The sequence below is a fragment of the Brassica napus genome, chromosome C2, assembly GCF_020379485.1.
Source record: "Brassica napus cultivar Da-Ae chromosome C2, Da-Ae, whole genome shotgun sequence".
Lineage (NCBI taxonomy): Eukaryota > Viridiplantae > Streptophyta > Magnoliopsida > Brassicales > Brassicaceae > Brassica > Brassica napus.
Genome location: NC_063445.1, coordinates 32,226,650 through 32,298,738, shown reverse-complemented (window position 1 = coordinate 32,298,738; position 72,089 = coordinate 32,226,650). Strand labels below are relative to the sequence as shown.

Below are 72,089 nucleotides of genomic sequence, written 5' to 3'. Positions count from 1 at the left end.
CATAGCGACCGACTTGTTCGTGGGTCGGTCGGTCGCTACGTAGCGACCGACCGAATGGCTTGGTCCGCGAACGAGTCGGTCGCTACGTGGCGACCTTGTTTGGATCCTTTTCTGACGTTTTATGAACGTGTTCTTTGACTATGGGTGTTTAGTTTCGATGAATCAACCGAGATCAGTGCGAGATTTCACCTCAAATTTCTTCGTAAAGATTTCTTTACGAAGATTACTTTTCATAAAAACGTTCATGCTGATTTTTACGGATATTTAGATGTTAACTTCGTCGTGTTCGTTTTTGACCCCAACGGATCTTAACTTCGTTGTGACCGTTTTTGACCCCAACACTGATCCTTAGACTTTTGATAATTTTTCCATTTTTTTTTTACTTATTTTTTTGTTTTTATTGGGGGAAATATTTTCTGGGGACTTTCAGACATTGATTCCGTCGTGACCGATTTTGACCGCAACAAGTAAAATCTCCTTTATCACTCCATAATATGTAAGCATATCAGCGACTTGTCTCATATCTCGAGCACATGATCTACACATGCTAAATGCTTCATAAATTAGTCCATTGTTTTGTGTCTTCCGCTTGACCACATCTGTATGAAACTGTTGCCCATTAATGATGGATCCTTTATGTGCTAAAGCAACATTTCTTGGTCCAAATGCCAACAACTTTATCTCCTAAGAATGACTATTTGTTGAGTCCGTAGGAAATCAGAACATGATCATCAAGCTGAGGTACTAAAATGATAATCAAAACATGATCATGAAGCTAACAATATGTACCACGAAAACCATTCATCAAGCTACAAGCTAACTAGTCATCAAAATACTAAAATCTGGACATGTTCATCAAGCTACAAGCTAACCAGTCATCAAAATACAAACTAATCAGTCATTAAAATAATAATCAAGGAAAGAGGATGGAGTTGGAAACCCTTTTTTAAGCCATTCTGCAAAGTGCTCAGTATGGTTTTTCCATAACAAAGTTTCATTTCTAGCACATCAAGCATCATTAGCTTGTAACTCTCCCAAATGCATCCTGATTTTACATTAAACAACAGTGTATGAAAATGAAATTATAATTAAAAGTAGATGAAATAAAAAGGATAACTTACTAACCAAAGGGATCCAAAGATGACATGTTTATTAGCACATAGCGATGTGCAATGTCTCTATCTTTATCTGAAAGGGTAACCTCTATACCCTTCTGCAAAGGCCGGCCTTCAACCACGATTCTGTCAGCCTCAATATCTTCATTACGATTAACTGTTTCTTGAACTGGTACTGAATCTTTAAGGAACTCTAAACAAAATGCAACGCATCCTCCAGCTAAATACCCCTCAGCCATACATGCTTCAGGCCTTGCATGATTCTTAGCAAAAGTCTTTAGTTTTTTCATGTACCGATTACTCAGTAAAAAAATATGAACATTAGTCAAACCTCATTGCAGGAAATACATATATTGAAGCAAATGAGTACATCAAACCTTTCGAAGGGATACATCCAGCGGAAGTGTATTGGTCCTCCCAAATGTGTCTCTTTTGATAGATGTATTGGAAGATGGAACATGATATCAAAGAGGGATGGAGGGAAGAAGCGTTCCAGCTGACACATTGTTTCTACAAACTCTGTCTCCATTGATATAAGTGTTTCCGGGTCAATTATGCGCTGACACAATATGTTGAAGTAACTGCATAATCTATTTGTGGCTATCCTAGGACTCATATGTAACAACCCTCTTAATGCAGCTGGTAACAAGTTTTGTACTAGCACATGATGATCATGCGACTTTAAACTACCAATATTTGGAGGGTTAATTGAAACACTATTCGCAATATTACCACAATAACCATCAGAACCTCTAAACTTAGATAACCTTTGGCAGAAAATGGTCTTCTCTTTCTTGGATAACTAGTAGGCAGCTGGAGGTAAGTATGTTTTCTTTCCCCTCATCTCTGTGTGCAAGTGATTTCTGATTCCAATATCTTCTAAGTCTTTTCTTGCTTTTAACCCATCTTTTGACTTAGCACTTTGTATCAAGATAGACAATATAGCATCCGACACATTCTTCATTCTTCTCTACGTGCATAACATCAATATTGTGACGAACATGCATATCCTAACACATTAAACAAAAAACTGTTAGACATATTCATATACAACAATCAGATAATATGGTTCAATTACTCTACTTTACCTTTCGGCAATGTAGTTCAAATAATATTGATCTCTTCTTCCACCGCCATAGATCATTTGATTCTTCACACTCTTCTTCTTGAACCATCTCATCTTCTTCCAACTCTTGTCTTTTCCTTTTTTTTTCCTCATCTAGAGGTCTTCCAAAATCATTCCTAAAAGCTTGTAGTGTCTCATATATCTCAACGCCAGTTTGTATCCTATTCGCATTCCCTTCCTCCACAGTGTTGTCAAACCAAGCTTTTTTATATCTATAACGATGGCCAGGCGGTAGTCTCTTTTTATTTCCCATGTAGATAAACTTGCGGCTAAACTTAACCCACCTAGAAGGTGTATCATTTCCACATATATTGCAGGCTTGTTTCCCCTTCACTTTATATCTAGACAATGTTCCTAAGGCTGGATAGTCACTGATACTCCAAAGCAGAAAGGCTCTAAGTTTGAAATTCTCCTTCTCAAATGAGTCATACACTTCAATAGCCTCAGCCCAAAAATCTTTTAAATCGTCTATCAGTGGTTCTAGGTAAACATCTATGTAATTACCAGGAGCTGTTGGACCAGGGATCAACAAAGTCAACATTATATTCTCAGCCTTCATACACATAGTTGGAGGCGTGTTATAGTTCACTAAGAACACTGGCCATGTGCTGTGATTGGTTTTGCATGGAGAAAGAGTTCATCCCATCAGTAGAAATCTCAAGTCGAAGATATTCAGCAGCAATGTCTGGCCATTTATCATTCACTTGTGCCCAAGAGATAGAATCAACGGGGTGTCGCATTGTACCATCTTCAGTGGCATTTGTATAGTGCCATCCTTTTTGAGCCATCTTTTTTGATCTAAACATCCTCCTAAATCTGTCCTTGATTGCAAAATATCTAAGGACCTTTGCCGGAATCCCAACTTTTATCTCATTACTGTGCTTATCATTTTCCCATCTTGAAACTTTGCATCTTGGACAGCTTTCTAGCTTCTCATACTCCTTCCTATATAGTATGCAATCATTCTTGCAAGCATGAATACTGTCGTAGCCGAACCCAAATATCTTCAGATATTTCTTGATTGCAGCTAAACTCTTGGGAAGAACATTGTCTTCACGTAGCATATCCTCAAGTAAAACCAACAGCTGACCAAAGTAGTTCTCTGACACACCACTTTTAACCTTGAATCTGTAAAGTCCCATGATTGTTGAAACCTTCGTGTGTTTGATACAATCCGAGTACAATGGTGTTTGAGTGTCTCTTAACTTTTTCATAAATTCAGATTCCTCTGGTGCTTCATCATCATCATTTGTCTCTACCCCGTTTTCATTCGTCCGATTTGGACCACCTTCATCCATAGAAAATGTTGTCTTAAACAAATCAAATGCCTCTGTTTCATATTGAAGACCACTGTCTTCTGCAGAATCTCTTTTTCACCATGAATACTTCAACAAGAACTCTTATACTTCTTATCCATACCCCTAATCACCAGATGCACCACTATTTTATCTACTAATTGATGGCTTAGATTGTGGCAGTCTCTACAAGGGCATAGCATTTCAGACAGATTTTCCAATCTTCTTTCTGACGAATTCACGAAATTAGTTGCTCCTTCTGAGTACTCGTGACTATTCCTACAAGAATCAGACAAAAGAAGTTAGCTTTCTTTCAATCGGCGAATACAATGTGAGCTCAAGATATTTTAGTTTATACATTGGCATCCAAATCCATGTCTTATCCATTTGTTTCCTTAACTGGGTGCATGCAAGTAAGATTCGTTGTGAAACGAATTGCTCAAATCAAAGCTATCGAGACAAAACAAGATTTGTTCTAAATTTTTTGTTAACCATAAAGACGAGTTGTATTCTGAATTTGCTCAGAAATTTTTTAATTTTCCTTTCGCCGCGAAATCAGAATCTAAAAAAAAAAGAACGGCTCGGATCTAAGTTAGGGAGTCAAATCAAACGGAGTAAGTTTAATAAGCTGCTTATCTCGGACGTTTCTGCTCATTGGCTAAGAATCAACGGGGTAGGATTAATCACGTCTGCAATAAGAAAGAAGGTCTCAGATCGAAGTTCGCTGTACATATCTAGCGGTGTAGGATTTGCCACGTCTTCAATCTTGGAGGTTACTGCTCATTGGTTAAAATTGTTTTTTTCGTTTTAAATCCGAAAATTTAATATATATAAAAAATCGGTTATTGATCAAACAAATATAGATTAAAATTTAAAAATATAACAGTATTTCAATTTTTAAAATATTATTTCTTATAAGTATAAAATTATAAAATTAAAACAAATACTATAAGGTAGTATATAACTATCTAACTTATATGTTCATAAACACTAAGTGTTTAGGGGTTATAGTATTTCTTATACTTATATGTTCATAAACACTAACTTATATGTTCCTAAACACTAACTGTACAACTATCTTATTTCTTATACTTACAGAATTCTAAAATTATATGTATATAAAATATAGTGTTTCGGGTTTTACCTTTAGGGTTTAGGGTTATAACTTTAGGGTATCGGATTTTACCTTTAGGGTTTCGGGTATTACCTTAACAGGATTCCAATATCTTCTAAGTCTTTTCTTGCTTTCAAACCATATTTTAAACAATTTTAAAAGAATTTTGATTTAAAATATTACATTATATTACATAATAAGACATTTTATAACACAAGCTTATATCATAATATTACACAATGCATACTAAAATACATAGGTATCTCAGCATAAGTGTTGACTACCAAAACATAACCGGCAATACAATACCAAAACACAATAAGTTTTTACTAGCAATACATAACCTTGTCTAGATTTCACACGAACATTAGTTTATCATTTGGTCATGCCACAACTGAACCTATCGCATCAGAAATGTATTCAATCTCTGAATTTGGCCTCTAGACCTTTGCTTTACCAATCTTAGCCACTTCAACCACACCTTGCTTGCATTTGGACCTAGGGGTACAAAGTGGCACAACTCATCCGGATCTGTTGAAGCTACTCTTCCTTCAGCTACCTTACGTCTAGAATTGCTGCAATCTAAGATAATATACTTCTGCTTTGGACTTTTGGTCGAACTAGTGCTGCATGGACTCTACAACTCAAAGCAGATAATAGAAACAAGTTCCAACATCAATGAAAGATCCAACATCAATCAACAGACAAACAAATAAAATAACTTCATTTCAATAACATACCACTGCTTTTTTTCTTGGCTGGTTTCGAAGGTGATGTTATTTTCTTGGCTGCAGATTTAGTAGGTGTTGCATCTGTAGCGGTTGTAGCCATGACTTCAATCTTTAGGACTGGCCATGCGATTTTCTCGTTAAGTGCATCACCAATCAAAAACATATCAGCGGTTGGCCTCCACAAATACGCCTTATCATTGAACACCTTCAGAACTTCAATACTAACAGCATTGTGACCTAGAGGTATATTATTAACCATCTCTTTGGATTTAGATGAGCACACGAGACCTTCAGCAATAACCTCGTCCTCTTCATTGGTCCAATCATATATCTTGCATCTTAGAGATTCACCTTCCTTGGTTTGCTAAAATATAAGAAGCTAATGATTAGAGATAACACATCTGCTGTAGGACAATAATAAGGTTAGAAAACTTTACCATGGATACATCTTCACAAAAGATTGGATCCATATCCAAAATCACTTTATCCATTGGCCAAGCAATTTTGTATCCCACATCTTCGTCAAGAGTTAACACATCTGTTGTAGGCCTCCAGAGAGAAGCTTCAAAGCTTATTGCAGAGTTAACAACGACAGGTACTGCATTAGGACCAATTGGCATACGACCAATTTTGTACTTCGGTTCAGTAGAGCAGAATTCTCCTTCACCAACAACAACATCTTTTGATTCAATCCAATTCAGTGTTTGTATTCTCACTCCTTCTTTGAATCCACCACTAGTCTCAGATGTTTCAGTATCACCATTACTTTTCTGAGAGAAGGAAAAGGAAATCGTAAATGTCTTAAGACCAATTGACCAAATGTAATGAAAAGAATTATCTTCTTTCCAGCTAAGTGTTGGACCATGCCCTTTAACTCTTCAATCTCACTTTTCATTTATGCAATCTTTGCGTCTTTAAATTGCAGAAATGCTAGCTTAGTAGCCGTAATCCCTCTACCAAACCCCCTAACTCGTCCAGGTTTGTCTTTTCCCAAAATCATGCTCACAGCATCTTCCCGTATGTTCTCAGCAGCTGATGTTGAGTCAATTTGACTATCAAGTGACTGTATTTGTTCCTGATACAAACATTTAAACACAAGATAATTCATTGATCATAATACATTAATTATATACAATATAACAAGTTCCAGAATTCTTACAATAGTCTCAGCAAATTGAGACTTCACAGGTCTACCATCAGCATGAGTGTGTCCCGCAATCCATACCTCACTCCTAGTCACCTTACTTGGGTCTTTACTCTTTTTTCTATATAAAAAATAGACATATCTCATTACCATTTTCATCTAGGCCTGGGCGTTCGGGTACCCGTTGGCATTCGGGTCGGGTTTTTCGGATTTTGGTTCCTTTTTATAACACCTCATAGGTCCCATTCTAGTAAATGTTCAAGCACGGGTCGGGTTCGGATATAACACATCGGGTTCGGGTCGGTTTTGTATCACATCATAGAACCCATAAAGTAATCATATATCATTCGGATTCGGGTTATATCGGATCGGTTCGGATATACCCAAAATAAAATCTAAAATTTAAAAGTAAAACATAAGAAATATATATTTATTTATATATAATTAAGTATTTAAGGTAGTTATTTAAATTTTAAATAATTATTGTTTGATAACATATCAAAATAAATATGAAATTGAATATTTGAAGTATATATTTATGTTTGATATAATTATATTGTATATTATTTTGGACATTCGGATCGGTTTCTTCGGATATTTTTTCGGATTTTTCGGTTTTTTCGATTTTTGGGGTTACTTGTTCGGGTTCGGTTAATAACACTTCGGGTTCGTATATGTTTTGTACCACCTTACAAGACCCATTCGGATATTTTTTATGTTTCAAACCGGATACAGATCGGGTTTTTTCGGTTCGGATTTTGGATTTCGGGTTACGGATATTATGCCCATGCCAATTTAAATCTAATAAACTGTACAGTATATAGATGTTTGACTACTCTTTTACCATATCTTGAGCTAAACGAAGCATTCCTTTGCGGCTGGTGGTGCGAGGAATCTGAATTTTTCTCATCTCTCTGTGCTTGTTAACTATTTCCTACAGTATAAATGTGAGTGTGATTAAATCTATAAGATATGACTTATAAACAAGAAAGTTACTTGGTTGTAGATAACTAACCTTGAAATATGTGGTAGTCTTGCTCTTAACCCAAGAGTTCCACACTTGAATGGATGGGATGTTGCTGGGTTTTCAATCTATTCTCTCAGCAGTAGTCTTCGCAGCACGTACTTGTGACAGTAGCCTTGACTTCCCAGCCTTCCATAAATTTCCCAACTGCTTGAAAATAACAGCCTTCTGCCACTCTTCTTGCAAATTAAACCTCCCCTGCATCACCATAAGCAAAGGTCAAACATGTTTATAATTTCATCTTGCGGTTCAACAAAACATATATATACAAACCTGGATTTCTTCCCACATTGTTGCTTTAGTCGCTGCATCAAGATTTCTCCAATCAGAAAGTGTTATCGTGACATGTTCCCTCACAAGAGGACCAAGAAAAGAGATAGTGTTACTGAACAAGGTCCAACATGATCACTAAAGTCAGTGAATGTGACCGCAACCATTTCATTAGGATTTTCGGCAACTCTACGCATCTTTGTTGGTCCTCTTATATTTATTGATTTCACTTCATCCCCTGGTATCTGAACTCCTTCAGTACTAGGAATCTCATCATCTTGAGCATTGCTAACTCCATCTTCTTCCATATTGGCAGCTTCGTCTTCGTTCCCTTTTTCATTGAGAACTCCATCATTGGCAGCTTCTTCTTCATCTTCTTTATGTTCCTGTCCATTCAAATAAGATTATCCTTCTATCTCAGTATCTTCTTTATCATTTTCAGACATTGCCTCCTCAGCCTGATCAGCCTCATTGTCATTACCCTTATCTTCTTCCACAACACCACCATCTTCCGGAGTTATATCTTCTACCTCATCATCTAGCGGTGTTACATCTTTTATCTCATCATCTTCTGGTGTTACATCTTCTACCTCATCATCTTGAGCAGCCACTTTCTTGATTCTACTACTTCTTCTCGTTGGCGTTAGAATTAAATTCTTTTTTTGGGAAGTCACTTTCTTTGCTGTTCTTTTCTTAACTTTTAGTGTTGTTGCAGAAGCAACTTGCGGAGTTAGATCTTCTACCTCCAAGCCTCGATTATGTCTACTCCGACGAGAACCAACTTGTCCTCCTCCTCTTGTCTTTGCCATTTCTGAAACTGATAAACAAAGAACAAATTCAATCAAAGTAAAAAAAAAAAAAAAAGCAAAGGTTCTTTTCTACAGGGGAAAAACTTGTAAGTGGAGTTAAGTTTGTTAAGTCTTCTTATATAAATAATACAAAGTGTGAACCCATTATATATTATTATGTTACAGTGATGATGACAATGTTTTTCAGATGAAACGCATACGAATGAGGACGTTGTGCAGCCAATGCAGGGGTTGGGACACAACAAAGCCACATGCAAGGAAGTTATATAGTGAGTTGGATGAGCGTATTGGAGGGGATTAGAGGCGAAATAAGAGATGAAGACAGTGGCATCATGGTGGGACAATAATAATCATCTTATGTTAAATACAAGTAGTACATATACCATCATGAAGGTGTGTAAGAATTAAATGTATCGCTATGATATAATATTTAAAAATTCCCTCTTTCTCTTACTTGTGCTAACTTAGTAAAGAAAAAAAAAAGTTTTAATCATGTCGACATGGTCTATCTCTAACATATTTAAAACATTCACAGGTATACATGAAGGTTGTAGACAAAGATAAAAACACTCTACATGTCTCGAAAGGTTTTAGGTTGATTGGTTAGACAGGATTGTAATTGATCCGGTTAAGTCTTGTAAGTCAAATTAAACCGGTCTCTCTCTTAGTGAACCGTACGTGTGTGTGTACACGTGTGAAGAGCGAGTTGGCTCGGAGTATAAGAGCGAGTTGGCTCGGAGTATAAGAGCTAATGAGCTTTAGGTTTGTTAGACTAACGCGAACTGATTAGGATTGTATCAGTCGTAGTTGTAGAGAGAGAACGGTGATCGAGTCTGTAACGGAGCTCGCTTGTGAGCGGTTAGTGTTGCTGGTTCAATCCCAGCTCCGGTGAGCTATAGCGGCCATACCTAGTTAACGGTGTGGTGCGGTGAACACCGGGTCAACATATCAAGGTGTTGGTTCGAGGTTAAAGAAAGAAGAAGAAGATCAGAGATTTAGATCTTCACAAATTGGTATCAGAGCTCAGGTTCCAAGATTCGGCGAAGTAGAAGACTCGATCAAGATCCGCTATTAATCGATTTCGGGATGACGACTCACAAGATCAAAGTTAAGATGTCAATGTTCGACGGCACCGGAGACTTCGGGATCTGGAAGAAAAGGATGCTCGTGAATCTCAGCGTGCAAGGCTTGAAAGATGTTCTCACTCCACAAGTCAAAGAAGATTCGAAGACAGTTAAGGACGACAAGGGTGCTGAAGACGACGAGGACTCAAAGGATAAGAAGATTCAAGACGAGATCGTGAGAAAGGAACGCGACGAGAAGGCTATGAATCTGATCTTTATGAGCGTCGGGGATCATGTCTTGTGAAAGCCAGACAAGTGTACTTCCACAGCAGAGACCTGGGAGCTTTCGGATAAACTCTACATGGCCAAGACCCTGCCCAACAGAGTTCACGCTCAGCTTAAGGTCTACTCTTTTAGGATGCAAGAAACAAGAACAATCGACCAGAATGTTGACGATTTCTTGAAGCTCATAGCCGACCTCAACAATCTCAATATAGAGATTCCAGAAGAAGTACCAGCTATCCTACTACCAATGCGTTGCCAAATAGGTATGACTCTCTGAAGGAAACCCTCAAGTACAGTAGGGAAGCGATTAAAGTAGATGAGATAGCAAGTGCGACTAAGTCTAAAGAGATGGAATATAAGGATTCTCCCAGCTCGAGGACAGCGGGGGAAGGAAATTTCGTTCGAGGCAGAACAGAGAGTAGAAACTCTAACTCGTATGCGGGTAAAGGAAAGAACAGGTCGAGATCCAAGTCAAGAGATGACAAGCGTGTTTGTTGGATCTGTGTCAAGGAGGGGAACTTCAAGAAGCAGTGTTACAAATGGCTTGACAAGAACAAGAATCAGCGACAAGGATCAGACAGAGGAGAGTCTTCACTAGCTAGGGATGACGCAAAGGATCTTGTTGGGCTGTTGGTTGCTGAGGCAAATTCAGCTGAGTCAGATAAAGACGAGTGGGTTCTTGATACCGGCTGCACATTTCATATGACGCCAAGAGCTGATCTGTTTATTGATATGAAGCCTGCATCTGGAGGGAGAGTTCGTATGGCAAATAATACGATCACAGAAGTTAAGGGCATTGGTTCTGTCAGATTTGAGAATCCAGACAAGACTACATTTGTTCTACACGATGTAAGATACTTGCCTGGTATTGCGAGAAATCTAATCTCGATGGGAAGTCTTGAGGAGAAAGGTTGTGAGTTCAAGGCTGCAAATGGGATTCTTAAAGTAATCAAAGGGTGCACTGTGTTCATGAAAGGAGCAAGACGACAGTCCCTATACATTCTACAAGCTAAAGCTAGGAAGACGGGTTTCAGCATTGCAGAATCTGGCAACGTTTCAGAACAGAAGGGTGATCAGGGCTCTGACATTCAACTTTGGCACAGTCGCATGGGTCATCTTGGGCAGAAGGGTATGGAAGTTTTGGTCAAGAAGGGTTGTTTTGGAGATCTAAAGAAGACTGAGATGAGCTTCTGTGAAGACTGTGTGATTGGTAAAACACACAAGGTAAGCTTCGGTCCTGCACTTCACGTTACGAAAGAGAAGCTTGATTATATCCATTCGGACCTTTGGGGCTCTCCAAATGTCCCACCGAGTTTGAGCAGATCGCAGTATTTTCTTACATTTACTGATGACTACTCTAGGTAAGTATGGATCTATTTCCTCAGGCGTAAAGATGAAGTTTTTGGATGTTTTGTTGATTGGAAGAAGATGGTGGAGACACAGAGTGAGAGAAAGATCAAGAAGCTGCGAACAGATAACGGCCTTGAGTTCTGTAACATACAGTTCAACTCATTCTGTAAGGAAGAAGGGATAATGAGGCACATGACATGCACTTACACACCTCAACAGAACGGGGTAGCGGAGAGGCTCAACAGAACGATCATGAACAAAGTCCGTAGCATGCTCAGTGAAAGCGGTTTTGAGGTGAGATTTTGGGCAGAGGCTGCTGCAACAGTGGTTTATCTCATTAACCGGTCACCGTCATCTGCCATCAATTTTGAGATACCAGAAGAAAGATGGACGACAGTTATTCCAAGTTTCAGAAACCTGAGAAGATTTGGGTGTTTAGTGTTTGTACACACAAGAGATGGCAAGTTAAATCCAAGAGCAAAGAGAGGTTACTTCATGGGTTATCCCGAAGGAGTTAAAGGCTTCAATTTGTGGATTCCTAAATAAATGAAAGTTATCATATCAAGGGATGTAGTCTTCAGGGAGGAGATAGTATACAAAGAAGACACACATGAGTCTACATCTCATGATAACTCGAGGAGTGAAGTTCCAAATTTAGTGAGCTTGGAGTTAGAAGGCTCAGGAGAAGAAGCTGTGAAAGAACCTGAAGGTCGAGCTACTGACATGGAAACATCAGTCGAGAATGAAGAAGACACTGAAGAAGGTGGAGAAAATCTCTAGGATTATCAGTTAGCAAAGGATAGAACAAGGAGACAAACAAGGCTTCCTAAGAGACTCGAAGACTATGAATGCGATGCAGCTGACAGGGAAGACATATATGCGTGTTACATATGTGATTTACCTGAGGATGGAATGACGGAACCATCTTCTTGGAGAGAAGCAATGGAATATCCTAATAGTGATCTTTGGAGGGAAGCTGCAGGGGATGAGATGGTTTCATTAAAGAAGAATGGAACATGGGTTTTAGTCGACAAGCCAGAAGATCAGAAGACAATTGGTTGTAAATGGGTGTTTAAGAGGAAACCGGGTATTCTAGGAGTTGAGCCACCAAGACATAAAGGAAGGCTAGTTGCTAAGGGTTATTCACAGCGAGAATGTGTGGATTTTCAAGAGATTTTTGCACCAGTTGTCAAGCATGTATCGATAAGATACATCTTATTTGCGGTTGTGCACTTCAACATGGAGCTTCAGCAGATGGATGTCAAGACAGCCTTCCTCCACGGGTTACTGGATGAAACGATATACATGGATCAACCGGAGGGTTTTGTAGATAAGAAGAATCCTCAGAAAGTGTGTCTCTTGAAGAGGTCTCCGTACGGTCTGAAACAGTCACCTCGGCAGTGGAATAGGAGATTCGATGATTTTATTAGGGCTCAAGGCTACACGAGAAGTGAGTATGATCAGTGTGTATACTTCAAGAAGAACAGTGAAGGAGTCTATGTGTATATGCTTCTATACGTGGACGACATTTTGATTGCTTCAGTTGATAAGGTTCAAGTGGATCGACTGAAGAAAGTTTTGAGCTCAGAATTTGAGATGAAGGACCTAGGAGATGCGAAGAAGATACTAGGAATGGAGATACTCAGAAACAGAGAGACAGATGAGCTGTGGGTCTCTCAAGAAAGTTATTTATGGAAGGTACTGTCAAATTTTGATATGGATCAAGCGAAGCAAGTCACGACGCCTATTGGAGCTCACTTTAAGCTTAAGTCTGGAACTGAGAAGGAGCTGAAGGATCAAGCTGATTACATGAGCAAGATTCCATATCAAAGTGCAGTGGGTAGTGTTATGTACACTATGGTGGGAAGAAGGTTAGACCTCGCGTATGCAGTGGGTTTAATCAGTAGATTCATGTCAAAACCGTTGAAGGAGCACTGGCAAGCTGTGAAATGGGTTCTTCGGTACATAAAAGGAACAGTTGATACAAGACTGTGTTACAAGAAGAAAGGAGATTTCGTCATTAAGGGCTATACAGATTCAGATTATAATGGAGATCTAGATCAAAGGAGATCAACATCTGGCATGGTTTTTACAGCAGGAGGTAATTCGATAAGCTGGAGGTCGTCACTTCAGAAAGTGGTAGCTCTATCAACTACGGAGGCAGAGTATATTGCTCTGTCGGATGCTGTAAAGGAAGGTGTGTGGTTAAAACGTTTTTCAGAAGAGCTTGGCTTTCCTCAAGAGTCCGTAGAGATCTTCTGTGATTCACAAAGTGCCATAGCATTATCAAAGAATGCTGTATATCACGAGAAGATGAAGCATGTCGCAACAAAGTATCATTTCATTCGTGATCTCATAGCTGCTGGTGAAGTACAAGTCTTGAAGATAGCAACAGAGTACAACCCTGCAGATATCTTCACGAAGGTGTTACCAGTATTCAAGTTCCGCGAAGCATTGAGGCTGCTTGGAGTCTCCAAGAACTAAGTTCAGAAGGAGGAGTGCTTGTGACCGGTAAAGGTTACAAGGGTCCGGTAAAGGACGCAGAAGAAGAACGTCTCGGTGAAGAGAGATGTGGTGACTTCATCAAAGGGCTTCATCAGGTATGTATAAAGGTATAAAGGTATCTTGTCTAAGGTGGAGATTTGAAGGTTGTAGACAAAGATAGAAACACTCTACATGACTCGGAAGGTTTTAGGTTGATTGGTTAGATAGGATTGTAATTGATCTGGTTAAGTCTTGTAAGTCCAATTAAACCGGTCTCTCTCTTAGTGAACCGTATGTGTGTGTACACGTGTGAAGAGCGAGTTGGCTCGGAGTATAAGAGCTAATGAGCTTTAGGTTTGTTAGACTAACGCGAACTGATTAGGATTGTATCAGTCGTAGCTGTAGAGAGAGAATGGTGATCGAGTCTGTAATGGAGCTCGCTTGTGAGCGGTTAGTGTTGCTGGTTCAATCCCAGCTCCGGTGAGCTATAGCGGCCATACCTAGTTAACGGTGTGGTGCGGTGTTGGGGTCAAAAACGGTTACGACGAAGTTAACATTCAAAACGTCTGAAAAAGAAAACGAAAAAGCTTCTTCGACAAATACATTTTCGAAATAGATTCTTCCTTACGAAAAGCTTTTCGGAGGAAACACGAGACATCAGACAAGAGCTCGAAAAGGGTCGCTACGCAGCGACCGAACGCATGTTCCGCTCGGTCGCTACGTAGCGACCGAGCGTTCGTTCCACTCGGTCGCTACATAGCGACCGAGCGTTCGTTCCACTCGGTCTCTACATAGCGACCGAGCTCGAGCCGAAGCTCGGTCGCTACGTAGCGACCGAGCGTTCGTTCCACTCGGTAGCTACGTAGCGACCGAGCTCCAGCCGAAGCTCGGTCGCTACATAGCGACCGAGCTCCGAGCTCGGTCGACCGAGCGTTCGTCCCGCTCGGTCGCTACGTAGCGACCGAGTCCAAGCCGAAGCTCGGTCGCTACGTAGCGACCGAGCATTCGTTCCGCTCGATCGCTATGCAGCGACCGAGCTCTTTCGAAACGTCGATACGACATTAGTCCATGCATTCTCGTCTACCCTTCGATGCTATCTCCCGAAGACCGTAGCGAACCCATTTCACGTTCCCCGCCATTCTAAGTTATCGATCAAACTTTACCGTACAAACCGCGGAAAGTTCGTTCTTTATTGAAAGAAGCCGTAATAAACGCTTCGAGTCAGAAGACGGCCCAAAGGGACCTAAGACATGACCCGAGGCCCAATTTATGATTTCTTAACCAACAGCCCATAAGCCGCATGACGGTTTACGCTTGGTTCGCAAGGAAAGATAAAATGTCGAGTTTCCGCGGATAAATACAAAATTTTGAAGATAATTACGAAGATCGGAAAAAATAGAATATCTCCATTTTTATGCTATGGCGGCTTAAGGGCAGAAGAGAAAAATCGTAAACCGACCTAGGAGCCAGTATATAAGGAGTCCTAGGCAAGAGGCATGGGGAGGAATTTTTCAGAGCAAACTTAGCACTTAGAGCGATTTAGGCATATTTCCGTTTTTGTTATTCGAGCTGCGACTCAACTAGGTTATTGCCGTCTTAGGGTTTTAGAACTAGGAATCTCGCCGATAGCTCTCGTAGCCCAGGCTCTTACCTTGTTTTAACGCTCAAACGCGAATTCGGAATAAGATCTACTTTGCTCTCTTTTCGATTTCTTATACTTTATGGTTGTCATTATTGTGTTCTGATTGCTTCGCGTGTGGTATTAGCAGATATCCGGGACCTCTGGGAAATTAGGGTTTTCCTAGTTTCCTTATTTAAACGGAAATCGACAGTGCGAATTTCGGTTCCCACAGTTTTGCGCTAGAAGGAGGGGGTACAGATCAATCTAACCCGCAAAAGCCACTCAATGATCAGGAACGATATGCAAGACTCAACGTGCGCGAACGTCATCTCGTTCAAGGGGGGAGCAACGGTCGATCGAGCAAAACCTCGAAACGATCTCCTTGTTATCGAACTGACGATCCGAGATGTCAACGTCGCTAGGGTGCTAATGGACACCGGATGTTTGGCCGATATCATCTTCAAAGATACTCTCGAGAAAATGGGGATCGATCAATCCAAAATCGTGAAATACCCTAGCCCAGTACTGGGACTTTCGGGAGAAACGACCATGGCCTACGGGTCTATTAATCTCGCAGTCAAAGCCGGAACCGTGACAAGAGTCACAGAGTTTCTAGTCGTTGACCGTCCCGCATCCTACAACGTTATCATGGGAACGCCATGGTTGAACACCATGCGTGCCATCCCATCAACGTACCATCTTTGCCTCAAGTTTCCAACCCCTAACAGAGTCGAGTTAATATGGGGAAACCCAAAAGTATCAAAGGTGTGTTACGCCGCAGAACAAAAACGAAAAAGACCAGACCTCGAGACCACTCCTAGAAAAACAGAGAAAAAGGTCTCCGACCAGGATTCGCGAAGTCAAGATTCGGCTGAACTCTTCTGGCAGTCTCGTAACATCACGGCCCTAGAGGAAAAACGCGAACCAACTTGCGAACCTGTGGTTACAGTCTTTCTCGATGAAGCATCTCCGGAACGATGCGTCGAGATCGGAGCCAATCTCCGCGAGCCTTTGAGGACAGAGCTCATAACCTGTCTAAAAAAGAACCTCAATACTTTCGCATAGGCCGCGGAAGATATGCCAGAGATTAACATTAACATAACGTGTCACGAATTAAATATCGATCCGACCTTCAAACCCGTCAAACAAAGAAGGCAGAAGCTAGGACCTGAACGGGCTTCCGCGGTCAACGACGAGGTCAAAAATTGCTTAAAGTTGGGTCAATAACGGAAGTGAGGTATCCAGACTGGCTCGCTAACCCTGTAGTAGTCAAAAAGAAAAACGGAAAATGGCGAGTTTGCGTGGATTTTACCGACCTAAACAAGACATGTCCAAAAGATAGTTTCCCCCTGCCACACATCGATCGATTAGTAGAAGCAACGGCGGGAAACGAACTTCTGTCTTTCATGGACGCCTTCTCAGGTTACAACCAAATTATGATGAACCCTGACGATCGCGAGAAGACTGCGTTCATTGCCGATCGCGGAAACTATTGGTACAGGGTAATGGCCTTCGGCCTCAAAAACGCTGGAGCAACTTACCAACGACTCGTGAACCGTATTTTCTCTAAACAACTCGGTAAAATGATGGAGGTTTATATCGACGACATGCTCGTCAAATCCCTCCAAGCAAAGGATTACGTATCACATCTCGAGAAATGTTTTGCGCAGTTAAATTCCCATAACATGAAGCTCAACCCGACAAAATGCAGGTTTGCCGTGGCATCAGGGGAATTCCACGGCTACCTAGTCACATTCTGCGGCATCGAAGCTAATCCAAAATATATCAACGTACTGATCGAGATGGCTTCGCCGAAGAATAAGCGGGAAATCCAAAGGCTGACCGGTAGAGTCGCGGCACTTACTCGATTTATTTCACGATCAACAGACAAGTGCCTGCCCTTCTACGGTGTCTTACGGGGAAATAAAAAATTCGAATGGTCGGAAGAATGCGAAAACGCTTTTCAACAGCTGAAGCGGTATTTAGCTTCCCCTGCAGTCCTCGCAAAACCCGTGGAAGGGCAACCTTTGTTCCTATACATCGCTGTATCGGCAACAGCTGTGAGCGGCGTGCTGATCAGGGAAGAACGCGGCGAACAGAAACCTATTTTCTATATAAGCAAAACCTTGTTGGATGCCGAATCTAGATACCTGCTAATGGAAAAATTAGCATGCCCAGTCGTAACATCGGCCGGAAACTAAGACCATATTTCCAATCCCACGCGATCGTCGTCCTCACGACTTTTCCCCTATAGACGATTTTGCATAGCCCGAGTCAATCGGGCCGGTTGGCCAAATGGGCGGTCGAATTGAGCGAGTACGATATCGAGTACCGACCGAGAACAAGCGCAAAGTCATAAGTGCTTGCGGACTTCTTGGTCGAACTACCGATAGAGACCATAACCAACGAGGAACCAAATTCCACTTGGCTCCTTCACGTCGACGGATCCTCGTCCAAGCAGCGATCAGCCATCGGAATTCGCCTCACATCTCCGACGAGCGAGATCTTAGAGCAATCATTCAGGCTGGAATTCCACACCTCAAAAAACGAAGCCGAATACGAAGCACTTGTCGCAGGGCTGCGTTTGGCCCACAGCTTGAAGATACGAAACATCCACGCTTACTGCGACTCCCAGTTAGTGGCAAGTCAGTTCAACGGAGAGTATGAAGCCAGGGACCAACAGATGGACGCGTACCTCAAACTGGTCCAAAAACTTGCTCAAAAGTTTGACTGTTTTGCCCTTACGCGAATTCCCCGTTTCGAAAACGTCCAGGCAGATGCTCTCGCGGCCTTAGCATCAAGTTCTGACCCAGGACTTAAAAGGGTAATTCCGGTCGAGTTCATCGAACATCCGAGCATCGGACCACCAATCGTCGTCAACCTCATAGAAGGTCAAGATGACGAAGAAGAAGAAGTTACGATATGACCGCAATCAGAGCAATATGATTACGGCTGCGATACCCCATGGCTGCAGACAATTCGAGACTACATTATCAACGGACACCTGCCCACCGAGAAATGGGCAGCCCGCAAAGTCCGAACACAGGCCGCACGCTACATAACAGTGGACGACGAAATTTACAAATGGAGATTCTCCGGACCACTCATGACGTGCCTGGAAGGGGAAAAAGCAAAAAAAGTGATGGAAGAAGTACATTCTGGGTCCTGCGGCAATCTTATCGGCAGAAGATCATTGGCAGTGAAAATCAAGCGCCATGGATACTACTGGCCAACGATGATCGGAGATTGCGAGAAGTTCGCACGAAAATGTGAAAAATGCCAGAGGCATGCTCCGACCATCCGACAACCAGCCGAAGTTCTCTCCTCCATCACATCGCCCTATCCTTTTATGCGCTGGGCCATGGACATCGTCGGTCCCCTTCATAATTCAAAGCAAAAGCGTTTCCTTTTAGTCCTCACCGATTTCTTTTCAAAATGGGTAGAGGCAGATTCGTACGCAAGTATAAAAGATGTCCAAGTCGAAAGTTTCGTATGGAGAAACATCATCTGTAGGCATGGAGTTCCTTACGAAATTGTAACCGATAACGGATCTCAATTTATCTCCACCCGGTTCGAGGCGTTCTGCGAAAAATGGAAGATACGACTTAACAAATCAACGCCCAGGTATCCGCAGTTTAACGGATAAGCAGAAACGATTAATAAAACCATTCTCGATGGACTGAAGAAACGCGTAGAGGCGAAAAAAGGAAGGTGGGCCGACGAACTCGAGGGAGTCCTTCGGTCCCACCGTACCACCCCGAGGCGAGCAACAGGAGAAACCCCTTTCGCTCTGGTGTACGGAACGGGATGCATGATTCCCGCAGAAGTAGAGTTTCCCGGTGTTCGAAGAAGATTACTTCCCGAACGAGAGGAGCTCAACAACGCAATGCTCCTCGACGATCTCGATCTTATTAATGAGCGCCGAGATCGAGCGCTCATCCGAATCCAAAATTAGCAACACGCAGCCGCAAAGTACTACAATTCTAACGTACGGAATCGCAGATTTAATCAAGGAGATCTGGTCCTTTGCAAAGTCTTCCAAAACACCGCTGAACGAAACGCGGGAAAACTCGGAGCAAACTGGGAAGGACCCTATAAAATCGAAAAAGTCGTCCGACCGGGCTCCTACGAAATAGCCCACATGCAAGGCATAAAAATTCCAAGGACCTAGAACGCGATGCATCTCAAAAAATACTATCACTAAACAAACCGACTCACAATGACCGAACTACGAGACGGCTTGATCTCCATAAGGAGTACGTAGGCAGTTTTTCGAAAGGCAAATTCAGCCGTCCCCCCTCATTAAAAGGGGGGGGAGTGGATATGTATACTCGTATACTTTCAAACTCGGAAACATCCGACCACGCCTTCGATGTTTCCGACATATCTTAACCAAGCAAATTATCTTTCACCCGCAAAACATTTTCGATATGCGAAAATAAATCGTCTGTTAAGAGAAGCAGCCTTTGGCATCGCGAGACGTCGCAAGAGATACCTCGAGGGTTACTTCTTCCGAACAACGAAAATGGACACTCCGTCAAAAAATGACGAACATTTTAACACATATCTTGCGCCAAAAAAAAAACTCTAAACGACGGCATCTGCCGCCAAGTTCGGTGCTGATCACATCGAACTCTCGAACGTCCTAAACAGACATAGCCATCCCACGAAGATGACTCTCGTACATCCGACACAAGGATAATAGCGCTATAAAAGAAACCCGAAATTTTGGTCCAGCACTTCCGGTTGGCTTAAAAATTGTCTCCGGAGAGATGCTCGATTCATATCTAACAAGTCATATAAGCCGAGAACCTATCGCAGACTTTAAATCGGTACGAATCAGGTTAAAATCGCGACAGATAAATCGATAACCGGCTAGTCACCGCATAAAATCTTAAAACCGAAAGTAAACCTAGGTCTTGCCCTAAACCCAGCGCACTGGTCTCTAACATCTCAAGGCATGATATCCAAAAGATATGAGATCCCAAAACCATGCCTCTATGTTTATATTCGACATCTTCAGATATCTCGCGAAGTCGATATCTCGCGGAAAAACTCTCGAAACAGATCTCGAACGAAACATTTCACATCGAAGATGAATATGAGACGACAACTCATCACCCTTCTTCCATGCCATACGAAAACTTATGAAAAATGCAACTCGATCATCTTGTCATAAAAAGAAAGCCGCATAGTGGCAGGGATTCAAAGCCACATACGGCCAGTCCCGAAACACGAAATGAGGCCATTTAAGGCCGAAACATCAAACATAAAAACAAAAAAAAACAAATCTCCCGCAAGAGATCTAACCAAAGTCATCCTCAGAGCTCACGCTCCCTCTTCACCCGTCGCTTCGTCCAAGCCTGGAGCCGCATCACCTCCGCCTTCTCCGAGCACCGGATCTTTCCCCTCTGGGCCTTCTGAACACGTCGGAAGAAAGACCGCGGATTTCAGGTCAGCTAGGATGAGATCAAAATCTCCATCCACGACTGCCAAATCTCCCTTGCAGCCGGACAGTCGGGCCTCTTCGACCTCTAAGGTCGGAGGAGTCTCACTCTGGAACGACTGAACCACGACCATCCCGCCCTCAATCGTCGCCAAGGCTAAATCCCTATTCCGGATGCACTCGAGGAAGCCCCAAAAGGCGGAGATCTTCGCCAAGCGAGCCTGAAACTCAGAACGAAGAGCGTCCTTGGCCTCTTGAATCCCGCGGCTCGCTAACCCTGCATCGCCCTCGATCTGACGCTGAAGACGACGCACCTCCGAAGATTTTGCCTTCCTGGCTTTCTTTTCCTTAAGCAATGAACTCGCGTCTTCCCGAGGTCCCTCTCGAGCTCCCCTATCGCGACCTCGAGTTTTGAAACTTTCACGGAGTGAGAATCCTTGACAGCCGTCAGCATGGTCTCAGTTTCAGACCATCTACCCTGCAGCTCCAACAACTCCCCGGCGAGACGACTAGTCTCAGAACCGCACTCACTGATCATCCCGTCGATCAACGACATGAACTGCGAAACGAGAAGAAAGTTAGGAATCCGTTGTCTTTCAGAGAAATATGTAACAATCAAGAGAGTAAGCGAGCGACAAACCTTTCCGCGGAGCCCCGACGCTATGCTCGAGTCTCCTTGCTGCGAAGATTCCCCGTCACCGCCCTTGAGAAACCGGAACAACACTAGGAGCGCGCAGCGCTAGAACGATCTCTTTCCTGGCCAGAGGAGGAGGCATAGAGTCAGCGGCCCTCTCCATATCTTCGACGAGAATCGGAGTCGTGGACGATCCAGCAGGTAAAGCCGAAGCATCCAGAATGACCGAGCCTGCGAGAGTTCCCGTATCTCACGGAGTTACGCCCTCGGTCCCATGACCCGGAGCAACGGCCAGTGCAGAAGAGGACGGGAACTCGGCGCCGGCTCGAACCTGTTCTTTCTCGGCTTGGCGACGAACTAGTCTCTCTCGAAAGGAGAGATGGTCGGCAACGCAAGCCGGCGCTTCGACCGGAGAAGTCGAAATCGGCGCCGGAGAGGTGGTCTCGCCCATCTCCACATCGGAACTTCTCTTGTCACCATGGGAAGAAGACATGTTAAAGGCAAGAGATTTGGAGCTAGAGAGGTTTTGAAGGTTTGAAGAAGGGAAGATGTGAAGCAAATGAATGACAAGAGCTCACTACTTATAAAAGTATGGGCTCGGAATTTTATATTTTTTAATAAACACTTTCTCGAGAATTCTCCTCTGCGGAGTTTGAAGTAAACTTCGTTCAAAATGCCTAACTTTGCCAAAATCATCAAACCGCGCGCTAGAGTCTCGACTCTAACGAGATGGGGGGCTAACTGTTGGGGTCAAAAACGGTTACGACGAAGTTAACATTCAAAACGTCCAAAGGATAAAACAAAAAAGCTTCTTCGACAAATACTTTTTCGAAATAGATTCTTCCTTACGAAAAGCTTTGCGGAGGAAACACGAGACATCGGACAAGAGCTCGAAAAGGGTCGCTACGCAGCGACTGAACGCGTGTTCTGTTCGGTCGCTACGTAGCGACCGAGCGTCCGTTCCGCTCGGTCGCTACGTAGCGACCGAGCTCAGAGCTCAAGCCAAGCTCGGTCGTTACGTAGCGACCGAGCGTTCGTTCCGCTCGGTCGCTACGTAGCGACCGAGCGTTCGTTCCGCTCGCTAGCGTTCGTTCAGCATGGTCGCTACGTAGCGACCGAGCTCGAGCCGAAGCTTGGTCGCTACGTAGCGACCGAGCTCGAGCCGAAGTTGGTCGCTACGTAGCGACCGAGCTCGAGCCGAAGCTTGGTCGCTACGTAGCGCCCGAGCGTTCGTTCCGCTCGGTCGTTACATAGCGACCGAGCGTTCGTCCCGATCGGTCGCTACGTAGCGACCGAGTCCAAGCCGAAGCTCGGTCGCTACGTAGCGACCGAGTCCAAGCCGAAGCTCGGTCGCTACGTAGCGACCGAGTCCAAGCCGAAGCTCGGTCGCTACGTAGCGACCGAGCGTCCGTTCCGCTCGATCGCTACGCAGCGACCAAGCTCTTCCGAAACGTCGATACGACATTAGTCCATGCATTCTCGTCTACCCTTCGATGCTATCTCCCGAAGACCGTAGCGAACCCATTTCACGTTCCCCGCCATTCTAAGTTATCGATCAAACTTTACCGTACAAACCGCGGAAAGTTCGTTCTTTATCGAAAGAAGCCGTAATAAACGCTTCGAGTCAGAAGACGGCCCAAAGGGACCTAAGACATGACTCGAGGCCCAACTTATGATTTCTTAACCAACAGCCCGTAAGCCGCATGACGGTTTACGCTTGGTTCGCAAGGAAAGATAAAATGTCAAGTGTCCGCGGATAAATACAAAATTTTGAAGATAATTACGAAGATCGGAAAAATGGAATATCTCCATTTTTATGCTATGGCGGCTTGTCAGAAGAGAAAAAGCGTAAACCGACCTAGGAGCCAGTATATAAGGAGTCCTAGGCGAGAGGCATGGGGAGGACTTTTTCAGAGCAAACTTAGCACTTAGAGCGATTTACGCATATTTCTGTTTTTGTTATTCGAGCTGCGACTCAACTATGTTATTGCCGTCTTAGGGTTTTAGAAGTGGATGGAATAGATGATACACTCTAAAAAACTTTTGGTACATTTGTTCAGTCATTCAACAAAATAACATATGCAGCCAACGTTATGAAATAATATGAACTCTACGTTATGTACGTAGCCGGCCAAACTGAATTAGGTTTGGTCCATGTCAACCTGATTTCCATTTTCGCCTTTAAATAAGAATACAAAGTCTACGTTATGTAATTAGCCGGCTTACAATATGAACAAATGGATAAAAGTAAACTGAGCAATAGTCTTCATTATAGAGATTAAATTCATAAGGGAGAACAAAGACCAATTATACAGAGGGGGAGATTAGTACAAAGTTTTACCACAACAAAACAGACATATGAGAGGAAGTTCAACGACAACTGTTGTAACGGACGTGAGAAGGAACAGATGCGGAAACAAATGAATAAAAGCGATGTAACTACGACACAGATATTTAACGTGGTTCACCTCTAGGGCTCCGTCCACGGGCAAAGAGAGATATTATTATTGGAGGCGATATTGAGCTTACAGAGTGCAAGTTCAGGGTTACTTCAAATACAAGATATATATAGTAACATCTCGCATCTAAAACCCTAGACTAAACGAACTCATGGGCCTACGCCCACGATCAGATGTAACATCCATAATAACTTGATGCAACGCTCTTGATGCAACCGAGTCGGTATGATGTACGTGATGTAACATCCATCGCCTAGATGTAACATCCAGATTCAAGGCATATCAACAAATCTCCACCTTGACTTGAATCCTCCCAATAACAGATGTACCAGATGCACCTTCAAGTGCCAGATGTACCAGATGCGTTTCTCTGCGCCAGATGTACCAGATGCGCCATCAGTGCCAGATGTACAAGATGCACTTTCAAGTGCTAGATGCACCATTAACGCCAAATGTACCAGATGCGTTCTTCAACGCCAAATGTACCATCACTCTCTTTGCTTCAGATGTCCCTTCAGACTAGATGTGTTGCTATGACGAACCAGGCGCCCTTAAACGGCCAGATGCTCAACTAGAGCCAGATGTTCGTCATCAGCCGGATGTCCCAACGGACCAGATGTCTCAACAGACCAGACGCCCCAATGGGCCAGATGTCCCAACGGACCAGATGCTCCAACGGGCCAGATGTCCCAACGGACCAGATGACCCAACAAGCCAGATGTCCCAACGGACCAGACACCCCAACGGGCCAGATGTCCCAACGGACCAAACGCCCCAATGGGCCAGATGTCCCAACGGACCAGACGCCCCAACGGGCCAGATGTCCCAACGGACCAGACGCCCCAACGGGCCAGATGTCCCAACGGACCAGACACCCCAACGGGCCAGATGTCCCAACGGACCAGACGCCCCAACGGGCTAGATGTCCTTGCGGACCAGATGCCCCAACGGGCCAGATGCCCCAACGGGCTATCCCATATACATGGTGAGATGATCATTTGTAGTGCACAAAGTACTGATAGGTTCACCTGAAGACATCACGAACCTTGTCAACACCTCATTAATATAGGCCTTCTGTGACAAGAACAACTCCTTCTCCCTATCTATGAAGATCTCCATCCCTAGAATCTTCTTTGCTGCACCCAAGTCCTTCATCTCAACTTCAGAACCCAGAAGCTCCAGCTTCTCGATGTCACACTACTCCTCAGCTATCATCATGTCAACCACGTCGAGTACCAAACATATGAACGTCGCATCCTTAAACTTACTCACGTAGACACACCAATCAAAAGGACTTCTGATGTAGCCCAACTTGATTATATAGCTGTCGAACCTCTTGTACCATCGTCTGAGAGACAACTTAAATCCACAAAGTGACTTCTGAAACGTACACACATAGTCATCTTTTCCAGGAACTCGACAACCATCCGGCTGAGTCATGTATATCTCCTCTAGCTCTCCATGAAGAAACATTGTCTTCACATCAAATTGCTCAAGCTCCAAGTCCTGACGTGCTACCAGCGCTAGCAACACTCTGATTGAAGTATCTCTGACCACAGGTGAAAACATTTCATTGTAGTCTACTCCCTCTCTCTGACTTAACCCTCTTGCAGCAACCCAAGATTTATACTTAACTTCTTCTGCCGATGATGCTCCATCCTTAATCTTGAAGACCCACTTGTATGTAACATCCCTTCTCCCCGATAGCAATGTGACAAGATCCCATGTATGATTCTTCTGATGAGACTCCACGTCTCTCGTTGCAACATGCCATTTCTCAGACTCGGGACTAGAAACAGCTTCCATGTAGGTGGATGACGCATCCACTTCCTCTGCAACCTGAAGTGTATAACCCACCATATCATCAAAGTGATATCTCTCTGGTGGCCTGACATCAACCCTTCTTGGTCGATCTTTCACGATGCTATGCTCTGTAGCATCAAGCGGTTGAATCTTCGTAGAGTCCAACTGAACATCTTCTACACGCTCCTCTTGATTTTTTGTGTGTGCCTGCACATCGATCACTTCATGATCATCTTGCAGCTCCACCTGTTTATCAGTGCTACCCTTTGCTGCTTCTGAACTGGACCCTGAGCTTCTAACCATAGATGCTTCATCGAAGACACCATTACTGCTTAGAACCATTCGGTTCTCTGATGGAGACCAGACCATGTATCCTTTGATTCCATCACCGTAGCCCATAAACACTCTTAAACGTGAATATTCAGCAGATCTACATGACCACACCTCAGAAGGTATCATGCACTCGATGCCTATGTGGGGAACAAGATTTATCAAGTAGCAAGCCGTGTTAACTGCGTCAGCCCAAAACCGCTTCTCCAAACCAGCACTCGAGAGCATGCACATCGCTCTCTCTAACATTATCTGGTTTATCTATTTTGCAACACCATTCCGCTGTGGTGTTCCCCTGTCTGTAAGATGCTTGGCAGATGTTGCATCCTTACAAAATTGTTTAAACTCTTTCGAGCAGAGTTCTAAACCAATATCAGAATGAAGCATATCTTGCTTCGACAGATGTTGCATCCCACGCTCACCCATATGTCCAAGCCTCATATGCTATAGCTTAGTCATATCTTCCTCTGGGATCTCTGGCGATGCAACATTTGCTGAACCGGTAACCGTTGTACCCTTCAGCAAATAAAGAGTACTGTTCCCTTCAGAATCACATCAGAACCCCTGTAGATATTCAAAACTCCATCGCCACCCAAATATTTGAACCTTTTCTTGTCCAGAAGACTCACGGATATCAAATTCTTTGTCATTGATGGAACATGCCTAACCTTGTTCAATGTGCATAATCTACCATCATGTGTCATGAGCTTGATTGAGCCGATCCCAACAATCTTGCAGACAAAGTCGTTTGCCATCTTAATCTTGCTGTCAAGTACCTCTGTGTAATCTGAAAACTACTCTCTCCTCGGTGTCATATGGTAGGATGCTCCCGTATCAAGAACCCACACATCAGAAGAGTGTGTGTGTCCGTGAACAACAAGAGCGATATCGTCGTCAGACTTGGTTTCATCCTCGGCTACTGCAACAGACCCAAACTGCTGCTCTTTCATCTTGGGACAGTCTGACTTCCAATGTCCCTTCTCTTTGCAATAGTTGCAAATATCAGTCTGACTTCCAATGTCCCTATCTTTCGAAGTCCTTCTGTTCCGATGTCCCTTCACACCACTGGCAAACAACCCCGATGCTTGATTGTCTGTCCCTGAGCTGGATGCCTTATGGCGCAATTCCCGACTATGAAGCGCCGACCTAACTTCTTCCAGTTTCACTGTATCTTTGCCAACAATGAACAATTGCACGAAGTTCTCGAAGGAGTTCGGCAGAGATACCAACAGGATTAGTGCAGCGTCTTCATCCTCCACCTTAACATCGATGTTACACAGCTCCAGTAATATCGAATTCAGCTTGTCAAGATGGTCGCGAAGCTCAATACCTTCTTGCATACGCAAGGCGAAGAGGCGTTGCTTCAGAAGTAGCTTATTCGTCAGAGATTTTGTCATGTACAAACTCTCCAACTTCTGCCACAAACTAGCCGCCGTTTTCTCATCCGACACTTCGATGATAATCTCGTCTGCTAGACACAACAAAATTGTTGAGAACGTTTTCTCTTCCAGAGCCTCCAAATCAGCTCTTTCAGATTTCTTCTCTGACAATGGTCCCCAGCTGCTTTGTTGCTTCAGCAACGCCTGCATCTTGATCTGCCAAAGACTAAAGCTATTTCTCCCATCAAACCCCGAGCTCTGATACCAGTTTGTTGTAATGGACGTGAGAAGGAACAGATGCGGAAACAGATGAATAAAAGCGATGTAACTACGACACGGATATTTAACGTGGTTCACCCCTAGGGCTACGTCCACGGGCAAAGAGAGATCTTATTATTGGAGGCGATATTGAGCTTACAAAGTGCAAGTTCAGGGTTACTTCGAATACAAGATATATATAGTAACATCTCGCATCTAAAACCCTAGACTAAACGGACTTATGGGCCTAAGCCCACGATCAGATGTAACATCCATAATAACTTGATGCAACGCTCTTGATGCAACCAAGTCGGTCGGTATGATGTACTTGATGTAACATCCATCGCCTAGATGTAACATCCAGATTCAAGGCATATCAACAACAACAACTCAGAAACAAAAGCATAATAAAAAAAAGGAGACAAAGATTAGGGAACTAAAATCAGAGGACTCCAAGGTTTTCTTCGTAGATCATGACTGCAATTCTTTCCACCTTAACGTCAAGCACATCTGGAGTAATGTAATTACTGACATCAACACCCCCAACAGAGGGAGCTTGAATTAGAAGAATAGCCGTGTTACCAGAGTCAAACTAGCTGTGGTTATGGTGCCCATTACATGGTCTCTCAATGGTTAATGTCTTCAAATATTTGGCACTAAGTTGTTTCCCGGCTTGTCTCAGTAGGTAAGGAAACATTTGAGAAATGGGGTGCAATTCATTGGTGATCATTCCGTCCATCCTCAGAGAGGTGTTGCAATCTAACACTATAACCTGCAAAAGCGACAGTCAACGCAGACCCCAACCAATGCTTTTTTGACAAAATTAAAGGGGAAATAGAGACGAATAGCTTCAATAATTGGGCAATCTCCAACTACATATTCACACAAAGAGGGAGGGAATCGGAAACTCTCTTTCTTAGATGACTTGGAGAACTTGGTAAATGTCTTAGCAAGGAGTGAAACAAACTTTTTGTCGAGGAAAACAGAGTTCCTGGATTGAATCTGTTCGGAATTGGATAGAAACATAGATCGAGTGTGATGAATGAGCACATCTACAACCTAGAAAATTAAACATTCATTACAAATAGGTAAACATGATACCGTGTAATACAAATTCTTACTTGTGCTATGATCTACTTTTCATACCTTGGCAGGTAAATGGGAGGACATGTCAACAATTGCAGACAACTCTCTGCTGTCGAGACTTAGGCTACCCACATCGATAACACTGCAAACGTTAACAAAAGACGATAAAAAAAATTTGCAGCGTAATGGAGAATCCAGTCGGCTTACAATGGGGAATCCAGCTTCTTTGAGAGTACACCAAATTTTGCAGCGTAATCAATGTTTGGGAAATGTCGTTTACATGCGCTTTCCAAGCACGAGTAATAAAGCGTTTATCGCACTGGTACTCTCCCATTAGACCCCTCGAAACAACTTTTGGTCGCTTGCTTTTCCTATTGGCGGCACATGAGCATCAATGTCACTGAGAGGAACTGGTGCGTCCTCGTTCATAGGTTGATCTCCATTGTCCACATCAGGAACATCTTTAATATGGAAGGCGTTAACATCACTCCAATCCATTGGTTTAACAACATAACCATATGATTATTTTGGCTGTCGATATTCTATACAAGATTTTAACATCTTTTACAGAAGGGAAAGATAATCTCATGAATTAAAAATATAGCAGAAAGTAAAACATGACAGCTTTTACTAAACCCTACTAAGTCAGAGAATCAACACCGAACAGTAAAGAGGAGAATCTCTGAATATCCACTTTAAACTACTTCCCTCTTCTCCTAACTCTCTCACAGTCATTTAATTTTTTTCTTTCAGTTGTTTTGACCCATACTTTTTTTTGGCCACTTCTCATGGGTTCCAACACCTTCTATTCACTCTACTTCTTCCTCGGCTATATATATATATATATATATATGGTAAGTTGGGGATCTTCCTGTGTTAAACCAAGCGGAAACGTAATCTTCTGAAAGGCAAGACCGGTATTGACAGTCTCCTTGTGAAAAGAAAAGCAAATGAAGAAAATTACAAAAAAAAAAAGAAGGTTTGGATGCAGAGATTACAGAAAAAGCAATAATTATACAAACCAAATTGGAATTGGCAACATGTCCACCAAAGGTGATGCTGAGTTATTGACAACGCCAGCACGAGATGGCGCGGTACGGTTATTTCCAGCCTGGATATTACAATGGACATGGACAAGAGTATGTGGTTTGATAAGAACAAAATATGAGGAAATGAAAATAACATGACAAAAAATTCGTTAGCGGGCCAAACCCTACAGATTGTGTGCAAATATTATTAACAAGTGCCCAGTAAATTCATAGCATGTTACTGGGTCAATATCCGTTGCTAACATGGAAACTTCAAAGTCCAAACCAAACTAAAATGGACTAGACAGGATAAAAATGGAGTTAGATTACCATGTCTTCTCCACCTACGTTTTCATTCGCAGCGCCAGCATGGGCTACTTCAGCCTGCGAGCATCAACCAATGGAACATAACACATTAATATGAATAACAATGTTAAAATAAGTGAAAGAAAAATAGAGTCGCAGTTTGTAGAATAAACTTACCTTGTTAGTTTGTGATGTATCGTTATTAGCAAAACGCATGGCGTTCGGGATTATGTTACACGCATCAAAAGGAGCGCTACCACCCATCGGGTTGCTGCTCCTAACAGGATTATCTGGATAAACATGGGGGCGAGTGCGGGGGGGGGGGGTGAATATTCTCACGTTGATCACCCATCATGCACAGATCTGCAGATACACTATTTTTGACAGTAGTAGCAACATAATCAGCGTCGAGGGCATCAGCACCAGGTTGCTTAAGATTCACTTTGGCGGTTTTGCGGGAAAGGTTTTCTTTTCTTTTTTTTTTTGCTTCCTCACGCATTGGACTAGCATCGGCTTTAGAAACTCCTCCGGTAAAGTGGGAATTAGAAAACGAAAAACCATCTTGAATACACTTGACAAGATTGTCCATAAGCACATCTTCTTCGTCATCAGACCTGTAGCGGCCCGATCCCCCGGCGTCCGACCGGGGTTATCGAAGGGGCGTTATGGACACGTGTCTACTCATTTAAACAACCCTACGTGTCCCGTTACTGGTCCCGAGAGTCGACGGGCGAAAAACCTTCTTTGAAATACCGTCACACCCACATCCATATACTTCTACTTACAGTCCTGCGCACAGGGAAATGGAAATGGAGGAGTGAGCAACAAGTTACTCAGTGAAGTGGCTCTAGACCAGCCTGCCCGCATGACACTCTATACTACTCTATGCGGGAACTAGGACTGACTAGCCACTACAATCAGGTAATGTATTTTCATCATTTCATATCATCATCATTATTTCCAAACATTCAACTCCATACATTTCTAGCAACCTAGCGATCAATCAATACAATGATCCCACTCATTGCCACACACGTTAAACCCTAGACTGAACCGTCTCCTCATACTAGACCGACTCGATCCTATGACACCTTTAACTCCCCGTTACCCGACCATGATGCACGTTTTCATATCCCGCCTCTCGCGGTTGGCACACGTTCTTATCATCAGTGGGTAGCTCCTACTAGGCTTCTACCCCATATTCTTGTGGATTGGCCACATCTCCTATGGGTGCTTCCATATTCTTGTGGATTCGCCACATCTCCTATGGATACCTAGCGAGAACTACTGCCACACGTTCTTATCATCAGTGGGTAGCTCCTACTAGGCTTCTACCCCATATTCTTGTGGATTGGCCACATCTCCTATGGGTGCTTCCATATTCTTGTGGATTCGCCACATCTCCTATGGATACCTAGCGAGAACTACTGCCACACATACTTTCCTTAGACTCTATATGCTTCCCCACCCATGCTTAACCGTAACATCATTCTTTCATACTTTTACTTATCCTTTCACATCCTTATCATTTTCACTTATCCCTTCCCATTCTCATTTACTTTCCTTTTTCATTTAGGCTTGTACTTGGACTCAATCACTAGACGTCACCCGTTATCGATGTCACATACAATACACATCGCACTCATGTTTCACTTACAATATCAACAGCAATTAGTAGTCATCTATCATCTTAGCATTCATTCTTCCTAGCATCCTAGCTTTAATCACAAACCACTCATGGGACTACACATCCAAGCATACAAGCATCAAATACTAATCATTCACCACCACAACAACACAAGACAATTCATTAAGTCCCATTTAACAGTATGAGGGTTCTTATGCATCATGATCCATTCATATATCAACCTATAGTACTAACCAGGTTCTATCATCCTAGCTCTTCAAACAGGGTCTAATCAATCCTAACTCCAACATAAAGGAGTATACAGAACATGAGAACAAGATGGGTTCAAGACACTCCACCTTAGCCTAGATCTGGATCCGGATTTGGAAACAAGAGACAAGGGAGAGAAGATTGAGATCCGGTCACCACCACTACCACACGGCGCCGGCGAGGAGAGAGAGAGCGTGCGACGGCGAGGAGAGAGAGAGCGTGCGACGGCGAGGAAAGAGAGAGCGACGGCGAGGAAAGAGAGAGCGACGGCGAGGAGAGAGAGAGCGACGGCGAGGAGAGAGAGAGCATCGCGCGGGAGAGAGAGAGAAGAGAGAGAAAGACGGCGCAAGAGAGAAAGGGAGAGCTCGACGGCTAGGGTTTCTGGTCTCCGGGAATTCTCTGTAGAGCTTCACTTTAGTTTATGTATGAGTCAAAAGGGAGGCTGCATCTCTTTTTATAGGAAAGCGGAAGGGAACCCTAGGTTTTTGTCAAGTGGGCCGTAGAGAAGTCCATTCTTTTATGAAAATTTTTGGGATAGGAACCGGGCCGTTACAATTCTCCCCCTGTTAATTGGAATTCATCCCCGAATTCCAAGCCCTAGACTTCTGAACTTAACATCCGATATCGAAATGGACTCACACAATCACACATCAATCAAGGGAGGCATACAAGGCGAGAACCACATTGCTCGGGATCGTTAAAAGAAAACAATAAATAAACTAAGCTCGGAAGAAATTCTGCAAGTAAAATGGATCTTATCAAAACCATAATAGACGTACATATATAGTGGGTGGTTTTAAAATCGTTTCACAACTTTTGGGGGAATCAAAACTTTCACAAACTCTTTTCTTTAAATGAAAACAAGTTTTTTTTTTTTTTTTTTTTTTTTTAGAAAACGTCAGAAATGCTGATCCCTTAGGACATAACTAAGGGATCTTAACCCGCTCTGATACCAATTGTAGCGGCCCAATCCCCCGGCGTCCGACCGGAGTTATCGAAGGGGCGTTATGGACACGTGTCTACTCATTTAAACAACCCTACGTGTCCTGTTACTGGTCCCGAGAGTCGACGGGCGCAAAACCTTCTTTGAAATACCGTCACACCCACATCCATATACTTCTACTTACAGTCCTGCGCACAGGGAAATGGAAATGGAGGAGTGAGCAACAAGTTACTCAGTGAAGTGGCTCTAGACCAGTCTGCCCGCATGACACTCTATACTACTCTATGCGGGAACTAGGACTGACTAGCCACTACAATCAGGTAATGTATTTTCATCATTTCATATCATCATCATTATTTCCAAACATTCAACTCCATACATTTCTAGCAACCTAGCGATCAATCAATACAATGATCCCACTCATTGCCACACACGTTAAACCCTAGACTGAACCGTCTCCTCATACTAGACCGAATCGATCCTATGACACCTTTAACTCCCCGTTACCCGACCATGATGCACGTTTTTATATCCCGCCTCTCGCGGTTGGCACATGTTCTTATCATCAGTGGGTAGCTCCTACTAGGCTTCTACCCCATATTCTTGTGGATTGGCCACATCTCCTATGGGTGCTTCCATATTCTTGTGGATTCGCCACATCTCCTATGGATACCTAGCGAGAACTACTGCCACACGTTCTTATCATCAGTGGGTAGCTCCTACTAGGCTTCTACCCCATATTCTTGTGGATTTGCCACATCTCCTATGGGTGCTTCCATATTCTTGTGGATTTGCCACATCTCCTATGGATACCTAGCGAGAACTACTGCCACACATACTTTCCTTAGACTCTATATGCTTCCCCACCCATGCTTAACCGTAACATCATTCTTTCATACTTTTACTTATCCTTTCACATCCTTATCATTTTCACTTATCCCTTCCCATTCTCATCTACTTTCCTTTTTCATTTAGGCTTGTACTTGGACTCAATCACTAGACGCCACCCGTTATCGGTGTCACACACAATACACATCGCACTCATGTTTCACTTACAATATCAACAGCAATTAGTAGTCATCTATCATCTTAGCATTCATTCTTCCTAGCATCCTAGCTTTAATCACAAACCACTCATGGGACTACACATCCAAGCAAGGCTTAATCACAAACCACTCATGGGCTTCCTTGACAAGCAAGGCTTAATTAAAGCAACCAATATCATGGAATCCCATTCTTCCTTGATCCTTCGGTTTACATAAATGTTGCCACACAACCCATGGTATCTTCATCTTCTTGTCTCCACTGCTCCACCAGTATTCGACAATGGTACTTGTGATTCTAGCACATAGGTCCTTAGGGAGTTGAAAGACAGACATAGCATACATAGGCAGGGCAAGAGCAACAGATTTTATTAACACTTCTTTGGCTCCCATCGACAAAGTCTTCGCATACCACGCTTGTAATCCTCCTTCCAGCTTCTCCTTTATGAAGTTAAGTAAGTCTTTCTTGGAGCCTTTGAAACATTCTGGTAAACCCAGGTAAGTACCCTCTCCGCCTTCTTGTTCTATGCCTAGGGATTCCTTTATATCGGCCTTTGTCTGGTCAGTGATCTCTGCACCAAATATAATATACGATTTTGATTTGTTGATCACTTGACCAGAGGCTTCTCCATACAGCTTTAAGCAACTCATTATCTCCTCACTTTCCAAAATCGTGGCATCACACATCAGTAAGTTGTCATCGGCAAAGAGCAAATGGTGTACTGCTGGACATTTTGCTGCAAGCTTAATGCCATGTAGTCTTCCATGAGCTTCCGCTTGGTTGAGTACATTAACGAGAGCCTCAGCACAGAGTATGAAGAGTAAGGGAGAGAGGGGATCTCCCTACCATATCCCTCTCTCTGGTCTAAAGAAACCATGTGAGTGGCCGTTGAGGAGGACTGCATAGGTGACAGAGTTAATGCATTACATAACCCATGTGCTCCAAGCTCTAGCGAAACCCATTTTTTCGAGTAGAACTTCCACAAAATTCCATTCTACCCTGTCATAAGCCTTTGACATATTAGTTTTAATGGCCATTGAAGTTTCCCCAACGTTCTTGTTTGTTCTTAAGCCATGGACCATCTCGTGGGCGATAATGATATTGTATGTGATCAATCTGCCAGCTACAAACGCTCCTTGTGTATCAGACACAATGTCTGGAAGGACTAACATCAGTCTGTCACATAAAATTCTTGAGATGATTTTGTAATGAACAGAGCAAAGACTAATGGGTCTCATGTCTTTCATGTCTGACGGGTTAGGCGTTTTTGGCATCAGGCTCAGCTGGTATGATTCCAGCCATCCGGCATGACCGAAGTGAGGAAAAAGCCTTGAATTGATTGGACGATTTTAGGGCCAACGATGTGCCAATAGAGTGATAGAAGCATCCTGTTAATCCATCCTCTCCGGGGGCGCTACTCCCTTTCACTCCAAAGGCAGCTTTCTTGATATCTTCTGGCATAACCGGTCTTGTAAGCAACTCGCTTCTGTCACCTTAACCAGGAACCCAGAGAATAGAAGCTCCATATCCATCAGGTTTGTACTCATAAAAAGGTCTTTGTAGTAGTCTGCTGCGATGTTGCCGTTAGATCCCTTTGAGTAGTACTCATTTCCAAATATGTCTCTGAGCATTAAGACTTTATTCTTAAGTCTTATCCCTCGTACTACATTGTGGAAATAAGTAGTATTCATGTCTCCTTCTCTTAGCTATTCCATTCTGCTGTATTGCCTCCAAAACCTTTCTTCATCATCTAAGGCAACTGCAAGCTCATTTTTTAATTTCCTCATTCTCTGTGAATTTGGGAATTGTTTAGCTATCTCCTTTTCCAAGTCCAGTTTCAGTTGGTCGATTCTGGTCTTGGAGTTAAGATTTCCAGACGGCTTTCGCTTAGCCAGCTCTGTTATGCACCTCGCAATGCAATCCATAATGCTAGCCTCTGGTGTCGTCTCATCATTACTCTAGTATCTAGCTATGGCTTCCTTTACCCCTCTCTTCCCAAACAGACTTTGTCAAATAAGAAACGACCCTTGTTTTTATCTTCCGCCTCCAAGGCGAAGTTCAGACGTAAGGTTCTATGATCCGATGCTCTCATCTCCATGTATCACTACAAGAAATATCGGTATTAATAGCACCCGACAAACGCTATCATATCGTTTTCATAGCGTTTCGAAGAACGTCGTGACAGCCGCAGCTATAATAGACCCCCCCCCCTAGCGTAGCGTTTTTCGCGTGCTGTAACAATATACAGATATTATAGCGTTGGTCATGTGTTATATTATACATATTTATAGCGATTTCTTATCGCTATTTAAATATTTTGTGTGGCACTTTTCGTGTGCCATAAAATATTTTGTTATGACATTTGTTTTTTGTCATGGAATACCTTTTTGTAACTCAGTTTTTTCTGGATTTTTGAACATTTAATAGCAATTTTTTTGTGCCATTGAATATTATAATACAGCGTTTTACTTGTGTTATGACGTTTATATTCTAGGTAATATTGAATAGCTAATATTTTCTATATTGACATATTTTCGGTTTGATTTACTAATTTTGTTTTTTATGGGATATAGAATTGGAAAATATTGTAAAAAAAGAAAATTAAAAAATAGAATTTTTAGTAATTGTAACCAGACTAGAAATATGCAAAAAGCACTATAATGTGCTGACAATTGATTCATCATATAGCAAAAAAACACATACATAAACAACAGACATAAACAACATACATAAACAACAATTAGTAATGACGGCCAGACTTGGTTCGCGAGGACTGTCCTTGTGCTTGTGGTGGGCGTCTGAAAAGAGATGAGTTTCTGAACATTGGGTCGATGTCTTCTTCAGGTTCCTCAATGCGTGTCAAGTAGCCAAGAGAGGTTCTGAACTCTGTTCTGGTTATCTCCTCCACATCATTTCCTCCCGAGGACTGTCCTCGTTCTTGCTCTCTGTTGAGTGCTTCTTGTTGTGGTTTTTGTTTTTGGAGTAGTTGTGGTCTCACTCCAGATGCCGGCAGTGCACATACGATGCTCTTCCTTCCTTCCATTAGAGTTTCTAGACTGTAAAGTTAACACAAGTTAGAACTTTAATAGATATTTGAATATGAATATCTAAACTGAAAATGAAAACTTATTCGAAGAAGAAATAATAAATCGAAGATGATATTTGAAGAAGAATAAATGGAAATCGAGTATCTCTGACCTTTGAAGAAGTTCCCAACCCAGATCTGTGAGGGTTCGAATCTATAAGGATCTGTAAGAGTTGTTAGCTTTTTAATTAGAGAAATATATAATAATCATACAGATGAAATAAATCTAGGGTTTAGACTTTAGAGGGCGCAGACCTTTTGATATGGATGAGTTCGATGGAAACCCAGAGAGAGAAATCGAGGTCGCTTAAGAGAGAATCATGGTTGTTTGAGATGGAATCGTGATGGGTAGACAGTGATTAGTGGTGGGTCGAGGTGGGCTCGTGGTGTCACAAAGAGATTTGTGGTGGTTTGAGATAACTCTCTAACCTAGTTTGCGGTGGGCGTATGTTCTGAGAGAGAAGGAAGGAGATAAAAGAAAAAACAATTCTGAACCGTTAGATTAACATTTACGAACGGACAAGATTATGATCCTTGCCTTAAAATAATCAACCAATAGGAAGAGAGAACGAGGATAGCTGATGGATGGTGGATTATGGGCCTTTGATCTGAGATATCAATCGATGGCTATTAAATAAAGAAGAGAAATTATGTTTCTGGTTATTTATAAATATTTTTAAAATTATCTAAAATTTGTAAAAAATTATAATCATGATTCTAAAATATAAATCTAAGTTTAGACATCAATTTCTAAATATATAAACCACTAAACACTTTAACTACACCAATATACTCTAACCCTCAAACTAAACACTACATATGCTAACCCTTTCACAAGAAAGATAATGTGGAAAGGGAACTACATCATGTGTTTTGTGATTAACATATAATTTTGTCTTAATGTGTGTTATAGTTTCTTTAAAAAGACCTCAAAACTATAATTAGAATAAACCTTAAAAGAAATCTCTAAACCTAATCACTAACAAAAACATGAGAATCCTAACCCCTATCCTTGCCCTAAACCGAGAATAGTGATTTGTTCTTTGTAAACTAGATATGGACATTTATCTTATTGGGCCTTTGTAAAACTGAAATGATAAAATGGATCAAACAGAATAACATAAAGTCTTAACTTAAGTAAATCATTCAAACCATACAAACATTTCAATCCATCCGACACATGAAAAAAAGAGAAACACCTAGTAATTGAAAAACAAAAGCCATGTTCTGAAACAGCAAACACCAAGTCATTTATGTCAACAAGAACTTAAATAGTTGTCTGGTTCCTTCTGCTCTTTTGTCAAACCTGAAAAGAAAGACATAACCTTCGGTTCACATTTATGCAAGAGTGCTTCCAAGTGAGAAAGAACAAAAAAATAAACAAAACTCTCACCGTTATAATTTTATCCTCTGGCCAAGCAAGAGTGCTTCCAAGTGCATCTTCCATATACTCAATCTCAGATGAAGTCCTCCACACAGATGCATCTTTCACCTTCACAACATCCACAAAGACTCTACAAGCACCAAGTCCCAAAGGCTGAAAGTGGACAAGATGCTCAGGATTACTCGAAGACCAACGTCCTTCAGCGACGATCAACGTGTTTCCAGACAGATCCAGCAGCTGGATTTTTTTATTTGGCTTGAATTTGTTACGCTGCAATCACAGAAGGCAAAAACGAAGCCAAAATTCAAGCATCACAGAAAGCAAAAACGAATCAAACAATTCAACAATATAGTTGTACCTCAGATCTGCGAAGAGGAGATGCAGGAGTAAATGGTTTCTTAGGAGCTGGTGGAGTTAATGGAGACCACTCAGAATTCTACCCTTTTTCCCATGCTCTGCTTTCCCATCAAACCATGCTTTCTTTCCTCTATAAAGATGTGTGGGAGGAAGACCTTTCCGATGGGACATATAAACGTGCTTCCTGCAGTTACTCAACCACATACTGTCTGTGTTTTTTCCACACACAGGACAACCCATTTTGCCCTTTACTTTGCAGCATGCAAGATTCTCATATGCTGGAAAATCCTGAATAGTGCAGAGATGCATAGCTCTTAATGTGAAAGTGGTGTGGCTGACTGCATCATACGTTGACTCTCCTTTCTCCCACAGGTGGTTTAGATCCTCTATAAGCGGTTCTAAGTACACATCAATATTGTTACCAGGTTGGCTTGGACCAGGAATCAGCAACGACAACATGATGTTCTCCTCCTTCATACACTTTTCAGGTGACATGTTGTAAATGACAAGCAAAACAGGCCAACAGCTGTAGTTCACATTGTTCATGTTGAAAGGATTGAACCCATCTGTGGACAGCCCAAGCCGAAGATTTCTTTCTTCAGCGGCAAATGAAGGGTATCTGTCATTCATTTGATTCCAAGTAACAGAATCAACCGGATGTCTGCTTTTTCCATCAGTGCTCTTATTAGTAAAATGCCACCTCAAGTCCTTTGACATGTCCTCTGACCTGAACATCCTCTTCAGCCGTGGGATTATGGGAAAATACCTTAGAACTTTCTGTGGAATACCTTTCTTCACATCACATGTGCGCAAGTTAATCTTCCATCTTGAAGCATTTCATTTCGGACATTTTTCTAGCTTCTCAAACTCCTTTCTGAATAGACAGCAGTCATTCACACAGGCGTGTATCTTCTCATAACTCATATCAAAAGATCTCAAAAACCTCTTCACTTCGTACAAGGACGTGTGCAAGACATTATCCTCGGGTAGCATCTGTGGCAAAGTCACAAGCAGCAGATCGAAGCTTCTATCAGACCAACCACTCTGTGTCTTTATCCTAAAGAGTGAAACAATTGCAGAGAGCTTGCTGTGGTTAGCACAACTTGGATACAGAGGTGTTTCTGCATCGGCTAGCTTAGCAAGAAACTCATCTTCTGCCTTATCTTCACCTTCAGCAACCTCACTTAAGTCACCATGCCTAAGAAACTCTTCATCAACAAAGGCAGCTGCTTGGTATAACCCTAAAATCTCATTCCTCTTCTCACTTCCATTGCTTCTACTGTCAGTCCCTGACATTACTTCTCCATGGTGATACCAATCCTCCCTCATCTTGTAACTCAAATCCATTCCTCTTGTTACTAGATGATCCACAATAACATTGGCTGAGTGACGAGCTACGTTGCGACAATCAATACATGGGCAAATGATCAACTCAGACTCTCGCAAATCTGCACCAACACACCTCACAAATTCCCACGCACCACTCTCATAACCAGGATCAGCTCTTCGGTTTAGACACATGAAAGCATAATTTCAACACTCTTAATCACACACAAAAATTCAGTTCCTATAATATATATTGTTTTTCCTTACCTGTTTAGATGAACCCATGACTTTTCGACCATTTTATGTTCTAAGTTTCTAACCGATAGACCAACAAAATCAAACAAAGCCATAAGATTATGTCAAACATACACCAAACAGACACAATGACATTCACAGAGGAACACATAAACAATCAACGATTCAATCAGATACTATAACTCAGTCATTCAAAAAGATCAACAAGAAACGACTTCTATTTGGCTGAAAAAGAATCACCTGATCAATAAGATCCTTCGGATTTCAACTCCACTAGCTTCACTCGAGAAAGGAACAATCAAAACCAAAAACCTGCAAAGCAAAAGAGAAGAGAAAGGAACACTCAAAGCTTCAGTCGAGAAAGGAACAATCGTGTTCGCCCATGACGATATCAAATGCAAAACGGAATTGATTACCACGTGACTTCTCGTGATTCTGTAACCTGACTTCTCTCCTCCTAATCTTCGGTGAAATCGAAATTGTAAAAGCTGAAACAAATCAAAGGAATTCATCTGAGAAATCAGATAAATCAAAGGAATTACAGACAAAATCGAATATGGGTTCACCGGGAATCTGACCGCCGGCAAAAACAACACCTTTCAGACACGAAGATCGATCAAAAATCGGAGAGATTGGGCTTCCCAATCATATTTTTTTCTTCGATGGTTTCTATGTGAAGAGTGAAGGAGAGGCGGAAAAGGTTAAAACTAAACCCAAGTCTTTTGCATCGCGACAACACTTTACTCTGTTTTACTGTATTTTTTATTAATTTTTTTCCCGGATTAAATTTATCGCTAGCGAGGAACTAACGCTATGAAAAAGATGGGTATCGGATTACACCATTTTTGGTAGCAGTTTGAGAATTCGTGCTACCGTGAACTGCTACCAATAGCCATATTTCTTGTAGTGTATTCAGCTTTGGAGCGTGGGAACAGCTGGAACCAAGCATTATTCCCAAAAACTTCTATCTAGTCTGCATTGAACCCAGATTTTATCCCTCCAGCCAGCCCAAGATAAGAAGTTTCCATGACTTGTCGTCTCTGTGATTTTGCACATATCAGCCATATTCCAAAAGTCCCAAAAAGTGCTTTCTTCTCTGATAACCCGACCAAGCTTCTCATCGTTGTTCTTCAATTCATTGGAAATCCCCAATTAACATCCATGCTTCGTCTCGTTGCATTCATATGCTCGAAGGAAGATCCCATACCAATTTCCTTCTTCCTTTCATTGGGTCTCCGTAAACGCAGGTGAGATAAAAGACTAAAGATCCCACTTTCACAACAAAAAATTTGTTAGTTCCACAATTATAACACATTAACTTTTAAAATTCATCCAAGACCATTAAGATTAATTAACACACACTGTAAAACAATTGAATTGTAGAAAATATGATGAATAATACACAAATGCACTTTTAATAGAATTTTCGACATAAACTTCAATTGCAGTATATATTTGTAGACTTACAAAGATGTCTGCACTTATTAGCTAACTACATAGTCAAACCAAAAAGTTGATAGTTTCATAATTATAAAAGATTATCTTTTTTGAAAATAGTTCAAGTCCATTGGGATTAACTAACACGCACATGAAACTAAAAAATCTTGAAAATACATTATGAATAATACACAAATTCACTTTTTATAGATTATTGTACGTAGACTTCATAATCAGTCTACAAAATAAAAGACTTTCTTTTCAGTTTACGTTTGTAGACTTTCTTTTCATGTAGGTCTACTATTTGGGTTAGTTTTGCAATTGCGAAATCCACGGGTTATTATCTGTATTTATAACAAAGTTGTGATTTTATAAGTGTAGACTTTCTTTTCGGTCTATATTCTAAAAATGTTAATTTTTTCAATTGACCAGAATTTAATCATGATTTGACTTTCAAAAGTAGACTTCATATACAATTTACATTTTTTTATTTGTTAGAACAGGTTAGTTTTTTCAATTGACCAATTTTGATTTCTACAAATAGACTGAGATGAACGTCTACACATGTGTAGACTTCATCTGAAGTCTAGTCTCAAATCTGACAGGTTAGTTTTGCATTTGACCAAAATAAAATAGTAGATTTTCATATGCATTCTACGTTTTTTTATGAGATTAGTAGACTAAATATGAAGTCTACACTTTGTTTTTCCTTTTGGTCATTTTTTTAACAATTTAGTCAAATACAAAATCAATCTATTCAACGAAGTCAAAGTTTTTGTCAAATACAAAACTGACATTTTGTAGACTTCCCAAGCAGTCTCCACAATGTAGAGTAATGAAGTCTACTTTCAAAAGTCAAAAGTTCGGTCAAATGCAAAACTAACCTCTTTTACGTAGACGTCTTAGTAAGTCTACCTACTTATGGTTTTAGTTTTCAAAGGAAAAGACGTAGACTTCCGGGGAAGTCTTCTTTACATTCTTTACAAAAAAAATATTTTGGTCAATTGCAAAACTAACATGTGATTTGACTTGTAGACCGCTTTGTAAGTCTACACTTATGCGTAGACATACAAAGTAGTCTACTATCACGACACAGATCTAAAAATGACGAAACCCATGTAAATAGTTACATTTTTCGGGTGTAAAGCTCGTTTCTACCCTTTACCACAATCCAAGCTCCAAATATAAGCAAAAAGAACCACCTTTGACGACTAATCTCTTATATACTAAATCACAAGTCACATAACCAACAAAATTTTGACATCTGGATTATGTTTTTCAAAAAAAAGTTAATTATAATCTACATGATTAAAAATCTAAGCCATTTACAAAATTAATTTATTTAGAAAAAATAACTGCCTAACCAAAAAAACTCAACGAGACCACTATCCCTAATTCCATGGCACAGTTTCAGTTGTTTTATTTTCTATATAATTTTCAAGTAACTAATTTTTATCCATCTTCTCTCTTTCTCTTAATCGTTTCATCTCTTCACCATTTTAGCAATAAAATTTAATAGAGCATTATGACTACTTTTTATTCAAATCCATTTTTCTCTGCTTCTCAAAATGATACTCTTTTATTCTTTGATGTACGATTCATTTTCAATTTTTTTAAAAGATGATTCATCAGTGGAGATATGGACAAGGAGTTGCAGTTGCGAAATAGATTTAGAACTCAAACTATGGAAATGTAAGTAAATATTTTACCACTTCCGTTCGGTTAACATATAATGTTTTATTGTTATTCAGTTTTGTTTGGGTGAATTTTTAAGTTTATTATGGGTATTGAAAAAAAGAAAAACTAGAGATCATCTTCGCATTAAGGAACGTGAAGGTAGTAATGATGTGTGGAATGATATAGAGCAAAATAAGAACTAGAGATTAAACTAATAATTGTGAAAAAAAGGTATTTTAGTTTACAATGATTATAAGTTGTTATAGTTTTCTAGATATATTATCAGCAATTTATTTATTTTATTTTTTATTTTTTTGTAACCGAGTATTATCAACAATTTATGGCTTTATACAAATACACATTAACACTCTTCTAGATATATTATCTACATTCTACGTGATGTTAGTATATTTTAACAAGAAAATGCAGTGTTAATACATGTTAAAGATTTTTGAACTTAAGGAATTATTACCCGTACATAGTACGGGGCTAAACACTAGTAACTGAATAAACCCAAAAATATGAAAGTTCAGCTTATAAAAATGAAAGTTATGAGATTTTTTAGATGAAAATGGAAAGAAAATAAAGATTTGTTGGTTTAGCATCTCCAAAAAGACACTCTATTATGAAGTTTCAAAAACTCTATATTTGAAGTTTAAAGGTGATCTTCTCCAAAAGCAAAACTTCAAATTTAACTTCAAAACTATTTTGCATTTTATTTGTCATAATTAATTTAATTTCATAAAATTATTGTAAATAACTAAACACATATATAAAAATATTACAACGCTATTAATTAATAAAATGTTATACTAAAATATAATTTTAAATAGAAATAACATAATTAATATTAAAATTCAAGAAAAATACCAGACTATTCCATAAAATTATTTATGTAATGCATATATGATCAACTAGTGCATTTCAAAGTAAAATTTCTCTCTTTATTTTTAATTTGTATATTACAAATTAATAATTGTTGAAATCAGGTGATCTTAAACTTGTGAATAAATTAGATCTAAACAAGAAAGTAAAAGAGGAAAATAAATATTGCCTAAAGACTTAACTTCTATCGATGATATTAATACTCAGTGAATACATTCGATCTAAATAAGAAAGAATCGTATGAAAAAGACATCAAAACAACAACAACAACAACCATCTTCGATTACAGTAAAATTTTTTGGAAAATATTTTAGAGATTTTGGAGGATTCAGATGAAATTTATCTGACTATTAGTTTTGTTGTAATATTTAATTTTGTGTAATAATTATATCTTCATGTAATTTTGTAAAAGTTTTTTTTTTGTCGTTAAGTTTCTTTTGTATTGTTGTTGTCTAAATTTAGCTTTAAATTTTTATTTAATTTTATGTGTAAAACTTAAATTTACAATAAAAAAGAAATTTTTATGAGATATAAATTTTTTTAGGATTAATACGATAAACGAGAAAATATTTAAAAATTATAAATGTGATGTGTAATTGTAGAGACTAAAATGCAAACAAAAATATGAAACTTCAAATTTGAAGTTTTGAACAGTGAAACTTCAAATATAGAGTTTCACTCCTCAAAACTTCAAATTTGAAGTTTTAAAGTTTCTTTTTGGAGAACAAAAAACTTCATATTTGGAGTTATATAGTCTTTTTTGGAGATGCTCTTAGAAAGAAAAAAAAATGGGGTTAGAAATTGAATTCTTGAGCTTTTAAGAGCTCTAAACTCTCTAAACTGGTGGTTCATGGTGGTTTGGAAATTGATGATAATGACATTTCTGTAAATAAGAATAAATGTTTAGGGTGTAAAGGTTTTTTCCCATTTTCGAAATAATTAAGAAATTAAATAATAATGGTAATTTTGTAAATAATTCAAAAAACATAAGGAGGGTTTGGAGATTTCATGGGTGAATAGTAATGGGAAAAAAAGAGGTTGGGTCTAGGGCTGACTTGAAATTATAGGTTAATTTTGACAAATGCCCATTTTTTGTAGTCATTTGATATATTAGATTATTTTAAATTTATATCATTCTAGTGACAATTAGAAACAAATGTTTTAAAATTAAATTATTTTGTTATTCTATTATATATAGTTTCGATGATATTTTTCAACCTTGCTCTGTTTTTACTGTAAATAGAGTTTTATAGTAAAATCTTTTCAAATCTGATTTATTTTTTATTTCACAATAGAGTAAAATATGTTACTTAAAATAGAGTAATTCATTTATTTATTTATATTTGTTAATTTTTTTTATTCTGAAATAGAGTATGATTGTAGAGAAACTCGATTCTAGTATAGTGTTACTTGAATTCCAATGCAATAATATACTGGAGATGCTGACCCTATATATAAGTTTTGCGGAAAGCAGCAAAATGTTGATTGGTTTCAACTCTTGCACCGATTGTAAAAGGTTTACCGCATACTTTTTTTTAAAAAGGGTTTTACTGCATCTTTGATTCTCCTTTTAGCCTAATATTAGTGATTAACATTAGACATTGTGACAACAACTAAGCTATGCAAACTTTAAAAAGAACAAAACAAAGAGAGAGAGAGAGAGAGAGACAAACTTTCAAATTGGTTATAATTTATATCACAACATGAATATATACAGTAGTGACAAATGGGTTGATCTTATTTTGGGGTATGATGACTACTAATCCAAAGGCAACGAAGCATACACGACACAAGAATTTTTCATTATAATATTTCTTTTTATTTGACTCTACTTCTCCACATTAATATATGTAAAAATTGGTCAGTGGCACCCTGGTCGGATCATTAATAAATCCATTCATCCGGGAGAAGTTTCTCCGGCGAATCAATCGGAGTTTTGACTTCAACGTCCATCGGTGTTTGCCCCATTTCGCTCTTCAACTTAGAATCAGTTTCTCGAATTTCTACATTCAAAACAAAATAAATTACATTTAAAATTGTTCTTTTTCTATTTAACATGATGGTTTTAAATACAGTCTGCATATGTTTTTTTTTTTAAAGAAGAGAATTATGGCCGCGGGAAAAACCTGAACGGGGGGAAATGTGAATTCCGTTGTTGTGAACATTAAGATTGAGCGCTTGAACAACACGCGTCGGGAGAAGCACCGGCGAGTAAGCTGCGGCCATATAGTTTTTGTTTGTTACAATACAAGTAATAAAAATTATAACATCAAAGTTGTGATTGGTAACAATATGTCATGGAATAACTAAACGTGATTTCGGAAGTATTAATCATTCGCAACAGAAAATAATTTATAAAAAACATGAAAACGGATTTTAAAGGTTTTATGCTTTAATACAAAACAAAAACAAAATTTCTCTTTTTATAAAAAGAAGTGTTAACGTTAAATGGAAGTTGAAAGTAAAGATTAACCCTTGAAGTTGTTCATCTACCGGTAGTGGTTTTGAACCGAAAGTTAGAAAGATTTTAGTATATGCAGTTGGAAAATATATGATTATCCAATTAGAAACATTTTTCTTCATACTAATTAAGTATAGAATTCATTAATAGTAACCTGGTTTATTGGTTGGCGGATGAGAAGCGGTGGCCGGGAGAAAAACGCCGGTGCCAGGCGTTGTACGGCCCGGCGAAACCAAGAAAAATGCTTGCATTTGGTCCTCTCCTTTACTCCTTTGCCAATTATTTTGCCTTGTATTATACTTCTGCACAATTCATAATAATATATTGGCATATTTTTAGTTTTGAGGTTTTAAAACACACAATAAAATATGTAAATATTAATTAAATTAAATATTTCTTCCAGTATCCAAAAAGACTCTTTAAATTTAGTTTACAAAATATTGACAAAAGTGCGTTAAAAATTACTCTTTCTCAAAAAAGTCAGTCAAAAATTACCATAGAAAAATTTTCTCTGAGAGGAGGTGCACCGGGTCGACGGAATCCACGGCTGCCATGATGGTGGTAGTTGTGGTTCTTGAGGGATTTATGCAACTGTACGAGAAACAAAGAAGTTAAGAACGATTTTAATGATATAAAACAAGATCAAACTAATATGATAATAATCAGTTATAAAAACTTGTATTTATGAGGATATAAACCTGATGTTTCTGTTGTTAAAAAAATAAAAAAATAAACCTGATGTTTCTTGGAATGATCAAACAAGGGATCTTGGAGGACATGAGAAGATAACCATATTTGCCTATCTTTGTGACCGATAATGTCACCCATTTTAAACTGATACAAAAGTTAAACGAACTTTGAATTAATCTTCCAAGAAGATTAGAAGACCAAGAAAAAAGAAAGAGGAGAAGAAGTTTCATCTTGCCCAACTTCTAACCTGAACCTCAACTATAAATATTACCCACGATTAAACCAAAAAAAAATATTACCCACGATGTGTTTGGAAAGTAGAGGGAGACGTTGACGACAAATTGTTTGGAATGCTAATTATTATTTATTTTAGGTAATATTATAAAGTTTTCAGTGCCGCCATTTAAGTTGTTTTTTTTTTGTTTTAGTTAAAAGAAAACTTAATTATCCGTTGACAACAGAGAAAGGAAATTAATGATTTTATTATTTGAATTTGGCTTCATCATTAGAGCATTTCCAAAAAAAACTCTATATTTTGAAGTTTCAAAGTGTTTTTTTCCAAAAGCAAAACATTAAATTTAACTTTAAAAATTATTGTGATTTACACTATATTACTTATATTCGTCATAATTAATTTAAATCTATAATTTTTTATAAATAGCCAGCACACATATGTAGAAATATCGTAGTTATATTAATTAATAATTATTACACTAAAATATAAAATTATAAATAGAAATACTTAATTAAATATTAAACTAAAAGCAAAATACCACATTATTACATAAAATTATTTCCATAATGCTCCATCTTCGGTTACACAAAATATGTTTGACTATTAGTGTTTTGTAATATTTTAATTTGTGTAATATTTTTGTCTTCATGTATCTGTTTAAAGTTTTTAATTAAGGTTCTTTTGTAAGATTTTTGTTGTCTAATTCTAGTTTTAAAGTATTATAAAGTCTTATTTTAAAATTTTCATTTAATTTTGAAGTGTTAAATTTAAATTTATAAAAATTAATTTGAAATATTTAAGATATACAAAAATTATAAAGATTAAACAATAAATGAGAAAATAAATGAATCATAAATGTGGTGTGTAATTAATTATAAGGACCAAGATACAAATAAAAAATAAAACATCAAATTTAGAGTTTTGCTCTAAATTTGAAGTTTTGGAGTTCTTTTTTTTAGAGCAAAAAACTCTATACTTGAAGTTTCTTCTAGAGATCTTCTTAGAGGATGAAACGAGAGTTAAACACCCTTTCATGTCAAATTTTCAAAACAAAACAATCATTTTACATTATACTCCCTCTGTTTTATTTTAAATGTCGTTTTGAGTTTGTGCACACAGATTAAAGAAACAATTAATTTTGTATATTTTTAAAATAAAAACACAATTACCTATACACCTTACCATATTTCAACTAATAGAAAAATTAATTGCTGAATAAAATTAATAAATTTTGCATTGAAAATCGAAAACGACATTTATTTTGTAACGAAAAAATGTATCTTCAATGACACTTAATATGAAACGGATGAAGTATATAGTTTTTTTTTTGTGATATTCACATAACAAGCAGCTTGGTATTTGTGGGGACAACGCCAGCATTAATGAAAGTTATTAGACTATAACTTTGTTTTCATATAATTTTTTTTTTTTTTGAAAAAAAAGCTATGATTTCATATAATTTTGCTCATGAAAAGTTTTCTTTTCGATATAATACGTGCAACATCAATATTAGTAAAAACAATTATCATCTTAAATTTTATTTTTCCCTTTCAAGAGTATTCAGAATTATTAAATTAATAGTTTCTGTTGACAAATTAAAATATTATAGTTGTTGGCAAAAATAAATAAAATTAGAATATTTTTATGGTTTCTAATGAAAGATTAAGGAGATCATGTCGAGGGAGTGGGTTGAGTTGTATTGGGTAAACGCATCCTCTAATATTTAATTCCGTTGTTTAGTTTAATGCTATGCTTTAAGTCGTTCCTCAAAATGACCATAACTTCTACAGGTAAAGCAGGGCGTTACCTAAACTTCAAATTAGAATTTTATAATGTGTTTATGGGGTTTTAATTTTTTACTATAACGTAATTCAACTGAGAAACCGTAAATTTGTATAAAAGATCAAAACCCAAAAACAGGGATGGATATGATATTCAATAAGCAAACTACTAAACCTACATGTTTTCGTATTTAAATACCAACCATGATTTCAATCTCTTATATATTAAAAGAAAAGCATTACAATTTTTTATCTATGACACGTGTCATCATTAGAATGATTTTTGAATCACTAGAAAATTAAGTTGGTCAGTCTAAACATATACTATATTTTTTATAAAACTAATCATAAATTAATTATTGATGTAAAAAAGATTTTCATTCTTTCTTTAAATAAAAATTACGAAATTACCTAATATAATCAAAATATATATTGCAATTAATGATATTGAATAATAAAGATTTTCTAACAATGTTTGTATTCATTATTTTTAAATTTTATATTTTTTCGTATATGTTATATTTTGAATTTTTTTAAAAAAATTTAAATTCCTAAAATTGATAAACGTCTCACATTAAAAAATTGTGATCAATGGTTTAAATTTTTGTTGTAACAAGATACAAATGATCATAAAATTATATGAATAGAAATTCTCTTTTAATAGATATTCATATTAAAAGTATATATATTAATACTATTTAAATCAAATTATAAGCCATAAAGAAATAAATATTTTAGTTCTTAAATTTGCATTGAACAGATCTTGATATTTTAATTTTACAATATGCACTGTATTTTTAAATATGCACTGTAATTTTAATTTTATAAATATTACTAAAATTATTAAAAGCTCACATTGAAATTTTTGTTTTCAGCAGTTTAATTTTTTTGTTATAAAAATAAAAATGATCATAAAATCGTATGAGTATGAAATTTTATTTAAAAGAAAACCATATTAAAAAAGTATACTATATGTGTATGTTAATTTCAATTAAATTTAACTATATAGCATAGAAAATCGGTAAATATAGTTGTTTTGATTTATTTATAATAAATATTGTAAATAGAAAGAGTATTTATTTTGATTTATGTATTCGTGCCAATTTAATTATATTTGTAATTGTTACTTACCTCTCAATTATTCAATATATATTTATTATTTATTTATTTTATAATACGTAAAAATGCAAAATAAATAATAGTATATATGAAAAATTGTATACTAGATATTCATCCCGCGCAAGAGTGCGGGTCTTAATCTAGTTTAAGTTATATTTCCACAAATTCTTAAGCCCGCCAATTATAGTTTTACAACCAACCATGTACTTCAAATTTAAAATAAAATAAAGAATAAGATTCGAACAATTAACCAAATGTAGTTTGCCAACCAGCATAAAAAGCTATAATTTTCTATAACACTTTTGATGAAAATTTAGACACCTACCTGATTAATCGATATACCAAAATATATTGGTTAATGGTTAAACTTTAAAATAGTAGACTAAACTAGGGGTTATTGGTTGTTGTATTTTAATAGATTTGAAAATCTGAACTAAATCTAGTGTTATTGGTTCTATGATTTTCAAATCTGTATTAAAATCTTGTGTTATTGGTTTAATAATTCATAAATTCTATATCAAATCAAGTGTTATTCAATCGTACGGATTTAGTAATATATTTGATTTTATAATGGATTTGAAAGGATTTGTTTTAATTTTTTAGTTAAAAATACAAAGACTCAAATCCGAAGGAAAACCTCCGGATATGCATATTTTACTTGGATTTATAAATACTATATAGATTTATAAATCAATCAAAATATATAAACCAATAACTAACTTGAGCGAACAAATCCACTCTGGACACAAGTCTTTGAAGCTTACATAAGCTTACACAAAGTCATAACCACCCAACAAGAAGAGTCGAAGTAGGTTTTTTTCAGTTAGTCAACCTCTCAAAGATTGTTTGACATCATCACCCTATAGAGAACTAACTACAGAAAAGAAACCAACAAATAAAAATTGGCACCAAACAAAAAGTTCTAGCAATATAAAATTGACAAAAAAGAGCAATCCTTTGCAGCCTTGGACACATCACTCTCCATCAGCTCTAACTGTCCGAGCAAATTACTGATTCATCATATCTCCTCTCTAAATATAGCAAAAAGCTTCATGGATTCACTCCAAAACGAGTTCAGTTTTCCAACCGATACTGACTCTGCAGCTTTGAGGCTCAAGAAATGGTGGTCGAGATTTCAGTCACACGCATTAGACTAGTTAATCTTATAAGCTCCTTAGTCTCTTCATCCATCTCTACGTTGTCCTTTGCCATCCTCTCTTCAACTATGAGTGCCATTTCACCGGCTTTCGCGTAGGTACGCAACAAAGAATTGTAGAGCTGAGTGTTCACATGACCAACCTTTTGGAGGATACTCATAAGCTTCTCTGCTCCTTTAACATCTCCTTGTTCCTCGAGTTCCTTGCACACCGCTTTAAGCAACCTTACATTCACAGTCCATTTCTTCACAGCATCAATGGCTTTCCCGAAACAATCCAACACTTTCTCCATGTCTTTACGCTTGAGATACCCCCATGTGAGAATCTCGCATGTAGAATAGCTAGGGTTTATCCCTTTCTCCACCATTCGTTCGTAAAACTTGTCTCCCAGGTGAGTCTCCTCCTCTCTGTTCATGTACTCGGCAAGGATTAGATTGGGGATTCTGGCATCTCTTGTCCCAGAAACAGACTCCCACTCATCGTACAAACCTTTGGCTTGCTCGAAGTCTCCAAGCTTCAGCAGTGAAGATATCATGCTGAGATACTCTGCATCATTCATCTTCTTGAAAGATGACGTAATCATCTTCCAGGTAGAATCAACTCCATCTTTGTCCCCCAAGTTCCCGTGCAGACTAATGAGAGATGCATAAGCAACCCTGTATCTCTTAGAGACTAACTTCTCCATCTCCTTCAAAGCAAGTTTAGCCTTTTCGAGATTACCCGTCTTAGCATACAGATTGGTGAGGAGGCTGTAAGTCACCCAGTCTGGACTCAAGTTTGCTTCCTTCTTTACCTTAAGATAAACTTTCTCGGCGGCTTCCACATCATTCCCGGAGGCAAAAGCAGTCATCCACAGATTATACGTAACAATGTCAGGCGATGTCTTGCTCTTGAGCTCCTTAATCATCTCCGGGACTTTCTCAAACTGCCCTTCGGAGATGTACATGGACAACATGTGATTGTACGGCAGACAAGAAGACTTCAAGAAACCACATTCCGCCATCCTCTCAAACAAGGCTTCGGCTTTATCAGAGAGCTTGTTCTTCACATAGCTGTGGAGAAGAGATGTGCAAGCAGCATGGTCTCGCATTTTATCTGGCATGTCTTGGAAGAACTTCTCAGCGCTGTTCAAGCCACGGATCTTAGAAATCAAATCCAAATGTACAGCATAATCACCAGGTTGCAGCTTTATATCTTCCTGCAGAACCATCCACTCACATATCTACTACACATAGAAGAAAAAGAAGAAGAAGAAGACTTTACCACAATGAAATCAAAATCAATCCACTTAAAACAGTTGAGCAAATGCAAGTAATCGGAGTAAACGAAACTCAAATCACGAAACCTCAAGAGCGTGTTTGTATCGCTTAATCTTACGAAGCTCCCTAACGATCCGATTAAGCTCGTACTTGCGAACGGTATGGCCTTCTTCTTTCCATTTCCGTATACTAACCACCGCGCTGCGTTTGGTATACGTAAGCCTTAATAGCCTCCCTCCTAGAGTGTCTCTTCGTCCTCCCCCGCTACCAGTCTTCACCAGCGCTCCAGTCTCCGTCGTCTCCACCGTTGCGGCCGAGAAAAGGCGGCAAAGGGAGGCTACGGTTGGCCGGGTACGGCGGAGAAAAATGCTTAGATTCATGTTTTCAGTGAAGTTTTTTTATTAGGTTAATGTATGTAAATACCAATTATTATTGGGCCTATGATATAATGTTTAGTTTTTTATTAGCCCAATGTTAAACATACGTGCTCTCGGGCATCTCCACCCTATTGACTAAAAGTGATATGGAACCACCCAATTTCATATCTTATTCTATAACGAAATTCACTCCATAAATAGAATAATCTATTTTATGTTTGTTCATCACTCCATTATAGAGCAGAAAATAGAGTAGGGTTGGAATTTTTTTACTTTATTTTTACTTTTACTTCATTCTAGAGAAAAAAATGAGATTTTACGTTTGAGATGCTCTAAGTCCAATTACATTTTAAATAATATTAATTTGACATCAGCCCAAAAAGTTTGGAAAATTGTCATAAATGCCACATTCATAGTATCACTTTCATGTTTTTTTGGATGAAATGTTAAATTTACTAGGGGCATTGTCCCCGCGCAAACGCGAAGTTGTGAACAGAGTTTTTGTTTCATCTCAATATTTGCTAGGGTTATTGTAGTTGTGAATTTTACGTTTTGGATTGATCATTGTTTTTCAAGTTTTTTTTATTGTTATAGAGTTAGAGTTCTGATGATGAACTGTGTAGGTATTGTTCTCCACTTATGAATGACTAAACTGGATTAGTAATGTGATTGATATAGTTCGTGGTGTTGCTTGTTGTGTTACTGAGACTTATTGTTTGTTTGTCTTTTTGATTTGTTGCTTATACTATTGAGAGTACATAAATTATATTAAAGTTGTTGATAGTACTTTTTGTTTCTGGATATTTTTTCTCTAGTTTAGTTGTGTAAGCTATTTGTATTAAGTAAGAATTTTTATTATCCTTGTTATGTTTGTTATATGTTTTTTTTTTTAAATTGTTGCTTTTACCGGACATTTAAAATGAAGAATTGTAGAAATAACTATAAAATGAATGATAATTCTGAGTATTTGGGCATTAATTGGTTTTAAATGAATTTATGTATTTCTCATAAGAAGACTATAGCATTGGCATGTTAACATTGGACATGTAAGCTATTTTCATAAGACAAGAGGAGTGAGCAGGTGGAGATGTTCTTGCCGCCTTTGTGGCTGACAGAATTGTCTCTTGTATCTCTTGGTGTGTCTGTGTTTGTTTCTCTTTTATTTGATGGGTAATACGTAAACAAAAATCGTTGTTAGTTGTATTTATCAGAGTTCGTAACTTATTCTGCTTTTTTGTTTAGATGATTTCAGTGATCTTGCTTGTCGTCTTCGTCTTCTTCGTAAGCATCTGCGAAAGTAAGTTTGTAAATTGTTAAATAGTTGGCCATGTAGTTTGTATTTTTTTAGCTGATTCGATGTATGTGTCGTTGAGTTTTAGTTGAGGTGATTGGTTTGATATATTTGTTTTGAAGTTTATTTGTAAGATTAGACAAAAAAAAAGAGGTGATCATTAATGATTCGTCTTTTTTGGGGATTCTAGTTTTTGGTGTTTTGATTGTTTGGTTGTTGTGGTTTCTTTTAAGCTGTAAAATAAAGGTTTGTGTGAAATTAATTTGATAAGTAAGAGAGATAAATAGACGACCACAAATCATGGGTAGGAAATATTTTTGATCATTGATGTTATCACAATATAGACGGTAATATGAAGGAAATTGTATATTGATTGTTTCTTACGGGTCAATGACGAGACGGATAACGACTCGAGTTGTTTCTTTAGTGAGATCAGAGCCCTGGACAAAACGGATTTCCCAACCACATCTGCGAGTTTAAATATCAGTTATGACATCAAAACATAATATAAACCCAACTGCAATATGATAATATACTTGGGAATTCTAGGTTTGTGTTTGCAATCACTTGAAAGTTGTCGAACAATCTAATTAGATTGATCTCAGGAGCACCCGTGATAACTTCATCAATAATGGTTGGTGGGATGAAACGAATGAGGAATGGATGATCAGTTATCGTGTACATGCTTGAGCACATAGCAACCTCAAAACGATAGACTTTCACAATGGAACCGTCTTTTAAAGATGACATGTAATGATTAGCACGTCCGACGGGAATGATCCCATAAATCACAAAATCTGCAAATAATATTATTCAATAAAGAATCAGGAAATCAATTGAAAACAATTATGTTAAATAGGTATGATAGATCTAAGATTAACATAAGTTTTCATCAAGGAAGAGAACCGTGATATCCATAAACTCATTGTCTTTCTCGAAGTTCAGGGAATCCCAGAAGCGGAGGAGGCCAACAGCTATGCTCTGACTACTACGACCGAGATGGAGAGACTCGAAGGTTGAGTGACGGACGCCGGTTTGAGGAACTGGAGAGGAAGAGAAAGACATTTTCTAGAAAATGGTTAAAGCTAAGAAAAATCAATGACTTTTGTGGAGATGCATATTGGGTTCATCAAAGATGAAAATCATATATATAGGGTTTACAAAGGGGCTACAAATCATGAACATTTATGACCAAGCGATTTAAGATGGGGATATGAAGAGCTCACCGGTGAAAAAAATAGATTACGAACATACACACGACCCAACTCTGTAACTCATACATATTTGAGACAATGATGAAAAGAATCCTAACTCATGTTAAATGACGACGATTTACAATATGGAAAAACTATAATTGTTGCAAACTTGAGCTTTTCTTCATATAACGTGATGAATCCCTTTTAAAAATGAAACTCATACTACACTTGGAGGCCCGACCCTCAGAGGGAGCAGCACAAGAGCTTTCGACCTTCATAAATATATATTAGTTTCGGCCATAAATTTACAAATTATCTTTTAGTTTAGTGGTATAAATGTTGGTGTTTGTATCTCAATAACTTGGGTACGAACCATGGGCTTTGATACTTTTTCACACGTTTTTAAAGTAGGACCCACCTGATGCTGACGTGCCGCCTTCAGCAGAGAGGAACTCTCTCATTATAATATAGATTAATCAACTTATAAGAATATATGTACAGTATTTACAAAAAAAATTGGAAACAGTTTTTAAAGATTTCAGCCTTCATGAGCTCGAGGATTTACATTTCCGTTAATACCCTAATACCCTTTAATTAACCAATAAATCTGAATTACAAATAATTATTTTTTTAATTGATTTAATATTAAAAAGAAAAAAAGTTAATAAACAGAAAAAAAAAAATCGAGAGAGGTACAACTCGAGTAATAATCTCAGATGCTCTTATTGAGGCAAACAGTATTTTGGTATACTCTTACGAATTCTGGCGTACTCTTGTCTACTCCGATACTCTTCATATCGATGGCCAAAGTCGAAAGTGCCCCTCTCTATATGACCAATCAAAAGCAAGCACACTTTTTCTCTCTCTCTCTCTCCTGTCCAGGTGGATTTATTATTCGGATATATTGTTTCTCTCTCCTCCAATACGGGTTTGGCGCGGAGCTCTCCTTCCCTGAAACAGCGATTCTTCGATTCTAAAGGAGACTGCTGGCTGCTCGCTTGGATGCTGAATAATTGAGCAATGGATCCCAACCCAGGTGAAACAACTTCATGTAAAACATTATCTTGTATGTATCTTATAACCCCCATCAAAGTGGAATGAAATGCTCGTTCGGTTAATTAGACAGTAGATTTCATATTTGGGTGGTCAATTAGGGGAGAATGGGAAAGTGTGGGAGTTGGGTGGTGTGTGGAATTGGATAATCAACAAGAAAATTCGGGGATCAAAGCTGAATTTCCCGAATCAATAGTGTGAAACTGGTAGACTAGAAAAATGTAAGTAGGTGAAACTTTACTCCCTGACAAAAACGTGTAACAAGATATAACTTAGTATAACTTCAATAGCAAATCTATATAACTAGGATTAACTTTAAGTTTAATTTTTTTTTGTACAACAAATAATGGATTATTCTTCTACAAACATACACTTTGACTATGATGGACATTATGAGAAATCTGGAGATGATTTTGAATGGATTTCAAGCGATGGTCGTTTGTATGCTATATCCTTTAAGACATCATCATTGGATGAGATTACTTATTCGTTTTTGAAGGAGAGGATATGCAAGAAGAAGACCATAGATCCGTGTACAAAGAGGCTGAATCTGAGTTACATTCCACTGGTAGTAGAACCTAGGAGGTAATCATATATTTTGGATGATGAAGATGTGTTTGTGTATCTGACATCAGTGGATAAAGAGGGAAGAAGAAGTATTTTGCATGTAGAGGTCATCGAAGAAATGGAAATATTTCCAGTAACGGAGCAACAATCAACAGTTGAGAAAGAAAGTTCATATGGTGGGAACTATAGTGAGCTTACGAGTGGATTACCCGAAGTTGAAGTTAATCCGGGTGCAGTCACTCTATTTACTCACATTGAAGAAGCAGAACGATATCTAGCGGGTGCTGAACGGGTGGAGAATGTTGTTAATGGAGAAGGCGACGAAGGGGGCATTGGTTTGGATCACATGGACAGCGTGGAGAATGAGGGCGACGTGGATAACTCTATGGGTGTTCGTCCAATTTCCGACTATATTGAGCTGCCACGTGTTGCAAAAGAAATTCCAGTGGTTACTGAGTGGGAAGATGGTTTGGGTATTAAGTTGAATCAAGAATTTCTGAGTAAAGAAGTTGTCAAAGATATTATTGATAGAGCATCACAGCAGAACTCTTTCAGAATCAGTATCGCCAACTCGGATAAGAGTCGATATGTGGTGAAATGTCGGGGAGCAGCTGAGGGTTGTAAATGGGTTTTGAGAGCTACAATGATAAAGAATTCTGAAGCGTTCTTGATTAGAACATACATAAGGATGCATTCATGCTCCCGCGCAACGTCAAGTACTGGAACGAAAGGAAACCTACACCAAGATGTGTTGCAGCTATAGTGCATAAGGATTATCTGGACTATATGAGACACCAACTGCGAAAACCCTGGTCGGTCTGGTGCAAAGGACATTAGGTGTGGAAGTGTCGTATGCGACATGTTGGAGAGGGAAACAACAAGTTGTTGCGGATTTGCGTGGTAGTCCTGAGGAAGGATACAAAAGATTTCCTTCTTATTTGTATATGTTAGAGAAGGTGAACCCAAATACAAAAACAAGTTTGTTATTGGATGAAAAAAGGTTCAAATACCTATTTGTTGCGTTGGGAGCTTCTATTGAAGGGTTTGAATAAATGAGAAAAGTCATCACTGTGGATGCAACTTTTCTGAAGACTGTTGAAGGTGGTGTTTTAATTGTTGCCACGGCTCAGGATCCAAACCGTCACCATTATCCTATAGCTTTTAGTGTCGTTGATGGGGAGAAAAATGCAAGATGGAATTAGTTTTTCACAACGCTGAATACTGTTATTCCGGATTCGACGGAATTGGTGTTCGTTTCAGAGAGAAATACAAGTCTCATTAAAGTCATTGCTGAAGTGTATCCAATGTCTAAACATGGGTATTGTATCTGGAATCTATCGCACAATGTTCATGTCAAATACGGCAGGGATGAGGTTGCAGAACAATTCAGGAAAGTTGCACAAGTTTAATCAGAGGCTGAGTTTGAACAGCAGTATCAAGAGTTTAGGGAGAGGTATCCACGGTGTGCTACGTATCTTGATAAAAGTGTCGATGTCAAAAAGTGGGCGAAGTGTCATTTCCCCGGTGCAAGGTACAACATGACACTTCTAATTGTGCGGAGTCTTTGAATGCGCTATTTGAAAAGGCACGAATGATGTCTTTACTACCTATGCTTGATACAGTTATTGACAAAATAGCTGAGTGGTTCAACAGACATAGGAATTATGGAGCAGCCGGACCGTCATCTCGAAAATTGGTTCCTTTAGTGGAAAACAAAATGCATAAGAGAGTACCGAAAGGTGAAAACTACAAGTGACTCCGCTGAATACTTTTAAGCTTGAACACAGTGTTATTAGAAAAGACGGGAAGACTTATTTGGTGGATGTGCAGGATAAAACGTGCAGTTGCAGGAAGTTTGATATAGATAAATACCCATGTGTCCATGCAATTGGCGCTGCCATTAAGTGTTTGAAGCATGATAGACCAATAGAGTTGAGTGACATGTATGATGTAATCTTGCCTTATTACTTGATTAGTGTGTGGGCTTTGGCGTATTGAAGGACTATATATCCAGTCGAGGAAAAGTGTCCCTTACCTCCAGAGTACGAATAAAAAAGGGAAGAACCTAGGGAAAAAGGTTTTCTTCGGCAGGAGAAAGTCGGCCCCGTCCTAATAAGTATGTGCCGAATAGGAATTTTGGTTGATGGTTCAACTGTTCGTAGGGAACAGAAGGATCGCAAGGAACACAAGGAACACATGGATCACAAGGAACACAAGGAACACATGGATCACAAGGGACTCAAGGGACTCAAGGAACTCAAGGGACTCAAGGATCGCAAGGAACACATGGATCACAAGGGACTTAAGGAACACAGGGAACTCAAGGAAAACTGATAGGGAAGAGGAGTTGGTTGTAAGGGAAATGTTTAAAAACTTGGTGAAAACCTGTGTTATATGATTGTAAAACTTGGTGAAACCTGTGCTATATGATGGTAAAACTTTGTGAAACCTGCGTTGTATGATTGTACAACTTGGTGAAACTTCTGTTATATTATTGATGAATTATATTTCACTTTCGATCACGTTACTTATTCATAGTTCTGAAATTCGGATCACGTTAACTAGAAATTTTTAATATCTGGATCACATTTTCTAATAATCGGGGAGGAAATAAATTGTTATGATATAGTTTTTTCGTAGACATTAAATTGTGGGATTAGAAAAGTTATATATATCTTGAAATCAAATTTATTTCTACATGGTCACATCAGAAATGCATATAGAAAACATAATATAGCTGATACAACCATAACACTAATCATATAAGTACAGTAAAACTAAAACAATCGCAAAAAACAGAAAAGTCAAACTTTAAAGGTTTTTGTATAACTACAAACTATGTGAAACTAGAAGCACGAAAACTTTTTCCCGCCCAGCTTTTCGAATTTTCCCACGCATTTTTTTGAATTTTGACTCTCCCCAAAATCGATGCGGAATCGACGTAGACGTGTATTAAACCCATTGTTTTTTTGTTTCCCCCATTTATGTCCACTATCCAGTCTCTCTCTAGATTTCTCTCTCGAGATTTTCAGATTTCTCTTCAAACCCTCTCTTCGCGATCTTTCTTATTTCGTCCTAACTCGAATACTCAGAATTATGACTCATCCATACGAGGAGGACATGGATATGAAGGCTTTAAAGGATGACATCGCTATGCTTGGCTTCGTGGCGGATGCCGAGTGTTGGATTCCGACCATATGCCCTTGTGGGGGGGGGGGAGAATCATCAACGAGGTGTCTCGGGATCCGAAGTATCCAACCGATTTTGACACTTTATCAGGGAGAAAATACTTCACTTGCAAAAATTTCGAGGTAATTTATGGATACTTTCGGGTTTTATGTACAGATTTTGTTACTTTCAGGTTTTATGCGTATAATGATGGCTTCCATTTCCGTCAACCATGGGTCTTCGGTGTCTAGGAAAAGGTTCAAATCTTAAGGAAGCATGTGGATGTGATGGCTGCAGAGATTTCTGCCCTCAAGTATAAGCTTACCCGTCCGAATCCTACCAGTCCATGACATGCGTCCAGTCCACGACATGCGTCAGCGCTTAGCAAGTCTTTCTTTTGTTGTTGTCGTTGTGGAATATCTATGTTATTTGCTTAAGGATGATGTTGAGAGATCGGATCATGTTCCTATTATCTTATGTTATGGAATAATTGTTAGACTAAGATGAAAGTTTAACTTTACACAGTTTCCCATACTTGCTCTATTTGCTCTTTCATGAATTACTTTAGTTTCACGAAGTTAGACTAAGATGAAAGTTTAACTTTACACAGTGTCCCATACTTGCTCTTATCCCTCTTTCATGAATTACTTTAGTTTCACGAAGTTAGACTAAGATGAAAGTTTAACTTTACACAGTTTCCCATACTTGCTCTTTTCCCTCTTTCACTAATTACTTTAGTTTCACGAAGTTAGACTAAGATGAAAGTTTAACTTTACACAGTTTCTCATATTGCTCTTTTCCCTCTTTCACGAATTACTTTAATTTTACGAAGTAGACTAAGATGAAAGTTTAACTTTACACAGTGTCTCATACTTGCTCTTATCCCTCTTTCATGAATTACTTTAGTTTCACGAAGTTAGACTAAGATGAAAGTTTAACTTTACACAGTTTCACATACTTGCTCTTTTCCCTCTTTCACGAATTACTTTAGTTTCACGAAGTTAGACTAAGATGAAAGTTTAACTTTACACAGTTTCCCATACTTGCTCTTTTCTCTCTTTCACGAATTACTTTAATTTTACGAAGTTAGACTAAGATGAAAGTTTAACTTTACACAGTTTCCCATACTTGGTATTTTCCCTCTTTCACGAATTACTTTAGTTTCACGAAGTTAGACTAAGATGAAAGTTTAACTTTACACAGTTTCTCATACTTGCTTATTCCCCTACTTGCTCATTCCCCTACTCTGAAAAGTTTCACCTACTTTACGCAGTTACGATTTACTTTAGTTTCACAAAGTTGACGAAGATGAAACTGAAACTTTGAAAAATTTCACCTACTCTAAACAGTTCTAGAAATAACACAAGTCTTCAACAACAAACAAGAAAGTCTTAAACAACAAAAGTCTTCAACAACAAACAAGAAAGTCATAGGGGAATTCAAGGAAGTCATACAAACCGAATAGAGTTCAACCGATTACTTGTGACATTATTAAAACAACCACACACGGATTTCACACTGTCTTCTTACCTCCCTTCTTTGTCTTCTGGTTCTTTCTACATGTATTCTTTTTCTAGGCTGCCTTCTTCTGGGCTGCCTCCTTCTCAGGTGCTGCCTCCCTCTCAGCTGCTGCCTCCTTCTCAGTTGCCTTCTTCTGCTTCTTTTCACCTGCCTTCTGCTTAGCTACCTTCTTCTGGGCTGCCTCCTCCATCTTTTGACATCTTGTCCAAATGGGACTCCTCGCCTTATCGCAACCCTTTGGCATTTTCGAAGGAAGTAATTATTTTCCATCATCTTTTCTCGCCCTCTTCTTTTTTTTTCTTCTCAGTTTTTGCCTTCTCAAGCATCTCACTCTCGAGCTGCTCAGCCGCTGCAGACATCTCTGCAGTATCATCCATGTCATCATCACCATTACCATGTTCACTCTGCACTTGGTTTGCAATAGCGAGAACACTACCATCCTTAGAACCACCATCTTTATCTTCCTCCGATGGAGTATCACCACCATCTTCCTCCGACGGATTATCACCACCATCTTCCTCCGACGAATTATCACTACCATCTTGGTCGGACGGATTATCACTTTCCCCTTTCGACGGCAGTTCACTCGTTCTGGGAACACTCACCCTAAGACTTTTCACTTCGTTTTCTACAAGAGTTAGCCGGTTAGACAATGACTTGACTTTTTTGTTCACTTCCTTCATACCATCCGAGATTGCATTCATAAGCCGACCTTCCAACGCTTTTAAAGCCTCACCTCCAGGGGCCTCCACCGATTATGCATGAGCCTGTCCAGATTCTGCATTATTGCATCCTTCTCCAATAGCACGAATGGTGGGAACTTCAATCTGAGCTGTACGAGCCGAAAAATCGATGCCGAACTGTTATTCAAAGAAAACTTGTTTCTTTCCTTTCAGTATTATCTTGGTCCAATGATCGACTGCTGCATCATCATTGCCATCGGCCCATCAACTTTCCTTGCCCATCCCTATGCTTTCCAGAAGTTCCTTCTAAGCCGTTGTTGGTACCAAGATACTCGCAATATCATGTGCCAAATACACATAAAACATTACTTACCTTAGTTTCACCAAGTTTTCATAAGTTTTTTCTCCTTATTTCGACTACACATAAAGCATCAATTACCTTACTATCACCAAGATTCCGTTCACTGCATTCAGACTGAATGTCTTGGTTCCACCTTTGTGTTTGTACGGCATCTTGCACATCCGCGGGCAACCAGGACGTGCACCATTCACACTTTCTCGGAAATGGTTCCTCAAGCTTGGAATTGCCTCAAAGTCCAACAACTACGAACACACAACAAAAAGACATTACCATCAACTTAACAATAAGACAACTAAGTACAAGAGAGCTTAAGAATACCTCCAAAGAAATAGGAAAGCTTGTAAAAACCCAACTCGTCGGCACAACCCCGTCGCATTTCTCCAAGAAGCTAGAGACATCCTTCAAGTTATGTTCGAATGCATACCGTCCCCAAGGAAACTTTATACACGCATCTAGGTCATCAACAACAGTCTGGAAGAAACTGTCCGCAGGTGATGCTCCCTCTCCACTCTTTCGGCCTCCGACGAGGATACTGGCTAAGAAGTAAAGAACGACCATCTTTTGACGATCCTGAGATGGCTTTAATTTCATTGCCAAAATCTGCTTCTCCAGGTCAGCGTATGTAACCCTTTTCCCTCCAAAATAGTTGTTCATGAATGTTGTACCACCCAACCTCTCATGGTTGGGGGGATACTCATGGCAGTATAGTCCAGAAATGAGTCCGAATTCTCTGAGAGAGTATCGGATTGGGACGTCACTAACGATAAACCATGACTCATACTTCTTTGCTACACAAGCTGATCGCAAAATGAGAAGCCAAATTCTCATCCACTTCTGCTTTCGGTTTTTTAATATGGAAGAAATGTTGGAACTGTGGGTGCTCTATGAACCATTCCACCTCCTCCTTTCTCAGGATCGTTTGTATATTTCTTATCGCCGTGTCAATGTAACATTTTCCTGAAAGCTTTAAAGACTTTTGATACTGGTTTGAAGGAAAGTGCAACTTCAGTGGTTGCATGCCTTCTTCTTCGTCATCTACAATCTGCACTCATGTGAAAACCGGATCACGAACGACATCTACGACTATCAGCTTAAAGTTTCACAAACTTGGACTTAGTTAAGCAATCATAAAGTTGAAGTTTTTCTTGGTTTCACAAATTTTGTACATCTATATTGTTGAAGTTCAACTTAGATTTACAAAGTCATCAACACACTACAACTTTTAATTTGTTTCTCAATATTACACTAACTTGACTCAGTTTCATGTTCTCGTATTTGAATACTTACCTCCTCTGCATGTGACTTAGTTTCATGTTCTCGTACTGATTGGGTCGTCCTTTCGTCAGCTTCTTCGTCATTTCTTCGGGCCTCCATTTCATCTCCTTCTTTGGGCTCCTTCTCTTCTTCTCCGTGTTCATTCTCTTCTTCTCTTACTTCCCTTTCTTCGTCTCCGGCTTCCTTTTCTTCTTCTCCGACTTCCTTTTCTCCTTCGTTATCTTCTTCTACTTCACTTGGTTCCTTCTCTTCCTCTTTCTCACTTGATTCCTTCTCTTCCTCTTTCTCACTTGCATTTTCTTCGCTTTCATCTGCATCTCGGGGACTTTGCTCGGTTCCCGGGGCGACATATTTGTCGATGGTGCTTGGGTTTGCTTCATCCCTTGATTCTGGAACCATCGCCGTTTCTTCTCCTCCTACATTACTCGAGCTGTCTTCTTTCGCCTTTGGATCGTCTCGATTCAACATTATTTGGGTTTTGATTCTCGATTGAGGATTCGAGATTGAGTAGGGTTTTCAGAATTTCAAGAAAAAGGCGAATGGTCGACACAAGGAGAAATAAGTTAGAGACAGTGAAACCTTGCCCTTATTTTTACTTTTACAAGTTACTTTTCAACCTCAATTTTCAACCAATAAGGGGAAGAAAGGGGAAACGTATTCGAGATTTCAATTTCTGGAAGTGGGTATTGGGTTCGGGTTTGGATGGTCCTAGGTATAATTTTAATTTTCTAAATTTCTCTTGGTTTCATTGTCTTTTACCAAATTTTCCTATTTAAATAAAAATTTAATAAATTATTAAAAAAAAGAGGAGTACGCGAGAATAAGTTTTTTTTAAGGAGTACTGGAGCAATTGATTCATACAAAATGTTCAAAATGACCAAAAATATCAAAAATTTTAAAGGAAAAAAATAAAATTCAATTTTTTTTCCAATTCTCCCTAGATATAATCATTACAGTATATGCTTAAACAGTTAGTTGATTTTCTGATGAAAAGTTTTTTTGGTACACTTTTTTCGTCTTTGTAATTATTATTAGGGGTACTACAACTTAGATATAATTAATGTTACCAACGATAGCTATTGGAAAGGATATATTATACTCTCATTGTATAATATCTAAAAGTATGGAAACTAGGGGTGGGCACTTTACCCGATATCCGAAGTGGCAGCCGAACCCGATCCGAAAAACCTGAACCGAAATCCGAACCAAAGTAGCAGAATATCCGAACGGGTATTGAATTAGGAGAGATTGGATATCCGAACCCAAACGGGTAATATCCGAACCCGAATGGATATCCGAAAATAACCAAACATATGTATAATTAAACTTATATTTCTAGTTTACATCTCTCATTTTATATAAAATATTTATATTGATACTATACATATTTCAAGTTCATATGATATACATACAATTACGGAGAAAATGATTTGCTACTCACTTAAAATGCATGTCAAATTTTTTATTTCAAGAATTAACAAAAAGTTATATCCAAAATTTTAAAACAATAACCAAATTAATGTCTTTTTAGTTTCAAAATGTTATGTCCAAATCTATTAACTATTCAATCTATTAAAAATAAAAAATTAGTTAAGTGAAAGTTATATTTTTAAATACAAGAAATTTGAGAAATGAAGATTTAATTTTGTTTTTTTCAAAATCTAAATATCCGAACCCGATAAGAAATAACCGAACCCGAACTAAAAATATTCGAACCCGACCCGAAGTACAGAAATACCCGAACGGGTTCTACACCTCTATACCGAAATACCCGAAAATTCGAAATACCCGACCCGAACCCGAACGGATACCCGAACGCCCACCCCTAATGGAAACCATTGTATCAACCAAAAAAATTGTAACACGATAATTTATGGTTTTATTTGATGCAGCATAACAAAATTTAATACTCTGATATTTGGCAAAGGAAACTTTAAAAGTTACATATAAACGTAGCTAATATTCTAAAACTACGTATGGATTACATAAAGAGCATATTTTATCAAAAGTTTCCATTGATAACAAGGTTAAACGGTGTAAAGTTCAAATAATTACTTTCGAATATGGATCGGTGGTTTCAACATTGGTGTTGCTGGTTAGAACTATATGAACTCTTGTCTTTGTTAACCTAAATTTTGGGACCTAACAATAAAATTTAGTGTTCAATCCATTTAGAATATTTTAAAAATTATTAGTATTTATAAATGATTCAGTAATGTATTCATGAAGCAACTTACCTTTTCATCTGATAGAAGGAATTTCATAACTTTTTTGAGTTGCCATCATCAGCATATTACCTTTTGAAAACCTTGACAATGATTCTCCAACTGTTTCTTAACTGATGCAAATTGGTTATGAACGTATATTGTTTCATTACGCTAAAAGGTAGAAAATGAATGCATGCATACTCATTGAGTCGAAAGCATCTATATATATTGCTATGAATATTTATACTCTGTCAGTAAATGACCGAAAGTGGTAACTTTCAATTGGTTAAGATTCACATAAAACAAACAGAAAATGTTTAGAATGCAAAATATATTCTTAACTACAAGTTATAAATCAAAAATCTTGTTAGACACTTTATAACTATACTATGGTAATCCCATAGAATTCGACTTTTACAAATACATAAAATATGAAATTGTAAAAATCAAATCTGTAGGGGTACATGAATATCAACCAAGTATATTCATATAAACGAATGTACGAGTAACCTCATCAAATGTAAACACCAATATTCATATCATTTTAAATAGTTCACAGCTTATAATATAAAAACCTAACAAAAGACTTAGCTTTCGAGAAGAGATTTGATATTCTGTGTATCATAATAACATCTCTATTTATAGAGTAAGCCTTTGATTTATGTTCATTCATTCTCTGTTATAAGAAGAATATAAAACATAGAAGTTTATGAAATTTTACAGTCCGCAGATAACTACACTGAGCCCATATATATAATGAAGTTCTTATTTTAAAAATAACATTGTCTCTTCGTATACTGTTGATATTTAAACAATTTAAAGGGTCAACAAACATTTCGTGACAGTTTAAATAGTTTATTGATATGATTGATATTATTGATTCAGTTCTGTCAATATCATACTATAAATTCAAATAAACAATAAATAAGGAAACTGTTATTAGATAATCAAAGCTTAATTGGCAATAAAAAGTATAAAATCAACAAACTGGAACTGCATAATAGAAATTTGAATAGTATTCAACATTGTAATGTTTTCCACATTTGTGACAAATTCCTTTCGAGTTCTTATCAGTAGCACCCGTCTTTTTGAACTGTATGCTTGTGTTGCCATGTTGAATGGAAAATGGTTTATTCCATGAGGTTCTTGTTTAGATCTTCAAACTTTACCCTGCTGAGTATATTATCCAAAAACGTTAACCTAACTTGAATACACTTCAAATAAGTCCTGAAATTCACTGAACTCACATGAAGTTTCTCGATCAAGCAGTTAACAATAAAATTATTGCAAAGATAAATACCCTCGGTAGTCAAATCACAACAGATAGTTTGAAATTGCTCAATTTGTTGAACAATAGGTTTATAGCCCACCATTTGGAAGTGTAAAAATTTAGCATTGGCAAAATGTTAATGTCTCATAACATATGCTTTGTGATTCTTCTCCAAAGATAACCACAACGCCTTTGAAGTTTCTTCATGAGAATACAATGCTTAAAAGGAGTCGATTAGTAGGCCTAATAACACCCTTTTCACACATGTAATCACCATGGATTCACGCCTCTTCACTTGCAAGTATGATGACATCAGTGTTACCAAAAGGATTAACTGGTTTATCATCGCAAAGGTACTTATCCAACTTCAAATAGGATAAATAAAGTTGCATCTCTCGTTGCCAAATTCAGAAATTCTTTTGGTCAAACTTTTCGGGAATTTTTGCATCTGAAATATGATTCAGCTCATTATCCATCTGCAAGAGAAACATTTCAAAAAAAAAAGTATCATGATACAAATATTACAGAAACATAAGCGAGTAAACAAATGAATGACAACGTTTGAAACAAATTCAATAATATAGAGAAAGAATAGTATACCGACAGGCGTTTCAGGACTGATTTTATTTATGAAGAGAAGTTGATTCTATATATAGGAAAATTATCAGAGGTAAAATATTCTATTAGAATATGCAATTAAAGAGGTTCAACGTAATTTAACAATTATCCGATATATTAGAAGATTCAATAATTATTGCAAGATCTTCATTCATTTTATGTGTGACAGAATATACGTCTTTAGAAAATCCAATTTTATACGCGGTTACATAAACAATATCCTTGTTTAGGAAACTACTTTTATAAGTTGGGAAACTTGGTAAATTCCTATAGAAACTAAATATTTCATTTTACAGTGGGAATCATTTTTATAAATAAGAAATTATATCAATAATTACATTAAACGGTAAAATAAAACTATATGATTATACTGTTTGCTAGATAAGATAAGATAAGCTAGTTTTTAGTTGCGGGTATAGAAATGTTAGCAATTTTAATATGAAACTACCTTTACTGGTTAATTACAAATTTTGAATGTTGAGAGTGGTATCAAAGTTTTACTCGGTAACTCAATCAAAACCAAAACATCATAGGGTAATTTACATTGAACTAACTTTTACACTTAATAAATTGTATATGTAGCATTGTCGTAGTTTGAGTTGAGAAACATTTTACACAAATAATTATAAGATCAATGGAGTAAAGGTAATCAATAAAACGTCATGAATATTTGAATTAATACTGTCATAGGTCATGTACGAACGATTTTTGATAAATAAAAATAAGAGCAGAAAAAATTAGTACTGGAACAATAAATGAAAATAATAAGCTGTCATAAATGAAGTCCTAGTACACTATTTGTAAATAAGTAAAAATCTTATGCTTTCGTAATCGTCGGGTAAGTTTTCAGAAAGGTTGTGATATGTTCTCCATAAATTTTGAAAACATATGGCCCAGAAACTTTCTTGCTCACTTCCAAAATCGTTTTCTTCTTACTATTTTGGCAAATAACCAGTTGATGATCAGTTAGCTTAATATTTGCTTTATCCTCATCATATTTTACATTCTTTTGCGTTAGATAACGAAGACATTAATATAAAAATTTGATTATACAAATTTAAAAATAACAAATTAGGTAAATAAATATGTAAAATACGACAATCGATAGAATGTGATAGATCAATATTAAGGGAAAGTACATTCAAAGGCTAGAGTAAAAAATTTCATTATCCATTGGCTTCTCACTCATTTTGTATTAAGCGTAATTAAGCTTCATATGCGTTTGTAAGTAATCATTGATTATAGATCAAACATATCAAGATTAAACATATAGATATAAAACAAACGGTTGAATAATGATTATTCAATCATCTATGTTGAAATAATTCAATTTTACTAGGCTTAATTTATATCATTTACAAATGTTTAAAATTACATGATTTCAATTTTCCCCCATCAATTGTTTTTTATAAAATTTATAAATTATTTTTAAAATCTACTATACGAGAAGACTTACAGGAAGTATTCTCGGAGAAAAACTTAAAAACTTTAGAAGACTTCTTCAGATTATATTCGTAAAAATGAATTATGGTTTTTTTTGTTTGGACATAAGAGGCTGATTGTAATTTCTAATTTTGGATATTCTTTTGGGTTTAAAATCAAGTTGTGAGTCATATTTGGCAAATTCTCCTTATATAAATTATGAATCTGTGACAAAAAAGAATTTGATTGTTTATGTATATCATAAAAAAAATTTAAATAAATTTAAATATAAATGAGTTAAATTTTTTATTAAATAAGTTTAAAAAAAACTAGAGGTTGTGAATTTTTTTGGTCAAACTAGATCCTTTTGTATTGGAATTTGAAAATATACATAGCTTAAATTAGAGATGTTTCAATCTGTGTTTCATCTATAGATGTACTTTCTTTGTCTTTTTAATTTCTAAAACACCATTTTTTATATCAAAGATGAAAGTTGCTTTCAAACTTTGGTTTATTGGATTCGTTATGCTCACAATTCTTCTGCACGGTTTGTATTTACATTTACAACTTTATTAATATATTATCTAATCATTCTATAATAAAACTTATTTGATGCGGTATTAATTTATATACATATATAAGTTGAATGTCTAATAATACAATATTGAGTTTAATGATTTTTCAAGAATAATCAATGATGTAGAAAAATATGTTTAGACGTTTAGTTCTTTTTTTCTATAAATATGCAGAAACTCCCTAAATCTATATTTTATTAAAAAAATTGTTTTCTATTTTAAATATAAAAACTAAAGTTATGTTTTAATTATCATAGTAACAGGACAACATTGGATTAATAATAACAGAACAGATATAGGACCTAATGGGCCATGTTATGCATATTATCCACTAAAAGGTGGAAAATGTGAAGCCAACGCCTGCAAAGTCCACTGTGACAAAAGTCATAAGAGGGGGGCTATTAGTAGGTGCATTGAAGCGACTAAAGGAAAATTTGAATGTGAATGTCGTATTCATTGCCGTCCCTGATTTATTATCTCCACTAACTCAAATAATATTATAATAATACTAGACATTTGTCAAAGAAAATAATAAGAATTTTAATAAATTTTTGCTGGTATTTTTGGCGTAATAAAGTGTATTATGTTACTGAATATAAATATAAATATAAATATAAATAACAAATATTGATCTGTGTGTCTTCCTTTTTTATTTTTTTCACAATTGCTTAAACTAACAAAAACACTATATTAGAATCAACTGTTATTTGCATCTAAAGTTGAAATGAAAATGGTAAAAACTTATTTTATTTACAATTTAACAATAAAAATAAAATTTATTATTCAGTTATTTTCTTTAAGATATTTAATATTTTTTTAATTAAGTTTGAATTTGTAAAACATCAATTAAAGAAAATGAGGGAGGATTAGATTACCAGCTGGTCCGCAACGCACACGTTTTTCTCTGATGTTGTTCGAGGAAAAAGAAGAAGAAGAAAAGACATTTGATCATACAATTAAGCGCATCAGCTTGGCTCAAAAGCCCTATTGTTTGATCCGAGAAGGATAAAGCCAATTAGGGTACGACGACCTAGAGCCATCGGGAAGGAGAACTTACCTATACATCAGGAGCGAGATAGTTTAATATATCAGCATACCAAGGCTTATCTAAGGTGGTATTATCTAACGCATGTGCCCCTGAGTTAAACTTCTACCTCCGAGAGAATCTAATTCAGATTGCTAGGGATTGCAAGCAATTTTGATATCTAGATCGATAATAATTTTGACTTTTTGAGGTTTGATTCGATGGCCGTTTGAGATGTTGATTGATACACCTTGTCCGGTGTCGGTCAAAATATGCTCACATGGAAGACATATCTTACCAATAAGCGTCGAATTCGTCTGATAAACAT

General features: G+C 38.2%; 2 protein-coding genes and 1 long non-coding RNA gene across 4 annotated transcripts; all 3 read right to left on the bottom strand.

The window, feature by feature from the left end:
* Positions 1-36,687: 36,687 nt before the first annotated feature.
* On the bottom strand, positions 36,688-38,281 carry LOC111202626. The gene is made up of 3 exons (XR_002655521.2): positions 37,386-38,281; positions 37,244-37,294; positions 36,688-37,101 (listed from the first exon to the last, which is right to left on the bottom strand). It is a non-coding gene; the product is annotated as an uncharacterized LOC111202626 (long non-coding RNA).
* A 7,830-nt stretch (positions 38,282-46,111) lies between these two features.
* BNAC02G26870D lies at positions 46,112-47,846 on the bottom strand. Its single transcript, XM_013821517.3, has 5 exons — positions 47,648-47,846; positions 47,408-47,503; positions 47,067-47,214; positions 46,578-46,667; positions 46,112-46,454 (listed from the first exon to the last, which is right to left on the bottom strand). The coding sequence occupies exons 1-5, from the start codon at positions 47,738-47,740 to the stop codon at positions 46,336-46,338; spliced, it is 546 nt and encodes a 181-aa protein (XP_013676971.1). The 5' UTR covers positions 47,741-47,846; the 3' UTR covers positions 46,112-46,335.
* Positions 47,847-51,427: 3,581 nt separating this feature from the next.
* Positions 51,428-53,557, bottom strand: LOC106381600 (pentatricopeptide repeat-containing protein At4g02820, mitochondrial). 2 transcript variants are annotated; one of them, XM_013821515.3, is made up of 2 exons: positions 53,240-53,557; positions 51,428-53,116 (listed from the first exon to the last, which is right to left on the bottom strand). In XM_013821515.3, exons 1-2 carry the CDS (start codon positions 53,531-53,533, stop codon positions 51,851-51,853), a joined length of 1,560 nt encoding a protein of 519 aa, XP_013676969.2. In that variant the 5' UTR covers positions 53,534-53,557; the 3' UTR covers positions 51,428-51,850. The 2 variants fall into 2 exon arrangements, with proteins under 2 accessions (XP_013676969.2, XP_013676970.2); XM_013821516.3 differs by having other exon boundaries at positions 51,428-53,119; positions 53,240-53,481.
* Between the last annotated feature and the right edge of the window lie 18,532 nt (positions 53,558-72,089).

Excerpts from the sequence above, each read along its gene's own strand:
- BNAC02G26870D (XM_013821517.3), bottom strand. The coding sequence starts at position 47,740 with ATGGGTGACATTATCGGTCACAAAGATAGGCAAATATGGTTATCTTCT. Across the intron at positions 47,504-47,647 it reads ATCATTCCAAGAAACATCAG|TTGCATAAATCCCTCAAGAA; the intron begins GTTTATTTTTTT and ends TTTCTCGTACAG. Across the intron at positions 46,455-46,577 it reads TCACATTTCCCCCCGTTCAG|AAATTCGAGAAACTGATTCT; the intron begins GTTTTTCCCGCG and ends TTTTGAATGTAG.
- LOC106381600 (XM_013821515.3), bottom strand. The coding sequence starts at position 53,533 with ATGAATCTAAGCATTTTTCTCCGCCGTACCCGGCCAACCGTAGCCTCC. Across the intron at positions 53,117-53,239 it reads GATACAAACACGCTCTTGAG|ATATGTGAGTGGATGGTTCT; the intron begins GTTTCGTGATTT and ends TATGTGTAGTAG.